General features: G+C 52.3%; 2 protein-coding genes and 1 long non-coding RNA gene across 3 annotated transcripts; 1 reads left to right on the top strand and 2 right to left on the bottom strand.

Moving 5' to 3' along the window:
- Positions 1–16219: 16219 nt before the first annotated feature.
- LOC149520714 (uncharacterized) lies at positions 16220–26918 on the bottom strand. Its single transcript, XM_089775327.1, has 5 exons — positions 26816–26918; positions 26448–26543; positions 26177–26281; positions 25439–25788; positions 16220–16241 (listed from the first exon to the last, which is right to left on the bottom strand). The coding sequence occupies exons 2-5, from the start codon at positions 26451–26453 to the stop codon at positions 16220–16222; spliced, it is 483 nt and encodes a 160-aa protein (XP_089631453.1). The 5' UTR covers positions 26454–26543; positions 26816–26918.
- Positions 26919–27320: 402 nt separating this feature from the next.
- On the bottom strand, positions 27321–28651 carry LOC149520713 (uncharacterized). The gene is made up of 3 exons (XR_016348344.1): positions 28376–28651; positions 27941–28063; positions 27321–27387 (listed from the first exon to the last, which is right to left on the bottom strand). It is a non-coding gene; the product is annotated as an uncharacterized LOC149520713 (long non-coding RNA).
- A 19259-nt stretch (positions 28652–47910) lies between these two features.
- Positions 47911–51129, top strand: LOC149520712 (maestro heat-like repeat-containing protein family member 7). The gene is made up of 7 exons (XM_089775326.1): positions 47911–48082; positions 48395–48517; positions 49069–49136; positions 49538–49643; positions 49916–50011; positions 50178–50282; positions 51031–51129. The coding sequence occupies exons 1-7, from the start codon at positions 47918–47920 to the stop codon at positions 51127–51129; spliced, it is 762 nt and encodes a 253-aa protein (XP_089631452.1). The 5' UTR covers positions 47911–47917.
- Positions 51130–70031: the final 18902 nt, after the last annotated feature.

The raw sequence follows: 70031 nt of genomic DNA, 5'->3' as shown, positions 1-70031 counted from the left end.
GAGCCTCCATGAATTTATCTAACTTCTCTTTAAACTCTGTTATAGTTTTAGCCTTCACAGCCTCCTGCGGCAAGGAGTTCCACAGGTTGACTATTTGCTTTGTGAAGAAGAACTTTCTGTCATTAGTTTGAAGCCTGCTACACATTCTTTTCATTTGGTGTCCTCTAGTCCTTCTATTATGGGAACCAATGAAGAACTTTTCTTTATGCACCCTCTCCACACCACTCATGCTTTTATAGATCTCTATCATATCCCCCCTCAGTCTCCTCTTTTCTAAGCTGAGAAGTCCCAGTCTCTTTAGTTTCTCTTTATATGGGACCTGTTCCAAACCCCTCATCATTGTAGTTGCCCTCCCCTCTCCCACCTCCTTTTCCCAGTCTCCCCGAGTTTTGTTCAATAAAGAGAGTTTCTATTTTTGAACACATGTGTCCTTTATTTTGTACTTCAGGAAGGGGGGCTAGAGAGGGGTAAGTGGAAGGAGGTGAGGGAGGAATGGGGTATGATCCCCCAATGGGGAGGACTGGGATGGCTCCTCGGGGTGGAAGCTCTGCTGCAGCCTCCCCCGATTGACACCCCCAGACCCCTGGATGGTAGCCTGCAGCAAGTGCAGCCAGGCTGATGGCCGAGTGCTGTGATGTGCGGAGTGTGGGCACTCAGGGCACTCCAAGCCAGGACTGCTTTGCTGTCCCGCATCAAGTTAGACAAGTGAGCAGGGAACTCTGAGAACTGTCTGTCCGTGGTGGGGGTTGGGTCCCTTTAATCACAGCCCTCGGCTAACCTGAGGCAGCAGCTCCATGCTCTAAGTCCTAAGCTGATGCCCTGCCGGCACTGCTTCCGGCCAGCCTTAACCTCGGTTCAGGGTCCACTCAATGTGGACATGCTAGTTCGAATTAGCAAAACACTAATTCAAACTAGTTTTTAGGTCTAGATGCGTTAGTTCGAATTAGCTTAGTTTGAATTAACTAATTCGAATTAAGTTAGTTCGAATTAGCGCTGTAGTGTAGACATACCCTAAAGTATTGGAAGGAGCAGGAAGACATGGAATAATTGTTTTCTGTGCTGTGGTATTTTGGAAGTCGAATCGAAAGACTCCTAGTGCAAAAGAGTTAGAGAGTCTAGAAGGCCATAAGTCATGAAGCCCCTTGACTATACTAGTAGTGGAAGACTGGTGCCTTAGAGAAAGACTAGAATAGTGGACTCAAGAACCTAATTCTCTTCTCTGAGTGGTTTAAATAAAAAATAATTCCATTGAAGAGTGCTACTAGGTATGTACAACCTGTCCCATGACAGGGAGGTCACAGGGATGTGTAGATGTCACTTGCATTATAGATGGCCTAACTGCCAGGTGCCTATATATTAACCCTTGAAATACAGGGTAACATAGCCTAATGGCCCGAGTTTATATTGTAGCTCTTGAGAACAGGGCAATATAGCCTAATGTCTAGAGTCAAAGGGGTTGGGGAAAGCAGCCCCGGGTGTGGGGGGATCAGGCCCTCCCTACTCCAATGGGCCCCAACCCAGGGGAAATGATCTACCACTCACTAAGCAGGGAATCCCATCGCAACATGCTAAGCTCACGCAGGTGGGAAATACCATTCACTCACCCTCCTTGGGTCACTACCTACCAGCTCTGATGTTGAAGCAATCCTCATGGTTTCAGGGTCCTCAGGCACTGCAGCATCAGTCTCCCCTTGAGGATCCACCAGCTCTGTAGGCTCAATGCAGTCTCTCCAGATCCCATCATCTGGGTTTCTGGTAGGCTTACTTCTGGTGCTCCTGTAGCAGGTTCTTTCTCTCCAGCATCCAGCTAGGACTAAGCTGAGCTGCTCCCTGTTAGCCTGCCACAGCACTTGGAGCATCTCAGTTTGGCTGGAGGGGAGGGACTTCCTCGCCCACAGGGTTTTAACCCCTTCTGACCCTGTGCTGGGAATGCACACCCCGTCACAAAGAACAATGCAGTGAGACTACAATCAGACTTTAGGGGTCTAGGTGAAAAACTGAGTCCACACCAAGTTATTATGGAGATTGCTGTGGGCTGCACAAGCAAAACCTGATTCACTCCTGATGTAAGAGGGTAGAACTCTAACTGAGTCAATGGAGTTGCATCCTCTAACACAAGGGCTACGTCTAGATTGGCGTGATTTTCTGGAAATGCTTTTAACGGAAGTTTTCCATTAAAAGCATTTTCGGTACAGAGCATCTAGATTGGCACGGACGCTTTTCCACAAAAGCACTTTTTGCGGAAATGCGTCAGTGCCAATCTAGACGCGCTTTTCCGCAAAAAAATACCTGATCGCCATTTTTGCGATCGGGGCATTTTTGCGGAAAACAAATCTGGGCTGTCTATACTGGCCCTTTTGCCCGAACGGGAGCAGCATAGTATTTCCGCAAAAACACTGACAATCTTACATGAGATCGTCAGTGCTTTTGCGGAAATTCAAGTGGCCAGTATAGACAGCTGGCAAGTTTTTCCGGAAAAGCGGCTGATTTTCCAGAAAAACTGGCCAGTCTAGACACAGCCAAGAGGTGGATATACAGTCTTAATGTTCAACCTGACTGTTCATTCCGCATTCTTTAGATGGAGGGACCGTTAAGTGAAGAGATTACACCTAGATATCCCCACAAGATATTGCCTCTCTGGATTATGAATTTGGCCTGAATATGTGTTATTTCTTAGTTGCATTTTCCTGCTATGCCTGCTAAGTCTGTATATTTGAGAGCGACTGTGAATTTTTCTTTCTCTCTTTTCTCCAGGGAGGAAGTGTAGGTTATTATAATAGGTTGTCAGTGAAATGGTTTGTGTTAGTCATACTAAGGGAATTCTGTGCAATACTTAAGTCACTTATATGCTAATGTCTGGTATGATGAACAGAGATGTGCCAAACCCAGGGGCTATAATGTGAATACCTTCAAATTCCATGGATAGGTTGTTTTTGCAGCCTGGTATGCTAAAGTTGTGCTTATATCTCGGTCATAGTTCCTGCATAGGCTGCTTCTGCTAAGACCTTTCTCCATCCATGTCTCTACTTCTCTTTTGGTGGGATCCCACAATTGAAGCATTGTGGGTTTCACCCCTCTTGCTGCCAACCAAGTTACTTAGGAGCTTGACTCCCTCTGGAAGCCTGTGGATAGCAGCTGTGTTAGTGACACAGTATAGTGCCTAGGAACCTCATTTATGAACCAGGACCCCCTTTGAGCTAGGTGCTGTACACACAGAACAAAAGGAAGGCCCTGCCTCAGTACCTAGTGCTGTATAGAAGGAGGTGGATCTAAACCAGAGACCATTAAGTATGCATGGAATTCCTCTCATGCCCCTAAGCCATCATGGGAGGAATCTCAACATTTTTGGGCCTTGGTGCACCTGGCTCATTGCAAACCATTCTGTGGAGCACCAGTTGCTTATGGAAATTCACAATTAATTATCAGAGGGGTAGCCGTGTTAGTCTGAATCTGCAAAAGCGACGAGGAGTCCTGTGGCACCTTATAGACTAACTAAAGTGTAGGAGCATAAGCTTTCGTGGGCAAAGACCCACTTCGTCACATGCATCTGACGAAGTGGGTCTTTGCCCACGAAAGCTTATGCTCCTACACTTCAGTTAGTCTATAAGGTGCCACAGGACTCCTCGTCGCTTTCACAATTAATTACATAATTATGCCTGAGCCATTTTGCTAGTTCTGCAGCTAGAAAAAGTGGTTTAATTTAACCAGTAAGGAAGGAAATATTAAATTATTAAACAGATTAAGCTCTTTAACTTTCCCATGTTAGTTTATCTAATTTAATTGTAAATATAGTAAAATATTAATTTATGTCCCCCACAAAAGATGTAAGTGTTTTCTTTATTTATGGAAGGGGTGGAGAACCCTTTTTGGGTTGGGGGTCACTGAAAAATCAGTTGGGGACCACACAAATGAGAGGCAAATGAGAGGCAAAAAAAAAACCCCTCCAAAAACCACCATCCCTCACTGATGTGGCCTCCATCAGAGACACCTCACTTCTCTAGCGCACTAGCCCCATGTTGCAAGGAGAAAGAGGGGCAGGGAGGACTGAATTTCAGGACTTCCCATGGGCTGGATTTACTCTTTGGGGTTCTGAGATTAGTGGATTTTGTGAATGCCACTAGGCTTTGGGGTGGGAACAAAAATGAGGACTTCAGTGCGCAGGACAGGGCTGCTAGTGAGTGGGATAGGGATGAGGGTGCAGGATCTGGGTGAGAGGTGTGGCGAAGGAGAGGGAGAAGGGTGAGGTCTGGGTAGGAGGAAAGGTGCAAGAGCAGGCTAGGAGTAGGGTGTATGGCCAGGAGGATGGGGCAAGAGCTTGGGAAAGTGCAATGTATAGCCAGGAGTGAGAGTGCAGGAGTAAGGTTCAGTTCAAGAGCAGGGTCGGGGTAGGGTATCTGACACTGGGAGGGTATAGGAGCAAGAGAGAGTGCAGGAGCAGGCTGGAGTTGTGGAGCCTTGGTGGGGAGCAGTGTAGGATCAGGATGGGGATGTGGGTTCTGGGACTGAGAGGGCAAGGGGCACTTACTTGCTTTCATGCCGCTTGTAAGCATTGTGTCCCAGACCCTGGCCAATGGGAGCAGCAAGGAAAGCCTCCGGGCAGTGCATCTGTGCACTGCTGTTTCCCCAGTAGGAAAGGGGAAACGGGAGGAGGAGTGATAGCATGCAGAACTGCTTTTGGCTCCATTTCTTCCCTGCAAGCCAGTTCCAGTGAGGAGGCTCAGAGCTCTTCCTTCCTCCCCCAGAGGGAAGCTGGCACTGGGTTAGCACTAGAATGCCAGGGCTGGCACTGGAATGCTAGTGCAGTCTCCCTTCTGCACTGAGTGGGGGCTGAGTTCAAGCCATGGACCACCTGGAAGGTGTCCGCAGACCTCTGGTGGTTTGCACACTACACTTTGAGAACCACTGCCCAAGGCAAACATAACTTAACCTTCTTCTGGGAACCAGGTTGGATTCTGTTTACAGAAGACCTAGAATCATAGAATCATAGAGCTGGAACAGACCTCAGGAGATCATCGAGTCCAGACCCCTGCTCAAGGCAGGACCAATCCCAACTAAATCAACCCAGCCAGGGCTTTGTTAAAAACCTCTAGGGATGGAGATTCCACCACTTCTCTCGGTAAACCAACCCAGTGATTCACCACCCTCCTTGTGAAATAGTTTTTCCTAATATCCAACCTAGACCTCTCTCACTGTAACTTGAGACCATTGCTCCTTGCTCTGCCATCCATCACTACTGAGAACAGCCTCTCTCCATTCTCTTCGGAACCTCCCTTCAGGAAATTGAAGGCTGCTATTAAATCCTCTCTCACTCTTCTCTTCTGCAGACTAAATAAGCCCAAATCCCTCAGCCTCTCCACATAAGGTAATGTGCTCCAGCCCCCTAATCATGTTGGTTGCCCTCCGCTGGACCCTCTCCAATGTGTCCTTATTCTTTCTATAGTGGGGGGCCCAAAACTTGACACAATACTCCAGAGGTGGCCTCACCAGAGCTGAATAAAGGGGAATAATCACTTCTCTAGACTCTTGATCAGTTTGCATTAGCTTGCAGGATGCTTCTGCTCAGTCCCTGTGTTCTCCCCACCCACATTTTGATCAGTAGCTTTTTCGGAAAAAGTCATGTGTGGATGCAGAAGAGGGAGGTCTTTTGAAAGAAAAGGCTTCCAGGAAATAACACAGGTGTCCTGATGGCCATTCCATCCATACTAATCACAACTTAAATGTGAGATAGCGTCCAGTCAACGTGGACTCTCTCTTTTAAAAAAGCACATCACTTTTTCTTTGCACTTTTGTTGTGTGGATGCTATCTTTCAAAATAAGCTTTACTGGAAGATCTCTTCCAGAAAAGTTTCTTCCAAAAGAAGCTTGCAGTCTAGACATAGCCTGAGAGTCACCTCTGACTGTGGAAGGGGTACAGGGCCAAGTGACTGCCCACACCTTTGTGACAACTGGTCTCTGATTGGATCTAAACTTCCGTATGGATAACAGTTCTCCTTGTCCAGGTTTGCGACAGATTGCCAGAAAAAGATATATCAAAACATTTCACAAATTTGTGCTGAAATAAATTTCAAAAAAGTGGATACGAGATTTTGACATTTAACCCCCTTCCCTTCCCCACACACACATTTTCAATTCAAAGCTACTTTGTTTCAATTTGATATTTCATAAAGGTAAATGAACCTCAAAACAAAAAATGAGATGTGGTGTTCAACCCAAAATAAAACACATTTTGTTTGTCCTGAAAAAAATCTTTTGACTTATTTGGCCACTGGACTATGGTTATTTATACAGCTTTATTTGTGAGTTGATGGGCTCAGTTCAGTTCCTACCGGATGAAGTGCATCTGTAAGTTATGAGACGGCAATATGTTACCAGATTTCATAGTTGGTAAATTCAATCCAATTCTGTCATCTCATTAAAAAACATCATTTATGTCAAATACAGATTTTCCTTGCTCTGCATTTATTCCAACGCATGTGAAGCTTAGGTGGGAAGCCTTTTATTAGCCCTCCTTAATTTGAAAAAAAGGAGTTTACATAATCTGCTTTGAATGTGCATAAATCATATCTGCTTCTGCCATGCTTTGCATTGTCTGCTGAACAGAAAATTGAAGGCTACACACACTAATAGCATGTTAATAAGCAAGTATTAGTTGTGGCACCAAAAGCTCTCTCTTTCTGTATTAATTGAAATTACCATTGTGTGACATAAAATACATCAGCTAATGATTTTGAACAAGTCTGCTTCACAATTAGTGTTGGGTAATGAAATCTAAAGTGTATAACGAATCCCATAATGAATATTTTGATTGCAGAAAAAAAAACAGCACTATTAGTTTTACTTGGTTCAAATAGGAAAATATCCAACACATCACAACCACCGTTGAGCCATATTTTATTTTTAGATACTGCAAATGCCCCAGTGTAGAGTTGGTAGGAATATATTTGTTTTTTGTTTAACTTATAGTTAGAGCATTTTACTGCACAGATCTGAGCATAAAAACTTGAAAATTGTCACCTGTTTAAAAACTGAGGTTTAAAAATAGCATATTGTTTTGCTTTAATAGAATCCCCAATTCCATACACTCTTTGAGAGGTTTTAACTTAAATCTTTCCAGAATTTTGTTCTTGTAGATGGTCAGAAATACAGTGGTATTTTAAATTTCTTTTAATGTAATGTCTGTAAGTAACTTCAAACAGAATATACAGTATTGTCATTAATGTTGCTTTTGCTTAGGTACTTCTTGTCACTACCGTCCCCACAGCAAATGAATTTCTTGGATACCTAATATCAGTTTATCAGATAGATTATTACATCCCACAGCATGATCTATACTTAGTAGACTGGTTTTATGACCAACAACAGAATCCAGACCTTTAGATGTGAAAAGAGATGATCCTAGTCCACAGTGAAGTGAAAGGATGACCTAAGATACACAACTCCTGATATGCTAATTGTGTAGCTGGAGTTGATGTATTTTAAATCACCATCCACATTGCAGGAGATCAACAGGAGCAAATGCTCCCCTCAGCTTTCCTTACCCCTTGTGAGGAGCAGGAGTACTGACACTGATGAGGGTTCCCTCTGAGTTCTATTTAGCATGTCTTCCCTAGACCTGCTAAATCAAACCCCAGATGATGAATTGTAGCAGTGTCCATCTTCCCTATAGTGTAGATGTGTCCATGTAGTCCATCCACAAAGCCATATTTAGGATTTATGGGGCTCTAGACAGTATAGGTTGAACCACTCTAGTCTAGCACCCTCAGGACCTGTCAGGTGCTGAAATTTGAAAGAAGCAGGTGAATGTACATTAAGAGCCAGTGGTGCCCCAGATTTTTGGGTGCCATACACAGCTGCATATTCTGTATATGGGTAAGGATAGCTCTGTCCATTCAAATACAAGGTTTAAATAGTTATTTATAATTGCATTTACAACATCAAAAGTAGGCTTAAATAAAACAAAACAAAACAAAACACCCCTGAGAGTTCTCTGCTCCAAGGCGATTACATCTTAAATAAAATGTAAAACAGCCCAGGATGACAAAATAAAAGGGGAAAGAGAAGATAACAAGTAATTAAAGTTTGAGACAGGATCTTTGTATCCATCCATAATTTAAAGTATCTCACTTCCTAGCACTTCTGTGGAAAACAGATTGAGGAGAAGACATTTATATAGTGTGTCTGAAGATATAAACATTTAGACTGGGATCCTGCTAATCACCCAACTACTCAACTAACTTTTGGAGTGAGCAATTCAAAATTCTTTTAACAAGAACAGGTTCTTTCCGGTGAATGAACAGTACAGTAAATGTTGTGAAAGCTGGACTGAATGCTGAACTGCTAGAATGGAAATAAAGATAAGTTTGGGTTCCTATGTACTTCACAGTGCTTAAATGAGGATAAATGTTATGCCATAATAGGAAATCTAGTGGGCAATAATTAGTTTGACTAAATCAAGTAATTTAGATTGGAATTTTCAACTCCCAATGATTTTGGGCACTTAACTTCCTTAGACTCCTTTGTAACTCAAATATGAGCATTAAGGCTGAGATGTACATAGTGTGCTGGGAGATTCCATACCAAGAATACACTTTCAATAGTTTTCACCATGATATCAGGAATAAAAATGTATCTTGAACAGGAGGCATTTATTAGAGAAATTGCTACAATTACAGGCACAAACAATAAAACCTTCAACACAGCTTGAGTTCCAGCTTACCAGTGGACTTTGCCCTGTCTGGAATTCTATCAGGGAACAGAGACATCTAGTGGCTGAATAATATATAATAAACCATTACAGCTTTTGCTTCTGCAGCACTGGACTGAAGACCATAGCGGAACTTAATTTCATGGCCTCATCTCAGACAGTTGACCATATCACAGATCCTATTGTCTTGAAAGAAAATTAAATATTCCCTAATACAGGTTGCACTTCTGTAGTCCAGCATCCTCAGGACCTGACTGGTGCTGAACCAGAGAACTTGCAGGACCATGGTAGGTTAACAATGTCTAGAGGCATTACCAACACTTCCACTGCTTACTGGGCTCTTAGAAGAAATGTAGGGGTGAATTAGAACTAAATAACAGCACAGAACAGTGAGATCCAGGACTGGCAACTGTAAACAAACTGTATGGGATGGCAGGAAACTTGGCCACACCAATGATAACTGGACATTCGGCTAACTAAAATTACCCAGACCCCAGATATTTTGCTGCCAAAAGTACATTTAAGACCTTTGCAAATAACCAGTGATGGTGACAAATGACCTTGAGAATGCAGTATTGAGAACAGTGTCAGCTATGTATATAAATAGATGTAATCTGTCTGGGGATTACTAGTATATTTGTGAAATATGTATCTAAGGACTGAACTATGTTAAAAAGAAATTATTAATATATTTCTGCAAAGGATGTTAAAAGAGGATTTGAAGTAAGATGGCATGCCCCAAACCATCTTTAAAGTATAATTTAAGAGATAAAACAGAGCTAGAGTGTGAGCTAAGATTCCCCCTCCCAGCAGAAGAGTATCTGATAGCCTTGAGGGGGTTCTCTAATTCAGTTAATCAATTCTTATCATAATTTAATTTAGATACTTCCAAGAACACGCTGCATAGACATCTGGAACCAATTTAGCAGGTAAGTCCCCAAAGTAGGTAACCAATCCCCCTCCCATCTAAAAAAACCCTACAATTGGGGCTGTCAATCTACTATATATTTTAAAAGTCTCAGAGGAGTAGCAGTGTTATTCTGTAACTTAAAAAACAAATTTGAAAATTGAGTGATCCTGTAGCATTTGAGGATATGTCTACACTACAGCACTATTTTGAATTAACTTATTTAGCTCTTTCACCTTCAGGTGCAGCTGCTCTTGGGTGCACCTGTGGCCTTTCCTGGCCATGGTGGCCGCTATGTGCCAGTAGACAGCTGCATTCCTCCACCCAGTGTGAAGATCATGGAAGTTGGGGGCCTCCCCCCAAACCTCAATGAGGTCCATGATCTCTGCACTAGTCCATGAGGGTGCACGCCATCTACGGCCCCTGGCTGTTCCCTGAGTGCTGGGGGACTCAGTGGGGGAGAGCTGGCTGGCATTGGCTGCCTGGCTCATCCTGGGGCCACTGGGTCGGGGCAGAGACTGCTGGCAGGCCTGGCTCTGGCAAGTGACGTCTGGCCAGAGTCTACCCCTTTAAGGGCCCCAGGGAGAGGAGAGGAGTTTTCCTGGTTTGGCCCAAAGTGGCCACTAGGGGGAACTGGGAAGGCCTGGAGGCCCCCTAATTCTAAATAAGTGTCTACACAGCACTTATTTCGAATTAGCTATTTTGAATTAGGTGTTATTCCTTGTAGAATGAGCTTTACCTTATTGAAACAAGGGCTCCTCTATTTCGAATTTATTTCGAAATAGCAGTTTGTATGTGTTGACAGCTATTAAAGTTAATTCAAAATAACGTCTGTTATTTTGAATTAACTCTGTAGTATAGACATACCTTGAGAGATTAACTATATATATATATATATATATATATATGTATATATACAGGGCTCGACAATTAATGACAATTGATGTAATCTACTAGCCCGTGGCAAGTAGATTTTAACCTGGCGCAGCCGTGCTGTGTGGTCAGAACATGCGCAGCGCGGTCTGCACATGAGCAGTGTGCAGTAGTGCATGGCTGGTGAGCAAGGCTCACTGCTGCTTGCCAAGCCCTATATATATGTATAAACATATTAGCTCACCTGAAGAAGTGATAGAGATGTAGCCGTATTAATCTGGGGTAGCTGAAGCAAAATGCAGGACAATGTAGCACTTTAAAGACTAACAAGATGGTTTATTAGATGATGAGCTTTCGTGGGCCAGACCCACTTCCTCAGATCAAATAGTGGAAGAAAGTAGTCACAACCATATATACCAAAGGATACAATTAAAAAAATTTGTTCATTTTTTTAATTGTATCCTTTGGTATATATGGTTGTGACTACTTTCTTCCACTATTTGATCTGAGGAAGTGGGTCTGGCCTACGAAAGCTCATCATCTAATAAACCATCTTGTTAGTCTTTAAAGTGCTACATTGTTCTGCATTTTGCTGAAGAAGTGGGTTGTGCCCATGAAAACTCACAATACTATCCATATATTTTATTAGCCTCTAAGCCCTGGTCTACACTAGAGAGTTATTTCAAAATAACTCCCCTTATTTTGAAATAACATGCAGAGCATCTACACTACCATGTCTGTTATTTCTAACTAAGGGGCTGGTTATTTTGAAATAATAACTCCTGCTTTCCTTCGGGAATAAGCTTATTTTCAGATAGTTCTTTTGGGAGTTATTATTTCAAAATAAGTTATTTCCAAATAATTTCCTAATATAGACATCCTTTAAGATACTACAGGACCACTCATGGTTATTTTTAATTTTTTTTTCTATATGTTTTAGAGCGTTTGTCTGTTTGATCAAGAACTTTTCCTAAACGGTAAGAGCTAAGATCACCAAATTCAGTATAAGGCTTCCTCTTATCATAACTTAGAGCAACATAATGGTTTGGTTGTACTTGGAAAATTGAATGTGCCTAGAATGGGATTATTTCTCATAATACCAAATAGAAAAGAGAGAGAATCTCCAAAGTAAGTACAGTCCTCAAAATTTGCATAACCGAGTGAATATTGAAAAAGGCTGATCCAAGATGAGCCAGAAACAAAGGACAAACCTGGAACACGGTTGCTTCTCAAGAAGCCTTACAAAAAGAGATAAAAAATGGAGAAATTTAGAGTAGTGCTCTATTTTGTCACAGCTAACTCAGACCTTAATATTAGAAAACTAGAAGAAAATATTATTGGAAACTACATTGACTATAGTCTTTTTTGTTAAAACATAACAAATGATAACACTATATAGGAATGAGAAAAAATACACTTGATGGAATTCCTATATATTAAATACGCTAAAAAGTTCAATGGAAAAATGTTAACAAACTTTTTTTTTAGAAAATGCACAATAAAAATTAAATTAATCAACGCTGTATTTTTTAAAAACACAATCATTTAAATAAAGCAGGTACATTTTTATTTTATTAAAATAAAATCCTTAATTGACTTAAAGACCTAAGCAACACCAAGTAAATCTCCTCGTTGCAAATAATCTGCAACAAATGGAAGTCCCACTATGTACCAAGTCATACTACTTGTTTTCACAGAACCTCTCAAATTTTTTATGAAGTAGACTTTCTCATGAGGAATCACAAGAGCTCTTATGATTTTGGAATGTATAAGACATGGCACTTGAACCCAATGATTCATCCATCAGGCAGCAGTATATCTTGGTGCAGAGCATAATGAAACAAGCTGTCTGAAATTTTACAGGGGGCAGTTTTCCCTGTAAGCTGCTATGTGCTTGTGCAGAAACTCCAAAGAAATTCAATTGCCACCCAGTTGAATAGGAGACCGCTTACATCTGGGTTTTGTTTCTACTGGTGGAGTACATGCCTCGGTGCACATACAAATATTCTGCACATGCATGGAAAAAATTAGGGGGAACATTGGCTGGGGCTGGAACCATATGAAATAACTACAAAATTAGATAAGGTATCCTTGTCCGAGTATCAGTGAGACTTAAATGCTTGAAGTCACAGACATCAGTCTTTAGCATGTCTCTTAGAATGGCTTTGGAATAAGCTACCTCTATAGGCACAGGAGGGGTGGGAGGGAAGAGGGAGGAAGAAAAAGCACATGTCTACCTGTGCCTGGGAGAAACAGAGTCCAGTTTTACTATAATGAATTGTAAATATGGTTATAGTCTGTTGGATAGGTTTGCTCTCTGAGCAAGGAGTTTCAGAGGTTGACTGTGTGCTGAGTGATGAAAAACTTCTTTTTGTTTGTTTAAAACCAGCTGCCTATTAATTTCATTTGGTGACCCCTAGTTCTTATACTGTGGGAATAAATAAATAATTTTTCCTTATTCATGTTTTCCACACCAGTCATGATTTTATAGACCTCTATCATATCCCCCTCTTAGTCTCCTCTTTCCTAAAATGAAAAGTACACATCTTTTTAATCTCTCTTCATGTGGGACTCATTCCAAACCCCTCATCATTTTTATGCCCTTTTCTGAACCTTTTCCAATGGCAATATATCTTTTTGGAGATGAGGCAACCACATCGGGATATAGTATTCAAGATGGGGGAGTACCATGGTTTTACATAGAGGGATTAAGATATTTTCTGTCTTACTCTCTATCCCTTTTTTAATTATTCCTAATATTCTATTTGGGTTTTTGACTGCCGCTGCACACTGAGTGGATGTTTTCAGAAAACTGTCCACAATTACTCTAAGATCTCTCTCTTGAGTAGTTGTAGCTAAATTAATCCCCATCATATTGTATGTACAATTGGGATTATTTTTTCCAGTGTGCATTGCTTTACATTTATCCACATTAAATTTCATTTGCCATTTTGTTGTCCAAACACTTTTTGAAGCTCTTCACAGTCTGCTTTGGTCTTAACTATTTTGAGCAGTTTGGTATCATCTGCAAATTTTGCCACCTGGCTGCTTACCCCTTTTTAAATAAGTTGAATAGGACTGGTCCCAGGACAGCCCCTTGGAGGACCCCACTAGTTGCCTCACTTCACTTGGAAAAATTACCATTTATTCCTACCCTTTGTCTCCTGTTTTTTAACCAGTTATTAATCCATGAAAGGATCTTCCCCCTTATCCCATGATAACTTACTTTACTTAAGAGCCTTTGGTGAGAAACCTTGTCAAAGACTTTCTGGAAAACTAACTACACTATATCCACTGGATCCCTCTTCACTACATGTTTGTTAACCACCTCAAAGAACTCTAGGGGTATGTCTACACTACCCTCCTAATTCAAAATAGGAGGGTAATGTAGTCATACCGCAATTGCAAATGAAGCCCGGGATTTGAATTTCCCAGGCTTCATTTGCATAAAGCCGGCCGGCGCCATTTTTAAATGCCGGCAGTTCGAACCCCGTGCCGCACGGCTACACGCACAGTTAGGCTTCCTAATCCGAACTAGCTGTACTCCTCATTCCACAAGGAGTACAGCTTACCCATTCCACGAGGAGTACAGCTAGTTCGGATTAGAAGCCTAATCCGAACTAGCTACTCCGTGCCGCGTGTAGCCGCGCAGCATGGGGTTCGAACTGCCGGCATTTAAAAATGGCGCCGGCCGGCTTTATGCAAATGAAGCCCGGGAAATTCAAATCCCAGCTTCATTTGCAATTGCGGTATGACTACATTACCCTCCTATTTCGAATTAGGAGGGTAGTGTAGACATACCCTAGTAGATTAGTAAGGCATGATTTCCCTTTACAGAAACCATGTTGACTTTTCCCCAACAAATTATGATCATCTATGTGTCTAACAATTTTATCCTTCAGTATAGTTTCAATTAATTTGCCCCGTACTAATGTTAGACTTATTGGTCTATAATTTCCAGGATCACCTCTAGAGCCCTTTTTAAATATTGGTGTCATGTTAGCTATCTTCCAGTCATTAGGTATGGAAGCTGATTTAAAGGATATATTACATCCCACAGTTAATAGTTCCACAATTTCGCATTTGAGTTCTTTCAGAACTCTTGGGTGAATGCCATCTGGTCCCGGTGACTTGTTACTGTTAAGTTTATCAGTTTGTTCAAAAAACTTCTCTAATGACACCTCAATCTGAGACAGTTCCTTAGATTTGTCAGCTAAAAAGAATGGCTCAGGCTTGGGAATCTCCCCAATACCCTCAGCCATGAAGGCTGAAGCAAAGAATTCATTTAGCTTCTCTGCAATGACTTAAACATCTTAGAGTGCTCTATTAGCATCTCGATCGTCCAAGTGCGCCCACTGGTTCTTTAGCAGGCTTCCTGCTCCTGCTCTACTTAAAAAACATTTTTGCTACTACTTTTTGAGTTTTTGGCTAGCTGGTCTTCAAACTCCTTTTTGGCTTTTCTTACAATATTTTTATACTTAATTTGACAAAGTTTATGTTCCTTTCTATTTTTCTAACAAAAATTTGACTTTCACTTTTTAAAAGATGTCTTTTTATATGTCACTGCTTCTTTTACTTGGTTGTTAAGCCACTGTGGCACTTTTTTGGTCCTCTTACTGTGTTTTTTAATATGGGGTATACATTTAAGTTGGGCTTCTATTATGTGGTGTCTTTGAAAAGCTTCCACTTACCTTGTAGAGATTTTACTTTTGTCTCTGTACCTTTTAATTTCTGTTTAACTATCTTCCTGATTTTTTTGCAGTTTGCCTTTTTGAAATTAAATGTTACAATGTTGGGCTGCTATGGTGTTTTTCACACCACAGGGATGTTATATTTTTTTACATTATTGTCACTATTTCCAAGCAATCCAGTTATATTTACCTCTTGAACCAGATCCTGCACTCCCTTTAGGACTAAATCAAGAATAGCCTCTCCCCTTGTGGGTTCTAGAACCTGATGCTCTTTTAAGCTATCAAGAAATTTTACCTCTGTATTCCAACCTGAGGTGAACTGTACCTAGTAAATATGGGGTTAGTTGAATTCCCCACTATTATTGAGTTTTTTATTTTGATAGCCTCGCTAATCTCTCTTAGCCTTTTATAGTCACTATCACTGTCCTGATCAGGTGGTCGAGAATATATCCCTATTCTTATTATGGGAGCATGGAATTATTATCCATAGAGAATCAATGGAACATTTAGGCTCATTTAAGATTTTTACTTCATTTGATTCTATATTTTATTTCACGTATAGTGCAATATATTCCCACACCAGCATGACCTCTTCTATTCTTCCAATATATTTTGTACCATGGTATGACTGTGTCTCATTGATGGTCCTCATTCCACTAAGTTTCCCTGATGCCTATTATATCAATATCCTCCTTTAAACTAGGCATTCTAATTCGCTCCTTTTATTATTTAAACTTCTAGCACTTTAAAAATTTGTCACTATTTATCTGTCTGCCATTTCCTGATGTGTTAGACTCTTTTTCATTTGATTGTGTCTCATCTGATCTGATCCATACTTCCCTAACCCCTTAGTTTAAAAACTGCTCTACAACCTTTTAAATGTTAAGTGCCAGCAGTCTAGTTCAATTCTGATTTAGGTGAAGCCCATCCTTCCTGTATAGGCTCCCCCTAACCCAAAAGTTTCCCCAGTTCCTAATAAATATAAATTCCTTCTGTCTACACTATCGTCTCATCCACGCATTGAGACTCTGAAGCCCTACCTGCCTACTTGGCCCTGTTCATGGAACTGAAAGCATTTTAGAGAACGCTACCATAGAGGTACTGGATTTCCATCTCTTTCCTAGAAGCCTAAATTTGGCCTCCAGAACCTCTCTCCTATCCTTCCCTATCTCATTGGTACCTACATGTACCATGACCACTGGCTCCTCCCCAGCATGATGCATTAGTCTGTCTAGATGTCTTGAGAGACCCACAACCTTTGCACCAGGCAGGCAAGTCACCATACGGTTCTCCCAGTCATCACAAACCCAGCTATCTATATTTCTAATGATTGAATCCCCCATTATTAACACCTGCCTTTTCCTAATAACTGAAGTTTCCTCCCCCTTAGTGTAAGAGGATACCATACCCTCATCTGAAAGGAGGGTCCCAACTATGGAATCATTTTCCTCTGCTCCTGTTGACTGTTCTCCTTCCCTGAGCCTTTCATCCTCCTTAATAGCACAGGGGCTGTGTGACTGGAGGTGGGACAGTTCTACAGTGTCCCAGAAAGCCTCATCTGTGTATTCCTCTGCCTCCCTAAGCTCCTTCAATTCAGCCACCCTGGCCTCCAAAACCTGTACACAGTCTCTGAGGGCCAGGAGTTCCTTGCACTGAATGCACACATATGCTACCTGTCCATAAAAGAGGTAATCATACATGCTACATTGGGTGCGATAAACAGGATATCCCCCACTTTGCTACTGGATTTCTACCTGCATTCACTCCTACAGATAATTAGGTTATTGATAGTGTTTTTATTTAAATCAGGTAGTTTTGGTTTTAGTTCAGTTTAAAAATTGGAAAGAATGCCAAGTGTATCTAACCCCCTTCCAACTCCCACTCTATACTCTCTCACAAAAATCCCTGTTAGTTGCCCCTGTTCGCAAAGCTTCCTGGTCACTTACTCATGGGCTTTATAAAGTCCTGGCCTTCTTGATAGACCTGCCCCCTGGCTAAGGGTAGATCAATGGACAGAGGGTTCTAGCTTTCAAATCCTCATTAAGAAGCTCACAGCTTTCAACTGCTGGCCACAGCACATAGTCCTTCAGACAAATAGCTCAGCACTTGAATCTACAAACAAACAGACAGACAGACAGACAGACAGACAGACACAATCTCAGCACATCGTCTCTTTGAGGCAACCAGCAAGTAACCCCCAAACAGAAATACAACCACTTATACAAAAAAGGAGCTAGATAGATTCATGGGGGTTAGGTCCATCAATGGCTGTTAGCCAGGATGGATAGGAATGGTGTCCCTAGTCACTGTCTGGAGATGGATGACAGGAGAGGGATCACATGATGATTACCTGTTGTGTTCCCTCCTTCTGGGGCATCTGGTATTGGCCACTGTTGGAAGACAGGATACTAAGCTAGATGGATCTTTGATCTGACACAGTATGGCCGTTCTTATGTTCTTATGAATACAAACTATGGGCTTGTATGTATACAGTATATACAAATGCTTGACAAAACACTAGCTGTGGCTGAGCAGAGAGACTGCCTGAACTTGCAATGAGGTCTACATATGTATCAGAGGAACTTTCCCTAGAAGGCTTATAGTGGGGGTTCCATAAAGTGAAAGGACTCAGAGTGGTTTTGCAGAACCCGGGAGTATTAGAAAAATCTCAAAGTAGGGATCAAATAAGCTTTTGTTCTTCTAGCATCTATCAATTCATCTAGTTTTTTTGTATGGTCGTCTAACTCTGCAGCTTGTGAAAGCTATCTTTGCAATAGCTCTATACTTTTTGAAATGTACCTATCACATATTAACAAAGCAGAACCAAATAACAAAACCCAGTATTAACTGTGTCATTGTACAAATGGGCTCTAAAAAACATTTATGGCCACTTTCTAGCCCCCAGCATCTCCTTATTCAGGCTGAGGTGCATTCGAGGCCATGAGGAATTCGAGGCCATGAGGAATTCCTGGACAGTATTCCTGTGGAGTCCACTGAGGTCACTGTCCTAGGATGTTGGACTGTTTACCAGACACTTATGAAGGAGACGGTGGTGCAGGGTGAGCACTAGCAGCTGGTTACTTCCGGCAGCAGGCAGTGTTCCACCCCTGCTCCTAACCCTCCCACTGTGTTGTTACATAACCGTTACACTTTACTTTCTGCAGGAGACAAAGAGTCACCCCCCACAGTGGAGGAGACCAGGCCTTACACCACCAAGATTGAGCCGTCTTCTGCCATCACTGCGAGGAAGAAACGTAGGGTAGTGGTGGTTGGAGACTCTCTTATGAGGGGAACGGAGGCACCCATCTGTCACCCTGACAGTTCAACTCGAGAGGTATGCTGTCTGCCAGGGGCCCGTATCAGAGATGTTATGGAGGCACTGTCAAGGATTATCCAGCCCTCTGACTACTACCCCATGCTACTCATCCATGTGGGCACAAATGATACTGCCAGGTGTGACACTGAGCAGATCAAGTGTGACTACAGGGCTTTGGGAGTACGGGTGAAGGAGTTTGGCGCACAAGTGGTATTCTCTTCGATCCTTCCTGTCAAAGGTAGGGGCCCGGGCAGATAGAGGTGCATCCTGGAGGTGAATGCCTGGCTGCAAAGATGGTGTCGCCAGGAGGGATTTGGCTTCCTTGATCACGGGGTGCTCTTCCAGGAAGGACTGCTTGGCGGAGATGGAGTTCACCTTTCCAGGAGCGGGAAGGCCTTGTTTGTATATAGGCATCTAAGATACTGATTTGATCTTGCCTCCCTGTTGTGCCCTGACCCTCCTTGCTCCTTCCCATTATAGGCCGTAGTCCCCCCCATTTCCAACCCATCTCCCAGTCCCGCACATTCAGCACTTACCTGTGGGCTTTGCTCACCTGTCCCCGTCGAACCTAGTTTAAAGCCCTCCTCACAAGGTTAGCCAGTCTGTGTCCAAACTGAATGACAGGAAATTACCTGTGAGAAATTTGAATGTGTGGAATCCAGGGAGCTCAGGGCTGGGGTGTGTGGGTGTGGGGAACTCAGGATAGGGGGATGGAGTGTGAGGATGTGGGGGAGCTCAGGGCAGGGGGTGGGGAGTGTGGGAGGATGGGGAGCTCAGGGCAGGGGTATGGTGGAGCTCAGGACAGGCGGCTGGGGAGTGTATGGGTATGGGGAGCTCAGGGCAGGGAGTCCAGGAGTGAGGGGGGGCGCAGTGCAGGGATTGTGGTGCAGGAGTCAGGGGTAGGTGGTGGGGGGTGTTTGGAGGCTCAGGGCAGGGGACTGGGAGTGCAGCCACTACACTACTTGGCCACCAGATCCCTGGAGTACACTGTGGCTGTGCAGCCCAGCGTGCTGACAGCACCCAAAGCCCCGCCCCCAGCCCGCCAGGCTTAGTGGGGCACCCCAGAGGGGCTTCCTATCACCCTTGTCTAGCACATCATGGACAGTTGGTTCCCACTACCGTGATCTCCTAGGAGACTGAGACACCATTCTGCCAGGACGGCCCAAGCTGCTGAGGGAAATTGTTCCCCACCACCCCGTCTGTCCAGGTCCCTCTGCCTCTGGGTTTGTTCTTCAAGGGCCAGATGTGTGGGGCTGGGACTGTCCTTGTTCTGTGTTTGCAGAGTGCCCAGCAGAATGGCTCCTGCTTCACCCCTGGCCTAGAAATAACCAGAACAGGAAGTTTGGGGAGGGAAGAACCAGGGAAGGGAAGGTTTGAGGCCGGGGGCTAAGAGGCGGGGCTGGGAGGCAGGGCTGGGGTGGAGATGAAGATGTCGGCAGTTGGGGTGGAGGCTGGAAGAAATGGAACTCAAGGAGCTGGAAGGGTTGGTGAAGGATGGAGTAAAGGGACGGGGGCCAGGCTACAGGACATGGAGGTGCCAGCGACAGGAGGGAGGAAGAGACGTTTGTTTGACAGGACCCCAGGGATTTGGGAGCGAGGAACAGTGGGAGGGGAGTGGGAAACATTTGGGGAGAGGAACCTTTGGGAGACCTGGTGGTGAGGAGGGCGGCAGTCAATGGGAGAGGAGACAAAAAGGAGCAGGTGCTGCCTGGGTCCAAGGAGGTGGGGAGAGATGGGGTCTGGGTGTCACGAGTACCAGAGTTAGCTGCACCTCCGTCCTCCTCCCTACCTGGTATCTCTGCCCCCTCCCTCCCGAACTTTCCTTCTGCATGTCTCTGGGCCTCTCTGTCAGTGCCAGAGGGGATCCCTCCCCTCCCCATGGCTGGATTCTTCCCTTCCCGAGACATGCAGTCACCATCTCAGTGGGGTGGGAGCCCTTTGATGCTTCGCCTGCGTGTTCCCAGCCGAGAAGGGGCAGCTAATCCCGCAGAAGCAGAGCCCTGCACTTTTGAGTACCTGGACCCAGGGTTTTGCTGCTTTATAGCGGGTGGGGTTAAAATAACGGAACGTCTCTTGTCCCACCAATCCCCCAGGACTCACCCCTCTTCTCTGCATTGCGCAGCGTCCGGGGGATACCGCCCCGCGGGGACACTCATGCCCGTGTCCAAGGGGCTGTCCCGTAGCCTATGTCAGTGTGAAAAGCATTAAAGGACCCTGCCCCAGAGGGAGAGCGTCTCTGGGGGCGTTGTCCCGGGATGACTGCAGTGCTTTGTCCACACCAGAGTAGTGAGAGGCAGCCGCAGCCAGGGTTGCCAGATGGTCAATAAAAATACCAGACATACTTGCCATTGCATCACAACCTAGAGTACATCTTATTTAGAAAATTGAGAGATTTTCTCAATTTATCTCCTGGACAGAAAGCTCAAATACTGGACTGTCCGGTTCAAACGGGACACCTGGCAACCCTAGCCGCAGCCCCTGCCCGGAAAAGCTCCCAAGCTAAGCACCTGGGGGATTTAGGAGCACCAAGCAGTGGGCACAAAGCACAGTCACACACTTGTGCTCCCAACTCCCTTAGGGCTTTGAAAATTCTCCCCTTAGACGAGTTAGAATCAGTGTCCCCGTTTCACAGACGGGAGCTGAGGCCCACTCAGGGGAGTGGCAGGGCCAAGGGCTCTGCAGCAGACCTGGGACTTGAACCTCAGTCTCCCAGAAGTTCCACAACCAGCCCGCTCTGCTTTGCTAAAGGAGCAGGCGGGACTGTTTGTGCAGGAGGAGGAGCTGGGCTGGCTGGCTGGCTGGGGCAGGCCACAGCAGGGCTCAGCCCTTGGCCTGGCTGAGAGCGAGGAGAGGCCTGCAGGCTGAGGGGCAGCGTGACGGACCAGGCCGTGTCTGGGCACAGCTGAGGGCGTCTGCTCAGGGCGAATTGCTCAAATCCGGGGCTCCTTACAGCCCCCAGACTGGTGACCTCTCCACACAGGCCACAAACCAGTCCCACAGAGCGCTTCAGCTGCCTGCCTGAAGCCTCACGAGCAAAACCCCTCCGGCACCCCAGCAATAGCCATGCCCCCGATGGCCCCGGGCCTCATACACTGGTGGGGGTCCTAGCACCCAATCCCACCTACCCCGAACAAGTTCTGTCTGGTCCCAAGAAACCAGCCACAGATCCCTGGTCAATTTACCCTCTGGATCTTACCCACAAATCATGCTGAGCCAATCCTTTAGCATCTAACACCTAAAGGTTTATTATTACAATAAAGAAAAGCATGAGAGTAAGGTTGTTAAAGGAATAGTATGTTACATGCACCGAATCTCCCAGTTCTCGATGCAGCCTCTAGCAGAGATGTTACAGCTGCTGGTTTAAGAGTTCTTGTTGCACATCCTAGGGTCAGGATGGCTTCACAGGTCTCTCGGGCTTTTCGATCCCTGCACTGCTGCCTCTGGGTTGAAGTGCTGAGTTGAGAACCAAGATGGCATCGACCACATGGCCTATTTATCCCTCCTTCCTGGCCTCTTCTTGGCTGCAGGAGATCACCTGGTCCTCAGTCTCTCTCTGGTGGCCGCTCTTAGGTGTCCGCCCTCATGCTTTAGGTGTGTCCTTGGCCCATTCAGTGCCATTGTCCCACAGGGCCTCGCTAATTAGCATGTCCACAGGCCGGGCTCTGCCCAATGCTCAACCACATGCAGAGAAATATTCAGGATCCACACAGACTACAGATTCCTAACTACACACACAGACGTTATACAACCACATAAATAGCTTACATAGGACTATCAGATAATAAGCTTCTATTCAGCACCCCACATGGCCCCCTTTTCTACCATTTTCTGGGGCCAACACCCCCACCTATGGGTGCAGCAGTGATCTGGCTGCTCCCCTCAAGATCCAGTAATGTGACAGGCAGTGACTGGAGGAGCTGCCTGGGCATAGACTGTAACCCAGGGGCCCACTGTGCAGCAATCATCAGCAGTGTCTGTGTCTCCCCAGCCCCCATTCAGAGCTGAGTACAGGTACCTCCCCAGCCCCCTCCCCACCCCCGTCTCCTGCTCACAGCAGGTCAATAGGGTTCTCCCATTCTTGGGCCTCTGGTTCCCATGCAGCTGCTCCCAACAGGAGTCCCTTGCAGCCCGGCAGGCTGGGGCAGGCCCCATCTCTCCAGCACCAAGGTGATGACGGATACAGACACCAGGAGGAGCGAGACGAGGGTGCAGCCAATGGCCTAGGGGGCAGGAGATGTGGCCGGCCCTGCAAATGGAAAGGACCTGGTGACAGTCGGGTGCAAAGTGGCAAATGGCTCTGCAGTGCCAGCACTAGGCACAGAGCAGCTGCCGTGTAGAGACCTTGTGTGAGTGCCCAGAGGGCTAGATCTACAGGGGATCATGCTGCAGGGGGCATGTTCCCCCGACAGGAGGCCGAAGTGACAGAGGCTGTTGGGGACTCTCCTCCCTTTGCCCAGGTGGTGTTGGAGGAGCAGGGAAGGACCCAGGTTTGCTCAGGCTGCACCAGGACTCGATGCAAAGGCCTGACAGGAGCCAGCAACGGACACAGCAGCCCAGACCCTCTCGCCTCTCCCCAGTATGGCTGGCAGCTCACAGGGGCGACCCCGCCCTGGGCACGAGGCCTTGGCACCGGCTGTGGGCTCAGGAGGCGGCGGACATGGGACATAAGCGATGCCGAAGGGAGGGGTGTGGGCATTAGAGGCCACTACCATTGCCCCGCCCCCTTCCCCGCACCTACCCCTGCCCCTGTTCTGAGGCCACGCCCCCACTCATTCCACTCCCCCCTCCCTCTGCTGCTTGGGCTCCCCCACCCTCACTCAGGTTCGCTGGCCTGAGGCTGGGGTTACGGTGCAGGATGGCTGGGGAGTGGGGCGCGGGAGAGGCTGCGGGTTGCAGGCTCTGGGACAGGTTCAGGGCAGCGATGGGAGTTTGGGTGCAGACTCAGAGGCAGTTAACTGTGGGAGGAGGATCCAACAGGAGGCTGGGGTTTGGGGTGGGGGGTGTCTACCCCAGCTGCCTGAGAGATACTAGACTGACTCTGGTTTCCTTGTGTCTCCCCGGCTGGGCTCTCACTCCCACTTCTCCTCTCAGGGTCCCTGCCAGCTCCCCTGCTCTATCTGAATGCGTCCCTGGCGCCTCCACCCCCCCAAGCCTCACGAATGTGGCCCCGACTGAGACATCTCACTCCCCTGGCACTCCAGCCCCAGCACAGATTAACTCTCCTGGGCTCCAGGGAGAGTGGCATTTGCGGGTCCCTCTCAATCTGAGGGGGGGCCAAAAATGAGGGATCCCCGAACCTCAGTCCTCCCTGTCCCTTCCCCTCATCTCAGTGAGGCTTGTGGGTTTTGGAAGAAGGGTTTTTGTATTTTGCTTTTCTCGTGTGTGGTCCCCAACTGGTTTTTCTGGGGGTCAGTGGCCCTGGAGACAAAAAAGGTTCCTCATCCCTGCCTTTAATAAAGAAAACTTTGAAACCCTTTGTGGTAGACAGAAATTAACATTTTACCTTATTTAAAATGAAGTTTCCTAAAGTTAAAACACCTAATCTGTGTAAACATTCAAATTAAACCAGTCACCCAAGCTCCAGCACTAGCACAATGGCGCCGCGTGATGATGCAATGGACGGTGCGCACCCAGGCTCCTACCCTCCGCTCTCTGCTGCACCCAACCGCCCCGTCCCAGACCCCAAACTCCTCGGTAGAAATGTGGCCCTTGACCACTTGCCAAAATGCCCCCCCCCCATTAAAAATTATTGACAAAGCCTGATCCAAATGTTTTTTGAAACGTTATTTAATCAGAATTTAAATACATTCTATACAATTGGGAGGGTTGGGGGGAGGGGGACGCAGCTGCTGGCTCCTCAGCTCCTTGTGCTCTCACTGGCTGTCTTCCTGCTGCAAGGGAAGCAGAATCCGTCACATTCATCCCTGGGGACTCAGGGGTACTGGGCCCCCCCAGCATTTCCACCCTCCTCCCCCCTGCACTGAGACTTGTTCTGCTCTCTGGTCACCCCCCGTCAGGCCCGCAGGGTGAGCTTCTGACCCACCCAGCAGGGACGTGGGGTGGGGGCAGCATGAGGAAAGGGGCGGGGGACTCCCTGAGGGGATGGGAAGGAGACCCTGGCCCTGCCCCACTCTCCTGCATCTGCTCCGGCTGCTCACCATGTATCCCAGGAGCTGATGGGCCTGCCCATGCAGGGCGTGGGCCAGGACCAGCCCGGCCTGGCTGGGGCGCCTCAGGGGGGAGCGGGCAGCGAGCAGAGCCTTGTCTAAAAAGCAGTTCTCCTGCTCTGGCGTGAAGAGCTGCCCAAAGACCTGAAATCAAGAGCACGGGAGGTTTCAGCTGACGGCCCAGAGCCCGGCCCCAACTCCTGGGGCTAAAACAGCTTCCTCCTTCTGCAAACTCCCTTCCAGACCCTGCACCCAGACGCTCTCCTCACCCTGCACCCCAACCCCTGCCCCAGGTCACACCTTCCTCCTGCCCCCAAGACCCTCCCAGACCTCACCCCCCTCCGCACAACAGAGCAGCCCTAGGCCACTGGCCAACATCTTGGAGCGACCTCCATCAAAAAGTGTTGCCCCCCCCCCCCGCCCTGCTTCCCCTTCTATGGGAGATCCGGGGCAAGGTGCGGCGCTGCCCCTAGGAAGCGCCGCCCCGTTGAAACGCCGGGACAGCGTCACAAAGGGGCAGCGCCGCCCTGTCCACGGCTCGAATAGTCGAGGGAAAATGCATCGACCATTCGATCAGCGACTCCCCGCTTCCACCCCGCGTCCTACCCGCACGAGGGCCCCAGCCAGCCCCACCCCCGAGCCCTGCCCTGCCCTGGCAGCGCGTCCTTACCTCTCCCACCCTGACGGTGTTGCTATGCGCCAGGACCCATCTCTCCTTATAGTAGTGCCTGCACCACAGGTCCTCTGCCTGGTGGATGTTGAGGCCTGCAAGAGACAAACCAGGGTGATTCTGCTGGCAGGTCTGAGCCCTTCCCCTCCCACGGGTCCCTGCAGGCATCCCTGGGCAAATGGAGGGGCACAGGGGGCAGAAGGGGAACACAGAGGGACGCATCCCCCCTTGGGCCAGTCTGGGGGAAAAGGGCTGGGTCCCCTCCCCCCGCCGCCGGCACCCTCAGGGTGTCCCTGGGGCCCAGGTCCCGGCTGGCTTCCTTACCCCTGTGGTGCAGGAGGAGTCGGTACAGGCTGTGCACCCCCTTCCGGGCCAGCCGGCTGACGTCTTCGGATGGGTCCGAAATAAAAAGGCCCAGCTGGGCCACGTGGTGACCCATCCTCGGCCAGTCGGCGGAGTTCTGAGGGGAGAGAAGAGGGGGGGTCCCTCAGCATCCTGGGGCTGCACGTCCCATGCTAACGGCCGCCGAGGCGGTTCTGAGCTCGGGGACGGACAGAGACACCTCCCGGGGCGGGGCGGGGCGGGGCGGGGCGGGGCCGGCCTCGCGAGGAGACAACCCTGAGCAATGGCCCCGACTGAAGGGTCACTCCGGGGGTGGAACAAGGGGATCCACTGACGGCCACTCCCCAGTCTGGGGCCCAGGTGCCCCCCGGAAAGGCCCAGGGTCGCCCCTCCCCGGGGAAAGGAGAACGCGGCCCATTCCCGGCCCATTCCCAGCTCTGCCTCCCGGGGACGCTCCCAGCCCCGCGCCCTGCAGCCCCAGACCCCCCGGCTCCGAGGTCACTTACCTCAAACCCCGGGAGGGTGGTGGCGACTCCCAGCAGGGCCGTGGTGCTGCCAAGGGCCCTGGCTCGCTCCTGGGGCAGGCGGGACTCCAGCCACGGGCTCAGGTGCTGGGGGGGAAAGAGGCAGGTCAGGACCCGTAGGGAGGCGCCGGTTCTGGGCTGAGCCTTGGGCTCCTCTCAGACTGTGCCCCCCCCCCCCAGCCACTGACACAGCTCCTCTCTCGGCCCCCCGAGGGAGCAGGGACAATGGCCCCGTCCCCCCCATGGGGCTCACCTCCATGATCAGCTGCAGCCTGGCGGTGTCTGGGGACTCGGCGAGGAGGCTTGCCAGTAGGGCCTGGAGGTCGACGGGAAGGGCCCGGATGAACTGCTGCAAGACAAGGGGGAGCCCTGGGTCAGAGGGGGGTTGGGGAATCCAGGCCACCCGCTGGCCCCGGGGTGCAGCCTTGAGCAGGGTCTGAGCCGCCTCGCAGAGCAGGGAGGAGCCCAGGCTGGGCATGGAAGGGACGGGCCCCCAGGGAGAGCAACGGGAAACCTGGAGGGAAGGATCCAAACCTGCAGCTTCTTCTCTCCCTCTGCCCCCACCCCCACTCCTCTCTGGAGCTCCAGCCCAGCCCGGGAGCAGGGCCCGGAGGGACGTACCTGTGTGTGGATGGGCTCCTGCTGCCAGTCCCCAGACACAGTCTGTCCCACGGCCGCCCTCAGCAGGGGGCTCAGGAGCTTGGCCTGTAGGGGAGGCTGCAAGGTGCTGGCAGGAGAGAGGGGTAGAGACTGTTAATTCAGCAGCAGGGCTGTGTCCAGACTCAGGGGTTTTTTCGGGAAAAGTAGCCTTTTTCCGAAAAAACATCACCTGCGTCTAGACTGCAGTCGCGTTCTTTCGAAATTAAATCGAAAGAACGCGGCTTTTCTTTCCACGGCGCTAAACCTCATTTCACGAGGAAGAACGCCTGCTTTGGAAAGTGCTTCTTTCGAAAGAAGGCGTTCTTGAATGTAACTAGGGCTTCTTCGAAAGAGAGCATCCAGACTCACTGGGCGCTCTCTTTCGAAAGAGGCTTGCAGTCTAGACATAGCCCAGGAGACAGAGACTTTCCCACTCCCTAGTCAGGGGATCTGCTCTGGGGGAGTCGGCGGGGGGGGGGGTCGGTACCTGAGGCTGCAGGCGGCGTTGAGGCAGTCGGCCAAGACCAGTGGGGGGGGGAGTCCTCCATGATCTCCTGTGAGACCCAAGGAGACAAAGGGGCGTGTGAGGCTGGGGCCCCGAAGAGACGCTCACACGGCCAGCGCCCCCACCCAGCAGGATCCAACCCCACTGCCCCCCGCTGGCCTGTAGCCCCCCGGCCCGGCACAGGGCCCCTCCCAGCACCCCCCTCCCAAACCGGGACCAGCTCAATCCTTGTCCCCAGGCCGTCTCCTGCCCCTCACTGCCCCGGTGACCAGCCTCTGAACCTCCTCATCCCTGCTCCCCAGGCGCATCCTCAGCAGCCCGCTCTGCTAACCTTCCAGCTCCCCCCCCCATGGCCCGGGGAGACCCCTCCCTGTTCCGAATCCCCCTCCCTGTCCAGCACCCCAGACCTGCCCCATTTCTGTGTCCCTCCCTCCTCCAGCATCCCCACCCACCCTCCCCATGTCCACCTCCCCCTCCCCCTCCAGCACTCCTGGCCCCACCCATCCCATTTCCAGCACCCCCACCCGCCGCCATGGCCCAGGCAGACCCCTGTCCACCCCACGTATCTCCTCCCCTCCTCCCGGCCGCCGCCACTCGCTCACCACGATCCTGGCCATCATGGTGTCCTTGCAGCAGCGCGGCGCCAGGGTGTCCTCGCCCCTTTGGAGGGCGGCGAGGCAGGCGGGGGGGACGGCCAGGAGGAACCGCTGCAGGGCGGCTGGGCTCTGCACCCCAGAGAGAGTCTGTGAGCCTGGGGCCTGCCTGCCCCCCACGGACAGCTGCAGGGCTCAGGCCTCCCAGGAGTGGAGGTGGGAGCTGCCGGTTGTCCAAGCACCCACACTCCCCCCCCAACTGCTGCCTCAGGCTTGTGGGGGCCCAGCTGGTGCATGACAAGAGACCTCAGCTTGGGGGGCCCAGGTCATGCAGGAGAAGGGGCCCCAGGGGGATCCCCAGGGACAAGCCCCTCCCGGAGGGGGGGACGTGCTGGGAAGGGGCCGGACAATCTCGGGTCCCCCCCGTGTGGAGAAGGTTCCTACCGTGTCCCGGGTGTGGAGCTGCTCTTCAATATCATAGATGGCCCCTTCCTCCACCCGGGAGTCCATCCGCTCCTGGCAGAGCTCCGCCGAGGCGCAGGGGGGCTCTGTGCGGGAGGGAAGGGACCAGGGTGACTCCAGCGGCCAGCAGGGGTCACGCGCCCCCATGTCAGGGACCCAGGGCAGGTTGGGCCCCACACGCCCCTCGCAGGGACCCATCCCCCTTCCACCCTCACATCTGCCAACGCCCTCAGCAGAGCCCCCACCAGGAACAAGAGAGCCAAGCAGCAGCTCCCGCCCCCATCCATTGCCCTGGCTGCGGGGCAGACACTGGGGCTGCCCCTCCCCCCCCCGTGTACTGGGTGAGCCCCTGGGCCCAGCATGTTCACGGCCCCTCACCTGGGTCTGAGCGGCTGCAGGAGGTGGCCCGGCTGCAGCTGGAGGCCCAGGCGCTGCTGCTCACTGAGCTGGACCCACAGCTGCAGGGGCTGGTGCGGAGAGGCTGGGGGCTCCCGGAGACTGGCAGGTCCCCGGGGGCCGGGCAGGGCGATGCCCCCTGGTGGTAATGGGGGCTGGGCTCCTGGGGCAGGTGTTTCTCTCCACAGAGGAGGCCCCAGAGCCACCCTACCCGGCTGCCCCGCTGGGCTGGGTCCCGCCTTCCCAGCCGCCTCTGGAGCCAGGTCCGGAGGGGCCTGGCCGGTGGGCGAGTCGCCCCGAGCTGGTGGGATTCAGCTTCCCCGCCCGCGGGGACGGAGGAGCTGCTTCCCACCGGCCCTGGGGCCATCTTCAGGGCTTTCCGGAACCACAGCCTGATGTGTTTGGCCATGCTGCAAATGAGGGGAGCAAAGGGGAGCTTGGGGCGCAGCCTGCAGAGCGAAATCCAGGGGTTCCAGCTCCCCAGAGCGACTGCCCCCAGCCCCCAAATGGCCCCTTGCTTATCGGCTCGGTCTTGCACAGGCACTTCTGGCCCTTGACCGAGGGCTGGGCCTGCCTGGAACCCAGCCGGCCCCGGGCGGGATCCAAACCCCTGGGGGCTCTTACCTTCTGCAAAGCGCTGTCCGGATGTGGAACTCACAGAGGACAAAGCAACTGTGAGCAGGAGACGCACCAGAGCTAAAGCAACCGGGGGTCTCCAAAGTCCCCTGGGCCCCCCCCCCCCTTTTGTCAGCCTGAGATGTGGGTTCCTCTGTGAGGTCACCACCTCCCCACCTGCCCTTTGCCTGCTCTGCTGAGGGCTGCCCAAAGCCCCTGTGAGGTCACTGCCCCCCCCCACCTCACCCTGCCAGGCAAATGTCCTGCCTCTGGCCACCCCTCTGGGAAGTTGGAGCCATTCCTAGGGGTCCCCCCCACTCCCTGACTGGGCATCCTGCAGCCAGCAGCTCCAGTAGCCCCATAGGCTGCTCCCTGCCCTACACTGCAGGCTTCTTGCACAAGAACTGTTTCACACCGGAGTTCTTGCGCAAAAGGTCTCGTGCAAGAGCACCTCCACCCTGCCATGTGCTTTTGCACAAGAGTGTCCATGGCACTGTGAACGCTTTCTTGTGCAAGAAAGCTCTGATGACCATTTTAGCCATAAAAGTGTCTTGCTCAAGAAGCCCCTGGTGCCCGTCCACGCTGCCTTCTTGCACAACAGCTCTTGCACAAAAGGGGCTTATTCCTCGTGGGGAGAGGAATAACTCCTGTGCAAGAAGCCCTCTTTTCTGATGCTTTACTGCAAATTTACTTGCACAAGAATTCACGTGCAGTGTAGACGCGCCACAAGTTTTTGCACAAGAACAGTTGTTCTTGAGCAAAATGCCTGCAGTGCAGACGTGGCCTTGGTGTCACCCAGCACTGGACTGCCTGGCCAGGAGCAAGAGTTAGAGCCTCCCACTCGCCCCGCTGCCTCTCACGGGCTCCCGTCCGGCCCCAGCCCTGGGCTTTGCCCTAGCGCATCCCAGCAAGGCCTCTGGCCTGCACTAGACCCATTGACATGTGGAGAATCCACCACTGCCCTGGGGCGCTTTTGTCTATGGGACTCGGACTCACAGCTGAGCATGGAGCCTGATTTCTCCCAGGACTTGGGCTCTTTCCTGGCCAGGCCCTGGAACTGGTTCCACCTTTGTCTGCCAGGGACCGATACTGTCTCTCCAGGGAGGCCCTGCAGTGCAGGCACCTTCCTTTCCCCCCTCGGGAGCAGTCATTGTTCTGCACCCCACAAAGCAGTGGGGGGCTCCTGGCTGCCCCAGCTCCAATCTCTGAGCTTCTCTCTCAACGGGGGCCAGGCCTGGAGGCTCTAGTCCCCCTGGGTATGTATTTCTACACTACCCCGCTAGTTTGAACTAGGGGGGTAATGTATGCATACCGAACTTGCTAATGAAGCCCGGGATTTGAATTTCCCGGGTTTCATTAGCATAAAGCCGGAGCCGCCATTTTTAAAAGCCGCCAAGTGCGAACCCCGTGCCGCGCGGCTACACGCGGCACGGGCTAGATAGTTCGGACTACGTAGCCATTCCGAACTATCTGTACTCCTCGTTCCACGGCACGGGGTTCGCACTAGGCGGCTTTTAAAAATGGCGGCGCCGGCTTTATGCTAATGAAGCCCGGGAAATTCAAATCCCGGGCTTCATTAGCAAGTTCGGTATGCATACGTTACCCCCCTAGTTCGAACTAGCGGGGTAGTGTAGACATACCCCCTGAGACTCACTGGTGCTGGCTCACCCCCTGTCCTGCTCGTGGCTCCGTTGTCCTCCTCCCCACAGCCCCCCCCCCCCAGCTGTAAATGCTGCTCACATCAGTTCCCCTTCCCCGTGGCCAGGCCCTGCAGGGCTCTGGGGGCTGGTTTGCTGCCGTCAGCCCTGCGGTAGCCTGCTCCCCAGTTTGCAGCCCCTCCCATCATGCGTGGGGTCTCCTGGTACCGGAGGGAGGACGGGGGCAGACCAGGAAGGTTAATTTGATGTTGCAGCGGCAGGAAGAGGAGGGCTGGCACAGAGGAACTGTCAGTACATTATCCCAATACGCCATCCCAGTGCAGGCGTCGCACTCAGCTCTACCTGCAGAGGAGTCTCTATCTGCGGTGAGCAGAAAGGGGGTCTAGGACACACACACAAGTAGCCCCAGAACCACGCAGGAGCAGAGTCGTTCTGCGAAAGGGAGAGGTTTATTGGGTCTGCGAGGGCGGCCGTAGGGGGGTGTCGTGTGTGTGCCACTCATCTCCGTCTGGGCAGCGGCACCGGTCGGGCTCAGAACTGGGCACAGGACCCGACCACGGCACCATCGATCTCCAGTGTATCGATCTGCTGGAAGCCGCGGCAGAGCTGAATTGCAGAACGGCTGCCCATTGGCAAAGACCTTGAAATGCTGGTTCCTGCAGCCGATGGATAGGAACCCACTCCTCCTGGGGGGAGGAGCAGCCAAAAGAGGGACCCACTCAGACCGGTCTGGCTGCATGACGTAGTGGAACCAGCACTGCTTAGGTAGGGTTTTACCTCCCCCCAGTCTGCTTCTGAGACCGAGTTTCCCCCTCTGCCCCATGGGCTAACAACAAGGCACTTTACAAACATTCTCTGTGTCATCGGCATTGTATGAAGGGGGAAACTGAGGCATGGAGCGGCATCTGATTTATATAGCTCAAGCCAGTCCCCACCCTTCTCGGTCTGCAGGAAAAGAAGCCAAGTGCTCTTGTTCCCACTACTCCTCCATTCCCCTGCTTCCACCTGATGTCAAATACACAAAGCTCACTACTTCTTCTTTCCTGCACTTAAGCCAAGCAGATCAGGATGGGGAGGAGACATGAGGGAGCCCCCAGGCTCTTGCTCTCTCTCGCACATACACACACATATATTACTTTAGAAAATGCCAGGTGTGAGCTAGAGGAGAATCTCCATTAACTGTTAGCACTATAGGGCATATGATACATACATAAAGCATTTACAGTCCATCCAGCAGAGGGCAACAATACACCCCGCACACATGTAGCTCCCCCTCCTTTTCCAAATGCCCCAAGATTTAAACTACGGGAGACTACCCATTAGCTGTTAGTTGTATAGGAACTATGGGTATGTCTACACTACAAAGTTAATTCGAACTAACAGCCGTTAGTTGGAATTAACTTTCATAGGTGCTACACATACAAACCGCTAGTTTGGACTTAATTCGAACTAGGTAAACCTCATTCTACCAGGAGTAACGCCAAATTCGAATTCAGTAGTTGGAATTAAGGGCTGTGTAGCCACTTAATTCGAAGTAGCTGGAGGCCAGCCCTCCCCAGGTTCCCCTGGTGGCTGCTCTGGGCCAAACCAGGAAAACTCCTCTCCTCTCCCCAGCCCTGGGGCCCTTAAAGGGGTAGACTCTGGCCAGACGGCACTTGCCAGAGCCAGCCCTGCCAGCAGTCTCTGCCCCGAACCAGGGGCTGCAGGATGAGCCAGGCAGCCAGTGCCAGCGAGCCGTCCCCCCGCCCAGTCCCCCAGCACCCAGGGGCCAGCCAGGGGCCGTAGATGGCGCGCACCCTCCCGGTCTAGTGTGGAGGTCATGGACCTCATTGAGGTTTGGGGGCAGGCCCCCAGCGTCCATGATCTCTGTACTAGGAGGAGGAACGTGGCCGTCTACGGGCGCATAGCGGCCGCCATGGCCCGAAAGGGACACAGGCCACCCAGGAGCAGGTGCACCTGAAAGTAAAACAGCTGCGGCAGGCGTACGCCAGGGCCACCAGGGGCGGCGCCGCAGCAGGGGCTGCCACCTGCCCCTACTTCCCTGCCCTCGACCGACTCTTGGGGGGCGGGGCGGTCCGTGCCAGCCCGGGAGGCAGCGAGCCGGGACTGGAGGGCCCTGACCTGGGCACACCGGAGGGGCCACCACAAGGAGTTCCAGCTCTGGAGTCGGCAGGGTCATCCAGGGAGACCGTACCGGGGAAGTAGTTCGAATTAAGTAGTTCGGGGGAGGAGGCGGGAGGGAGACCAGGGACCGCGCACGTGGGCCATGCCTCCCACGGATCACACAGACACCTGTGCACGTGCAAGCACATGCCATGCCACGCTCCAGCTGCGTGACACCCAGGGGCCATGGCCCAATAGGCACATGCATGTCTGAAGAGACCTGACATGCTCCTGACCCTGGGGCGGGACCCAGCAGGATGCTTTCCCTCCACACGTCTCCTCTACATGGAGGCAGGGGACATCTCCCCCCCCCCCGCCCGCCCACCGCCCCGGCCACACTATACATGGCACAGGGACATGGGTGCGGTCTTGGGGCAGCTCCCAGTCCCGGGGAGAGCCAGACATCCTGACCATGGCCTCTGTACAAGCACAGCGGCTCTGACGGTGCAGGGCATGGTCGCCCTCACGTTGCGGGGCGGGGGGAGGGGGCTGGGCATCATCTACTGTGTCCCCAGGGAGAAGTGACCACTCTCTTTCTCTACAGCTGTACCAGCTGCTCGTGCAGGGCGCACCACCCCACCCGGGACATGCTCCCGCACCCATGGCCTGCTCCGGTCCGCCACCACAGAGCAGGAGTACTGGGACCAGCACCTGGGGTCCTTGCGAGCCCTGCACCACACCGTCAAGGCCTGGATGTGGGAAGACCTGCAGCTCCGCCAGGAGCAGCTGGCTGAGGACCGAGCCAGAAATGCAAATCTGCAGGCCCTGCTGCAGAGCATGGTGCCCTGTGCTGATCCTGCGCCTGCTGCCCCCCCAACAACTGTCCCTCCTCCCACTCCTGCCCCCCTCCCACCTCTTCCTCCTCAACCCCCACACCCTCCTCCTCCTCAATGTCGACACCCCCCACCTCAACCTCTGCACCCTCCACCCCATCCCCCCAGGGACGCCGAGGCCCCCTCCCTTGCCGCGCTGTGAGGCGGTTGGCCCGGCGTCACCCCCACCCCGATCCCTGAGTTTCCCCTCCCCCTCTTTCCCCTTGCTTTCCCCTTCCAGCTCCCTCCTCCCAGTTTTCCCCCTCCCCTCTCCCACACTCTCTCCTGCCCTTTCCTGCCTCCTTTCCCCCGTCTCCCCACAGTTTTATTTCCCCTCCCCAGTTTTGTTAAATAAAGAGAGTTTGTATTTTTGAACACACGTGTCCTTTATTTTTTTACATCAGGAAGGGGATCTAGGGAGGGGTAAGTGGAAGAAGGTGAGGGAGGAATGGGGCATGAGCCCCCGATGGGGAGGACTAGGGTGGCTCTGCAGGGTCCTTGGGGTGGAAGCTCTCCTGCAGGGCCTCCTGGATCCTGACAGTCCCCCGATTGAATTCAAATTAGCTTTTAGGTCTAGATACACTTGTTCAAATTAGCTTAGTTCGAATTAACTAATTCGAATTAAGTTAGTTCGAATTCGTGCTGTAGTGTAGACATTCCCATTAATGACACACTCTTGCAGTTCTGATGCCATGCAACAGAGGGCAACAGACTGCACCGAAAACGTTGCGTATGAAAAAAAAAGCTTATTGAAGTTTTTCTACAATATTTTACCAACTTTTTTAAAGCACAAATCGTTTAATTTAAGTTAAATCTTTGCCCTCAAACACTTCACGTGCAATGATCTTGGGCATTCCACACAATAATTTAGCATTGAAAGGCGATCTTTTCCTGTGCTTTGCGGTGACAATTTGGATTTGGGCATCTTTGATATCATTGGTACAACTTTGATATCATTGGTATTACAGAAACCTGGTGGGATGGGACGCACGATTGGAATGTTGGTATGGAAGGGTACGGCTTGCTCAGGAAGGACAGACAGGGAGAAAAGGGAGGAGGGGTGGCCTTGTATATTAAAAATATACACACTTGGACTGAAGTGGAGATGAACGTAGGAGATAGCTGTGTAGACAGTCTCTGGGTTAAGCTAAAAGGGGTCAAAAACGAGGGTGATATCATGCTAGGAGTCTACTACAGGCCACCTAGCCAGGTGGAAGAGGTGGATGAGGCCTTTTTTAAACAATTAACAAAACTAGCCAAAGCCCAAGATTTGGTGGTGATGGGGGACGTCAACTATCCAGACATATGTTGGGAAACTAACACAGCGGGGCGCAGGCTATCCAATAAGTTTCTGGACTGCATTGGAGACAACTTTCTGTTTCAGAAGGTTAAAAAGCTACCAGAGGAGAAGCTGTTCTGGATTTGGTTTTAAGAAATAGGGAGGAACTAGTTGAGAACTTGAAAGTGGAAGACAGTATAGGGGACAGTGATCATGAAATAATAGAGTTCATGATCTTAAGGAAAGGTAGAAGGGAGACCAGCACAATTGAGCTAATGGATTTCAGGAAGGCAGATTTTGATAAGTTCAGAGAACTTGTAGGTAAGGTCCCATGGGAAGCAAGACTGAAGGGAAAAACAACTGAGGAGAGTTGGAAGTATTTCAAAGGGACGTTGTTAAAGGCCCAAAAGCAAACAATTCCGCTGCGTAGGAAAGATAGAAAATATGGCAAAAGACCAGCTTGGCTTAACAAGGAGATCTTGCATGATCTCAAAATAAAAAAGGAGTCGTATAAAAAATGGAAACTATGACAACTAACAAAGGATGAATATAGGCAAGCAACACGGGAATGCAGGAGCAAGATTAGAAAAGCAAAGGCACAAAATGAGATCAAACTAGCTACAGGCATAAAGGGAAACAAGAAGACCTTTTATAAATACATTAAAAGCAAGAGGAAGACCAAGGACAGGGTAGGCCCACTGCTTAGTGAGGAGGGAGAAGCAGTAACAGGAAACTTGGAAATGGCAGAGATGCTCAATGACTTCTTTGTTTCGGTCTTCACCGAGAAGTCTGGAGGTGTGCCTAACATAGTGAATACAAGCAGAGAGAGGGTAAGTTTAGAAGATAGGATACACAAAGTACAAGTTAAAAATCACTTAGGAAAGTTAGATGTCAGCAAGTCACCAGGTCCTGATGAAATGCATCCCAGGATACTCAAGGAGCTGATAGAGGAGCTATCTGAGCCTTTAGCTATGATTTTTGAAAAATCATGGCAGACAGGGGAGATTCCAGAAGACTGGAAAAGGGCAAATATTGTGCCCATCTATAAAAAGGGGAATAAGAACAACCCAGGAAACTACAGACCGGTCAGTTTAACATCTGTCCCAGGGAAGATAATGGAGAAGGTAATTAGGGAAATCATATGCAAACACTTGGAAGGTAATAAAGTGATAGGGAATAGCCAACATGGGTTTGTGAAGAACAAGTCATGCCAAACTAATCTGATAGCTTTCTTTGATAGGATAACAAGCCTTGTGGATATGGGAGAAGCGGTGGATGTCATATACTTAGACTTTAGTAAGGCATTTGATACGGTCTCGCATGATATTCTTATTGATAAACTAGGCAAATATAACTTAGATAGGGCCATGATAAGGTGGGTGCATAATTGGCTGGATAACCGTAGTCAGAGAGTTGTTGTTAACGGTTCTAAATCCTGCTGGAAAGGGATAACAAGTGGAGTTCCTCAAGGGTCTGTTTTGGGACCCGTACTGTTCAATATCTTCATCAATGATGTAGATATTGGGATAGAGAGTACGCTTATTAAGTTTGCAGATGATACCAAACTGGGTGGGGTTGCAACTTCTTTGGAGGAGAGGGACATAATTCAAAATGACCTTGGCAAGTTAGAGAAATGGTCAGAGGTAAACAGGATGAGGTTTAATAAAGAGAAATGCAAAGTGCTCCACTTAGGAAGGAACAATCAGTTCCATACATACAAGATGGGAAGCGACTGTCTAGGAAGGAGCATGGTGGAAAGAGATCTAGGGGTCATAGTGGACCACAAGTTGAATATGAGTCAACAGTGTGATGCTGTTGCAAAAAAAGCAAATATGATTCTAGGTTGTATCAACAGGTGTGTTGTAAGCAAAACTCGTGAAGTCATTCTGCCGCTCTACTCTGCACTAGTTAGGCCTCAGCTGGAGTACTGTGTCCAGTTCTGGGCGCCACATTTCAAGAAAGATGTGGAGAAATTGGAAAGGGTACAGAGAAGAGCAACAAGAATGATTAAAGGTTTAGAGAACATGACCTATGAAGCCAGGCTTCATGAACTGGGCTTGTTTACTTTGGAAAAAAGAAGATTAAGGGGGGACATGATAGCGGTTTTCAAATATCTAAAAGGGTGTCACAAGGAGGAAGGAGAAAATTTGTTCCTCTTGGTTTCTGAGGACAGGACAAGGAGTAATGGGCTTAAAGTGCAGCAGGGGAGGTTTAGATTGGACATTAGGAAAAAATTCCTAACTGTCAGGGTGGTCAAATATTGGAATAAATTGCCAAGGGAGGTGGTGGAATCTCCCTCTCTGGAGATATTTAAGAACAGGTTAGATAGACATCTGTCAGGGATGGTGTAGACTGAGCTTGGTCCTGCCTTGAGGGCGGGGGGCTGGACTCGATGACCTCTTGAGGTCCCTTCCAGTCCTATTATTCTATGATTCTGTGATTCAAGCTCTTGCCTTGACCTCCACAAAGGGAGGTGTGGTACCACAGTACCTGTAAGAATTTTAAGTTGCTTTCACTCCTGACGCTAGACACAGAAAGTGAGGGGGGATTTTTAGGAAACAATGTGGGGGAGAGGAAAGCAACTTTTCCTCCCTGCCCCCAGTCATGTTACTGGATGTTGAGGGGAGCAGCCAGATCACTGCTGCACCCATGTGGGGGTGTTGGCCCCAAAAGTGGCACAAAGGGGGGCCACGTGAGGTGTCCAGTAGAAGCCTACTTTCTTCTGATTCCATATATGCTATTCATGTGATTGTATAATGTTGGTATGTGAAGTTATAAGCATGTATTTTGTGTGGATACCAAATGTTTCTCTGTATGTGGTTGAACTATGGGCAAAGCAGCTCAGCCTATGGATATGCTAACGAGTAAAGCTCTGGAACAATAGCCCTCTTTAGGCCAAGGACACACCTCAAGAGTGGTGACTCATACCTAGTGGCTACCAGCAGGGAACACAGGGATAAGCCATGGGCCAGGTGACCTGCTGTAGCCAAGAAGAGACCAGGAAGGAGGGATAAATAGGCCATGTGGTCGACTCCATCTTGGTACTCAGCTCAGCACTTCATCCCAGAGGCAGCAGTGCAGGGATCGAAGAGCCAGGAAGAACTGTGTGCCCATCCTGACCCTAAGATGCGCAACAAGGACTCGTAAGCCAGCAGCTGTAACATCTCTGCTAGAGGCTGCATCGAGAACCGGGAAATTTGATGCATGTAATGTACTATCCTTTAACAACCTTACTCTCATGCTTTTCTTTATTGTAATAATAAACCTTTAGATGTTAGATGCTAAAGGATTGGCTCAGCATGATTTGTGGGTAAGGTCCAGAGGGTAAATTGACCAGGGATCTGTGGCTGGTTTCTTGGAACCGGACAGTACTTGTTCGGGGTAGGTGGGATTGGGTGCTAAACCCCCCCCCCCCCACCGGTGTTTGAGGCCCGGGGCCATCTGGGGCATGGATATTGCTGGGGTTTCGGAGGGGTTTTGCTCGTGAGGCTTCAGGCAGGCAGCTGAAGCACTCTGTGAGACTGGTTTGTGGCCTGTTTGGAGAGGTAACCAGTCTGGGGACTGTAAGGAGCCCCGAAGTTGAGCAATTCGCCCTGAGCGGAAGCCCTCAGCTGTGCCCAGACACAGTCCGGTCTGTCACAGCCCCAGCCAAGCCGTTTGCTGCGCCATGAGGAGAACCGCCCTGTGCTGGGCACCTGATCAGTGAAGAGAAGTTCAGCGCCCAGACTGCCTGGGAGGGCAGCACAAGGAGTCATCGTCTCCAGGAGAGGCAGTGGTCTCATCACACCATCAGCCCCAGGGTTCTCCTGGCTTTGCAGGCGTCATGGAGACGGGGAGTGCTACGGAGGGAAGGGATGATGAGGCAGCTCAATGGATGTTTTCGGGGAGTTCGTTCAGAGCAGCGAGGCAGAAAGCACAGAGCCCTGGAGGGGCAGAGCGTCAAGAAACCCCCTGAAATCTTCAAGTCTGAGCTGTGAGGGGAGCACGTCACCCTGGACCATTCCTCACAGGTGTCTGCCCAGCCTCTTTTTAAACGCCTCCAGCGACAGCAATTCCACAGCCTCCTTTGGGAGCCTCTTCCAGAGCTTAACTGCCCTTAGGGACAGAAAGTTCCCCTAAATCTCCCTCGGTGCAGGTAAAGTCCCTCACACATTGTCCAACTTCAGTGGACATAGAGACAAGTGATCATCAGCCCCTTTAGAAGAGCCCATAACACACGGGAAGGCCTGTTATCGGCCCTCCCTACCTTTTCTTTTCTCAAGACTGTCTATGGCGTTCTCATGGGTCAGGTATTTTACACCTTTTATCATTTTTGTGACTCTCCCCTGGACTCGCTCCACCTGGCCCACATCTTCCCTACAGTGTGGCAGCCAGAACCCAACAGAGTCCGTCAGCTGAGACCGGTGGAGGAGGACAGGCACCGCCCAGATCTGACAAGCCAGAGCCCTGTTTAGACAAACCCTTTTTTGCAGCTGTATTACCTTGTTGACTCATATGCCCATTTGTGATCTTGGATAACCCCCAGATCGTGTTCAGCAGCACTGTCCCCAGCCCATGGGCCATCCTCAGCTGGAGCAATTGCACAATCTGGCCTGGGACTTCCTGTCCATTACTGCCCCATGCCCTGCTCTTTCCCACCATCACCCCGCCCTCTCCCTGCGTGGCATCTTGTACCCTAGGATGCAGCTTTGGGGATCACTGGGGGGCTGGCACCACATGGAGGCAGCAGTCATGCCCCCGCTAGTCTCTGTGTGGCAGGAGCCATGGCGGAGTCAGACAGCACTGGACAAATGCACTTGCTCTGTTGTGCTCTGCTTCCCCATGGCTCCTACTGATGTGGGGAGTGTGTGTGGGGCCCGACTGCTGCCTCTGCACAGCACCAGGCCCCCCAGTGACCTCCAAAGCCACGTCCTCCCTCTTCCCAAGCAGAGAGATCCGATCCCAGACAGGAGATGCCACAGCTGAGGATGGCACAACTATGAGGAGCTGCCGGTGTGGGATGCTGGCTCCTGGGAACTTCTTCAGAGGGGTATCCCAAGCTCTGCTACCACTAGCAAGCTTGAAGAAAACCCAATAATCTCTGATAGCTGACCTCTCAGTCTTAGTCATGCACTCACCCACCTCCTATTACTTTCCAGGACACAAGAATCAGATCCTAGTCTTTAAAAGGGTGTTCTTATTAACAAAACAAAAAGATATTCTTGAGAAAGGATACTTCATTGCTAGGTGTTATAGAGCAGCTGAGAAAAGAATAGATTAAAACACAGAGAATTGCTTCCCTGGGATTCAGTTTTAGTTACAGCGTAAGGGGGGGTTAACTAAACACCAAAACAAAGAAAATTGTGTATAACTATAAACATTCCCTATCTACTCACATGTTTGTACTTCCAAAGTCTAGTCCATTTCTAGGCATGGGTATTCATCTCCCTTCCCCCCAGTTCTTGGTTTGAATGCCCAAAGGAAAAGCAGCAGGCAGATTCCCTTTCAAGCCAACTCTAACACGTTCTTCCCATTGGTTCTCCTGGCTACCTGCCAACATTTCCTGGTCACCCACTTTCCAGGGTGAACCCTTTAGTTACTGAATGCTGAACTGTTTCTTCAGACAACGAGGGTGAGAAAGGCCAATCTGTACCTCTCTCCTTCACTCTCTTACCAAAACATTGCTTCTCTTTTTAAGCAGTAATATTTTACTAGAAGACTTACTTGGCCTTGCTCGGGTCCTTCAGGGCAGGGGGCTGGCGGTGTGGGGAGTGCAAGAGTCAGAGCTAAGTGGGATGGGCCCTGCCAGCAAGGAGGAGACAGGAAGCCTGCACCTCGTACTCCTGCGAAAAGCCTGCCTGGGGGAAACTCAGCTCTGGAGGGAAGAAGGAAGCCACAGGCTGGCGCACACAGGGCTCTGTGGGCTTGTCGGAGGCTATGGGTGTCAGGCTGTGAGCCCAGCAGCAGAGCATTTAAGGCACCCAGAGTTCCAGGGCAGACGATGACACAACACCTCACTCCCAGAACATGCACCTCAGTCTGTAGAGCGGTGCCGGTAAGGTTCAGGGAGGTGTCTCAGGCCGAGGGAGCGAGCTGCAGTGGCTGGAGGCTGACCCTGGAGGTGCTCCCTGTGGCAATAAGAGGCCAGGCTGATTATGGAACCTGGTGGGAGGGAGGGCAAGGGCATGGCAGGTAGCACTGGCATGAAATGCCGAAGCCAGGCAACGCTCCTCAGCCTGGTCCATCCTGCCAGGCCGGAGCCATTCCCTCCCATAGGCTGTGTGAACCACGGCAGCCAGCCACTCCCAGCAACTCAGCCCTGGCTCCTCGTGGTCTCCTGGATGCTTTATTCCCACTGTTCAATCCCAGGGCGCATCCCAGGGGAACGCCCCCAGGAGGCCTCCCATGCGGTCCCGGTAGATCCCGTCGAAGGCCTTGCTCTGCGCCGCTGTGAAATGGTTCTTCCAGTCCCCACAGATGCCTGTGGAAGGCGAGTGGCGCTGCTCAGGATTCGCACCATGGCCATCGCGGGGACTGGGACTCGCCTCCCACCCTGCAGATCGCGGGGCGCTTGCTGCTGCAAGGGGGGTTGAGCCCACCCTGCTCCCAGTGCACAATCCTGGCTCTGCCCCCGGCTCATCCCCCACAAGGGCTCGATGGGATCTGTGAAGCTCCCCAATGATGGGGCTGCCTGACAGCAGCCTCCTCACTATAACTTTGGGCTGGGCCCTGACTGAGCTCCCAGGCAGCCTTCTTATAGTCCTAGTCCCGCCCTTTGACTTCCGGTCAGGTGAGGGGGCGGGGCTAGGCTGGGCCCAAAATGGCCCCCAGAGGGGTTCCTCCGCCTCCGGCTCAGTGGGTGGCCATTCCACCCCCCTACACTCCTCCCCCCTTAAGTCCAGCTCCCAATCTCCGGGACCGGGATTCTGCTCTTCCTCCCTGCGGGACAGGGCATCGACATTGTCCCTCCCTGCTCGGTGTTTCACTGTGAATACATACGGTTGGAGGGACAGGTACCATCTCATCATGCGACTGTTGGTATCCTGCATCTGATGGAGCCATTGTAGGGGTGCATGGTCTGTAAAAAGAATAAAAGAGTCTCCAAGGAGGTAATACCGCAGCGCCTCGATGGCCCACTTTATCGCTAGGGCCTCCTTCTCAATTGCGGCGTAGCGGCGCTCTCGAGGAAATAGTTTTCGGCTGATATACAGCACTGGGTGTTCTTCTCCCTCAATTTCCTGGGACAGTACTGCCCCCAGTCCGCAGTCTGACGCGTCCGTCTGGACAATGAAGGGCCGGGAGAAATCGGGGCTGAACAGAACTGGCTCGCTGCACACAGCGGCTTTTAGGTCCTGAAAAGCTGTCTTGCATTCCGGCGACCACCTGATCCTTTGAGGACTGTCTTTCTTGAGGAGCGCCGTGAGAGGCGCGGCTCGAGTTGCAAAGTGTGGCACAAAACGGCGATAGTAGCCTGCCAACCCTAAAAACTGTCTTACTTTCTTCTTGGAGTTGGGTGCCGGCTAGTTTTGGACCGCCTCCACCTTCCCTACTAGAGGCCGGACTAGGCCCCACCCCAGCTGGTACCCGAGGTAGGTGGTTTCCTGCCAGCCAAGTTTACATTTCGTGGGATTGGTGGTCAGGCCGGCATCCCGCAATGTCCGCATTACGGCCGCTACCCGCTCGAGATGTTCCTCCCAATCTTGGCTGTAAATTACCACATCATCTAGGTACGCGGCGGCATACGCCGTATGCGGGGATAGCAAGCGGTCCATCATTCGCTGAAATGTTGCAGGGGCCCCATGGAGTCCGAATGGCATCCTTATAAAATGGAACAATCCCGGGGGAGTTGAAAAGGCAGTTTTTTCTCTCGATTCGGAGTCCAGGGGGATCTGCCAATATCCCTCTGTAAGATCTAGGGTGGTTATAAAGTCGGCTCTCCCCAAGCGTTCTAACAGTGCGTCTGTTCGCGGCATGGGGTAGGCGTCAAATTTTGAAATTTCATTTACTCGTCTGAAATCGATGCAGAAGCGGACACTGCCATCTGGCTTCGGCACCAAGACGATTGGGCTACGCCACTCGCTCTGGGAGCGCTCTATCACTCCCAGTTGCAGCATCGACTGGACTTCCTCCTCGACTACCTTCCGCATCTGGTGGGGGAGAGGCCGAGTACCTTCTCGTACCACTTGGCCTGGAGGGGTCCAAATGTTATGTGTTATTACCCCAGTATGGCCGGGTTGGGTTGTGAAGGTCTTTCGAAATGTCTCTCTGGGTATGTCTACACTACCCTCCTAGTTCGAACTAGGAGGGTAGTGTAGGCATACCGCACTTGCAGATGAAGCCCGGGATTTGAATTTCCCGGGCTTCATTTGCATAAGCGGGGCGCCGCCATTTTTAAAAGCCCGCTGGTTCGAACCCCGTGCAGCGCGGCTACACGGAGCACGAACTAGGTAGTTCGAACTAGGCTTCCTAGTTCGAACTACCGTTACTCCTCATTCCACGAGGTGAGGAGTTTTCCTGGTTTGGCCCAGAGCAGCCACCAGGGGAACCTGGGGAGGGCTGGCCTCCAGCTACTTCGAATTAAGTGGCTACACAGCCCTTAATTCCAACTACTGAATTCGAATTTGGCGTTACTCCTGGTAGAATGAAGTTTACCTAGTTCGAATTAAGTCCAAACTAGCGGTTTGTATGTGTAGCACCTATAAAAGTTAATTCCAACTAACGGCTGTTAGTTCGAATTAACTTTGTAGTGTAGACATACCCATAGTTCCTATACAACTAACAGCTAATGGGTAGTCTCCCGTAGTTTAAATCTTGGGGCATTTGGAAAAGGAGGGGGAGCTACATGTGTGCGGGGTGTATTGTTGCCCTCTGCTGGATGGACTGTAAATGCTTTATGTATGTATCATATGCCCTATAGTGCTAACAGTTAATGGAGATTCTCCTCTAGCTCACACCTGGCATTTTCTAAAGTAATATATGTGTGTGTATGTGCGAGAGAGAGCAAGAGCCTGGGGGCTCCCTCATGTCTCCTCCCCATCCTGATCTGCTTGGCTTAAGTGCAGGAAAGAAGAAGTAGTGAGCTTTGTGTATTTGACATCAGGTGGAAGCAGGGGAATGGAGGAATAGTGGGAACAAGAGCACTTGGCTTCTTTTCCTGCAGACCGAGAGGGGTGGGGACTGGCTTGAGCTATATAAATCAGATGCCGCTCCATGCCTCAGTTTCCCCCTTCATACAATGCCGATGACACAGAGAATGTTTGTAAAGTGCCTTGTTGTTAGCCCATGGGGCAGAGGGGGAAACTCGGTCTCAGAAGCAGACTGGGGGGAGGTAAAACCCTACCTAGGCAGCGCTGGTTCCACTACGTCACGCTGCCAGACCGGTCTGAGTGGGTCCCTCTCTTGGCTGCTCCTCCCCCCAGGAGGAGTGGGTTCCTCTCCATCGGCTGCAGGAACCAGCATTTCAAGGTCTTTGCCAATGGGCAGCCGTTCTGCAATTCAGCTCTGCCGCGGCTTCCAGCAGATCGATACACTGGAGATCGATGGTGCCGTGGTCGGGTCCTGTGCCCAGTTCTGAGCCCGACCGGTGCCGCTGCCCAGACGGAGATGAGTGGCACACACACAACACCCCCCTACGGCCGCCCTCGCAAACCCAATAAACCTCTCCCTTTCGCAGAATGACTCTGCTCCTGCGTGGTTCTGGGGCTACTTGTGTGTGTGTCCTAGACCCCCTTTCTGCTCACCGCAGATAGAGACTCCTCTGCAGGTAGAGCTGAGTGCGACGCCTGCACTGGGATGGCGTATTGGGATAATGTACTGACAGCTCCTCTGCGCCACCCCTCCTCTTCCTGCCGCTGCAACATCAAATTAACCTTCCTGGTCTGCCCCCGTCCTCCCTCCGGTACCAGGAGACCCCACGCATGATGGGAGGGGCTGCAAACTGGGGAGCAGGCTACTGCAGGGCTGAGGGCAGCAAACCAGCCCCCAGAGCCCTGCAGGGCCTGGCCACGGGGAAGGGGAACTGATGTGAGCAGCATTTACAGCTGGGGGGGGCTGCGGGGAGGAGGACAACGGAGCCACGAGCAAGACAGGGGGTGAGCCAGCACCAGTGAGTCTCAGGGGGTATGTCTACACTACCCCGCTAGTTCGAACTAGGGGGGTAATGTATGCATACCGAACTTGCTAATGAAGCCCGGGATTTGAATTTCCCGGGCTTCATTAGCATAAAGCCGGCGCCGCCATTTTTAAAAGCCGCCTAGTGCGAACCCCGTGCCGTGGAACGAGGAGTACAGATAGTTCGGAATGGCTACGTAGTCCGAACTATCTAGCCCGTGCCGCGTGTAGCCACGCGGCACGGGGTTCGCACTAGCCGGCTTTTAAAAATGGCGGCGCCGACTTTATGCTAATGAAGCCCGGGAAATTCAAATCCCGGGCTTCATTAGCAAGTTCGGTATGCATACATTACCCCCCTAGTTCAAACTAGCGGGGTAGTGTAGAAATACATACCCAGGGGGACTAGAGCCTCCAGGCCTGGCCCCCGTTGAGAGAGAAGCTCAGAGATTGGAGCTGGGGCAGCCAGGAGCCCCCCACTGCTTTGTGGGGTGCAGAACAATGACTGCTCCCGAGGGGGGAAAGGAAGGTGCCTGCACTGCAGGGCCTCCCTGGAGAGACAGTATCGGTCCCTGGCAGACAAAGGTGGAACCAGTTCCAGGGCCTGGCCAGGAAAGAGCCCAAGTCCTGGGAGAAATCAGGCTCCATGCTCAGCTGTGAGTCCGAGTCCCATAGACAAAAGCGCCCCAGGGCAGTGGTGGATTCTCCACATGTCAATGGGTCTAGTGCAGGCCAGAGGCCTTGCTGGGATGCGCTAGGGCAAAGCCCAGGGCTGGGGCCGGACGGGAGCCCGTGAGAGGCAGCGGGGCGAGTGGGAGGCTCTAACTCTTGCTCCTGGCCAGGCAGTCCAGTGCTGGGTGACACCAAGGCCACGTCTGCACTGCAGGCATTTTGCTCAAGAACAACTGTTCTTGTGCAAAAACTTGTGGCGCGTCTACACTGCACGTGAATTCTTGTGCAAGTAAATTTGCAGTAAAGCATCAGAAAAGAGGGCTTCTTGCACAGGAGTTATTCCTCTCCCCACGAGGAATAAGCCCCTTTTGTGCAAGAGCTGTTGTGCAAGAAGGCAGCGTGGACGGGCACCAGGGGCTTCTTGAGCAAGACACTTTTATGGCTAAAATGGTCATCAGAGCTTTCTTGCACAAGAAAGCATTCACAGTGCCATGGACACTCTTGTGCAAAAGCACATGGCAGGGTGGAGGTGCTCTTGCACGAGACCTTTTGCGCAAGAACTCCGGTGTGAAACAGTTCTTGTGCAAGAAGCCTGCAGTGTAGGGCAGGGAGCAGCCTATGGGGCTACTGGAGCTGCTGGCTGCAGGATGCCCAGTCAGGGAGTGGGGGGGACCCCTAGGAATGGCTCCAACTTCCCAGAGGGGTGGCCAGAGGCAGGACATTTGCCTGGCAGGGTGAGGTGGGGGGGGCAGTGACCTCACAGGGGCTTTGGGCAGCCCTCAGCAGACCAGGCAAAGCGCAGGTGGGGAGGTGGTGACCTCACAGAGGAACCCACATCTCAGGCTGATAAAAGGGGGGGGCGGGCCCAGGAGACTTTGGAGACCCCCGGTTGCTTTAGCTCTGGTGCGTCTCCTGCTCACAGTTGCTTTGTCCTCTGTGAGTTCCACATCCGGACAGCGCTTTGCAGAAGGTAAGAGCCCCCAGGGGTTTGGATCCCGCCCGGGGCCGGCTGGGTTCCAGGCAGGCCCAGCCCTCGGTCAAGGGCCAGAAGTGCCTGTGCAAGACCGAGCCGATAAGCAAGGGGCCATTTGGGGGCTGGGGGCAGTCGCTCTGGGGCGCTGGAACCCCTGGATTTCGCTCTGCAGGCTGCGCCCCAAGCTCCCCTTTGCTCCCCTCATTTGCAGCATGGCCAAACACATCAGGCTGTGGTTCCGGAAAGCCCTGAAGATGGCCCCAGGGCCGGTGGGAAGCAGCTCCTCCGTCCCCGCGGGCGGGGAAGCTGAATCCCACCAGCTCGGGGCGACTCGCCCACCGGCCAGGCCCCTCCGGACCTGGCTCCAGAGGCGGCTGGGAAGGCGGGACCCAGCCCAGCGGGGCAGCCGGGTAGGGTGGCTCTGGGGCCTCCTCTGTGGAGAGAAACACCTGCCCCAGGAGCCCAGCCCCCATTACCACCAGGGGGCATCGCCCTGCCCGGCCCCCGGGGACCTGCCAGTCTCCGGGAGCCCCCAGCCTCTCCGCACCAGCCCCTGCAGCTGTGGGTCCAGCTCAGTGAGCAGCAGCGCCTGGGCCTCCAGCTGCAGCCGGGCCACCTCCTGCAGCCGCTCAGACCCAGGTGAGGGGCCGTGAACATGCTGGGCCCAGGGGCTCACCCAGTACACGGGGGGGGAGGGGCAGCCCCAGTGTCTGCCCCGCAGCCAGGGCAATGGATGGGGGCGGGGGGGGGCTGCTTGGCTCTCTTGTTCCTGGTGGGGGCTCTGCTGAGGGCGTTGGCAGATGTGAGGATGGAAGGGGGATGGGTCCCTGCGAGGGGCGTGTGGGGCCCAACCTGCCCTGGGTCCCTGACATGGGGGCGCGTGACCCCTGCTGGCCGCTGGAGTCACCCTGGTCCCTTCCCTCCCGCACAGAGCCCCCCTGCGCCTCGGCGGAGCTCTGCCAGGAGCGGATGGACTCCCGGGTGGAGGAAGGGGCCATCTATGATATTGAAGAGCAGCTCCACACCCGGGACACGGTAGGAACCTTCTCCACACGGGGGGGACCCGAGATTGTCCGGCCCCTTCCCAGCACGTCCCCCCCTCCGGGAGGGGCTTGTCCCTGGGGATCCCCCTGGGGCCCCTTCTCCTGCATGACCTGGGCCCCCCAAGCTGAGGTCTCTTGTCATGCACCAGCTGGGCCCCCACAAGCCTGAGGCAGCAGTTGGGGGGGGAGTGTGGGTGCTTGGACAACCGGCAGCTCCCACCTCCACTCCTGGGAGGCCTGAGCCCTGCAGCTGTCCGTGGGGGGCAGGCAGGCCCCAGGCTCACAGACTCTCTCTGGGGTGCAGAGCCCTGCCGCCCTGCAGCGGTTCCTCCTGGCCGTCCCCCCCGCCTGCCTCGCCGCCCTCCAAAGGGGCGAGGACACCCTGGCGCCGCGCTGCTGCAAGGACACCATGATGGCCAGGATCGTGGTGAGCGAGTGGCGGCGGCCGGGAGGAGGGGAGGGGATACGTGGGGTGGACAGGGGTCTGCCTGGGCCATGGTGGCGGGTGGGGGTGCTGGAAATGGGATGGGTGGGGCCAGGAGTGCTGGAGGGGGAGGGGGAGGTGGACATGGGGAGGGTGGGTGGGGATGCTGGAGGAGGGAGGGACACAGAAATGGGGCAGGTCTGGGGTGCTAGACAGGGAGGGGCGTTCGGAACAGGGAGGGGTCTCCCCGGGCCATGGGGGGGGAGCTGGAAGGTTAGCAGAGCGGGCTGCTGAGGATGCGCCTGGGGAGCAGGGATGAGGAGGTTCAGAGGCTGGTCACCAGGGCAGTGAGGGGCAGGAGACGGCCTGGGGACAAGGATTGAGCTGGTCCCGGTTTGGGAGGGGGGTGCTGGGAGGGGCCCTGTGCCGGGCAGGGGGGCTACAGGCCAGCAGGAGGCAGTGGGGCTGGATCCTGCTGGGTGGGGGCGCTGGCCGTGTGAGCGTCTCTTGGGGGCCCAGCCTCACACGCCCCTTTGTCTCCTTGGGTCTCACAGGAGATCATGGAGGACTCCCCCCCCCCACTGGTCTTGGCCGACTGCCTCAACGCCGCCTGCAGCCTCAGGTACCGCCCCCCCCCCCCCCGCCGACTCCCCCCCAGAGCAGATCCCCTGACCAGGGAGTGGGAAAGTCTCTGTCTCCTGGGCTATGTCTAGACTGCAAGCCTCTTTCGAAAGAGAGCACCCAGTGAGTCTGGATGCTCTCTTTCGAAGAAGCCCTAGTTACATTCAAGAACGCCTTCGTTCGAAAGAAGCACTTTCCAAAGAAGGCGTTCTTCCTCGTGAAATGAGGTTTACCGCCGTGGAAAGAAAAGCCGCGTTCTTTCGATTTAATTTCGAAAGAACGCGACTACAGTCTAGACGCAGGTGATGTTTTTTCGGAAAAAGGCTACTTTTCCCGAAAAAACCCGAGTCTGGACACAGCCCTGCTGCTGAATTAACAGTCTCTGCCCCTCTCTCCTGCCAGCACCTTGCAGCCTCCCCTACAGGCCAAGCTCCTGAGCCCCCTGCTGAGGGCGGCCGTGGGACAGACTGTGTCTGGGGACTGGCAGCAGGAGCCCATCCACACACAGGTACGTCCCTCCGGGCCCTGCTCCCGGGCTGGGCTGGAGCTCCAGAGAGGAGTGGGGGTGGGGGCAGAGGGAGAGAAGAAGCTGCAGGTTTGGATCCTTCCCTCCAGGTTTCCCGTTGCTCTCCCTGGGGGCCCGTCCCTTCCATGCCCAGCCTGGGCTCCTCCCTGCTCTGCGAGGCGGCTCAGACCCTGCTCAAGGCTGCACCCCGGGGCCAGCGGGTGGCCTGGATTCCCCAACCCCCCTCTGACCCAGGGCTCCCCCTTGTCTTGCAGCAGTTCATCCGGGCCCTTCCCGTCGACCTCCAGGCCCTACTGGCAAGCCTCCTCGCCGAGTCCCCAGACACCGCCAGGCTGCAGCTGATCATGGAGGTGAGCCCCGTGGGGGGGACGGGGCCATTGTCCCTGCTTCCTCGGGGGGCCGAGAGAGGAGCTGTGTCAGTGGCTGGGGGGGGGGGGCACAGTCTGAGAGGAGCCCCAGGCTCTGCCCAGAACCGGCGCCTCCCTACGGGTCCTGACCTGCCTCTTTCCCCCCCAGCACCTGAGCCCGTGGCTGGAGTCCCGCCTGCCCCAGGAGCGAGCCAGGGCCCTTGGCAGCACCACGGCCCTGCTGGGAGTCGCCACCACCCTCCCGGGGTTTGAGGTAAGTGACCTCGGAGCCGGGGGGTCTGGGGCTGCAGGGCGCGGGGCTGGGAGCGTCCCCGGGAGGCAGAGCTGGGAATGGGCCGGGAATGGGCCGCGTTCTCCTTTCCCCGGGGAGGGGCGACCCTGGGCCTTTCCGGGGGGCACCTGGGCCCCAGACTGGGGAGTGGCCGTCAGTGGATCCCCTTGTTCCACCCCCGGAGTGACCCTTCAGTCGGGGCCATTGCTCAGGGTTGTCTCCTCGCAAGGCCGGCCCCGCCCCGCCCCGCCCCGCCCCGGGAGGTGTCTCTGTCCGTCCCCGAGCTCAGAACCGCCTCGGCGGCCGTTAGCATGGGACGTGCAGCCCCAGGATGCTGAGGGACCCCCCCTCTTCTCTCCCCTCAGAACTCCGCCGACTGGCCGAGGATGGGTCACCACGTGGCCCAGCTGGGCCTTTTTATTTCGGACCCATCCGAAGACGTCAGCCGGCTGGCCCGGAAGGGGGTGCACAGCCTGTACCGACTCCTCCTGCACCACAGGGGTAAGGAAGCCAGCCGGGACCTGGGCCCCAGGGACACCCTGAGGGTGCCGGCGGCGGGGGGAGGGGACCCAGCCCTTTTCCCCCAGACTGGCCCAAGGGGGGATGCGTCCCTCTGTGTTCCCCTTCTGCCCCCTGTGCCCCTCCATTTGCCCAGGGATGCCTGCAGGGACCCGTGGGAGGGGAAGGGCTCAGACCTGCCAGCAGAATCACCCTGGTTTGTCTCTTGCAGGCCTCAACATCCACCAGGCAGAGGACCTGTGGTGCAGGCACTACTATAAGGAGAGATGGGTCCTGGCGCATAGCAACACCGTCAGGGTGGGAGAGGTAAGGACGCGCTGCCAGGGCAGGGCAGGGCTCGGGGGTGGGGCTGGCTGGGGCCCTCGTGCGGGTAGGACGCGGGGTGGAAGCGGGGAGGCGCTGATCGAATGGTCGATGCATTTTCCCTCGACTATTCGAGCCGTGGACAGGGCGGCGCTGCCCCTTTGTGACGCTGTCCCGGCGTTTCAACGGGGCGGCGCTTCCTAGGGGCAGCGCCGCACCTTGCCCCGGATCTCCCATAGAAGGGGAAGCAGGGCGGGGCGGGGGGGCAACACTTTTTGATGGAGGTCGCTCCAAGATGTTGGCCAGTGGCCTAGGGCTGCTCTGTTGTGCGGAGGGGGTGAGGTCTGGGAGGGTCTTGGGGGCAGGAGGAAGGTGTGACCTGGGGCAGGGGTTGGGGTGCAGGGTGAGGAGAGCGTCTGGGTGCAGGGTCTGGAAGGGAGTTTGCAGAAGGAGGAAGCTGTTTTAGCCCCAGGAGTTGGGGCCGGGCTCTGGGCCGTCAGCTGAAACCTCCCGTGCTCTTGATTTCAGGTCTTTGGGCAGCTCTTCACGCCAGAGCAGGAGAACTGCTTTTTAGACAAGGCTCTGCTCGCTGCCCGCTCCCCCCTGAGGCGCCCCAGCCAGGCCGGGCTGGTCCTGGCCCACGCCCTGCATGGGCAGGCCCATCAGCTCCTGGGATACATGGTGAGCAGCCGGAGCAGATGCAGGAGAGTGGGGCAGGGCCAGGGTCTCCTTCCCATCCCCTCAGGGAGTCCCCCGCCCCTTTCCTCATGCTGCCCCCACCCCACGTCCCTGCTGGGTGGGTCAGAAGCTCACCCTGCGGGCCTGACGGGGGGCGACCAGAGAGCAGAACAAGTCTCAGCGCAGGGGGGAGGAGGGTGGAAATGCTGGGGGGGCCCAGTACCCCTGAGTCCCCAGGGATGAATGTGACGGATTCTGCTTCCCTTGCAGCAGGAAGACAGCCAGTGAGAGCACAAGGAGCTGAGGAGCCAGCAGCTGCGTCCCCCTCCCCCCAACCCTCCCAATTGTATAGAATGTATTTAAATTCTGATTAAATAACGTTTCAAAAAACATTTGGATCAGGCTTTGTCAATAATTTTTAATGGGGGGGGGCATTTTGGCAAGTGGTCAAGGGCCACATTTCTACCGAGGAGTTTGGGGTCTGCGACGGGGCGGTTGGGTGCAGAAGAGAGCTGAGGGTAGGAGCCTGGGTGCGCACCGTCCATTGCATCATCACGCGGCGCCATTGTGCTAGTGCTGGAGTTTGGGTGACTGGTTTAATTTGAATGTTTACACAGATTAGGTGTTTTAACTTTAGGAAACTTCATTTTAAATAAGGTAAAATGTTAATTTCTGTCTACCACAAAGGGTTTCAAAGTTTTCTTTATTAAAGGCAGGGATGAGGAACCTTTTTTGTCTCCAGGGCCACTGACCCCCAGAAAAACCAGTTGGGGACCACACACGAGAAAAGCAAAATACAAAAACCCTTCTTCCAAAACCCACAAGCCTCACTGAGGTGAGGGGAAGGGACAGGGAGGACTGAGGTTCGGGGATCCCTCATTTTTGGCCCCCCCTCAGATTGAGAGAGACCTGCAAATGCCACTCTCCCTGGAACCCAGGAGAGTTAATCTGTGCTGGGGCTGGAGTGCCAGGGGAGTGAGATGTCTCAGTCGGGGCCACATTCGTGAGGCTTGGGGGGGTTGGAGGCACCAGGGACGCATTCAGATAGAGCAGGGGAGCCGGCAGGGACCCTGAGAGGAGAAGTGGGAGTGAGAGCCCAGCCGGGGAGACACAAGGAAACCAGAGTCAGTCTAGTATCTCTCAGGCAGCTGGGGTAGACACCCCCCACCCCAAACCCCAGCCTCCTGTTGGATCCTCCTCCCACAGTTAACTGCCTCTGAGTCTGCACCCAAACTCCCATCGCTGCCCTGAACCTGTCCCAGAGCCTGCAACCCGCAGCCTCTCCCGCGCCCCACTCCCCAGCCATCCTGCACCGTAACCCCAGCCTCAGGCCAGCGAACCTGAGTGAGGGTGGGGGAGCCCAAGCAGCAGAGGGAGGGGGGAGTGGAATGAGTGGGGGCGTGGCCTCAGAACAGGGGCAGGGGTAGGTGCGGGGAAGGGGGCGGGGCAATGGTAGTGGCCTCTAATGCCCACACCCCTCCCTTCGGCATCGCTTATGTCCCATGTCCGCCCCCTCCTGAGCCCGCAGCCGGTGCCAAGGCCTCGTGCCCAGGGCGGGGTCGCCCCTGTGAGCTGCCAGCCATACTGGGGAGAGGCGAGAGGGTCTGGGCTGCTGTGTCCGTTGCTGGCTCCTGTCAGGCCTTTGCATCGAGTCCTGGTGCAGCCTGAGCAAACCTGGGTCCTTCCCTGCTCCTCCAACACCACCTGGGCAAAGGGAGGAGAGTCCCCAACAGCCTCTGTCACTTCGGCCTCCTGTCGGGGGAACATGCCCCCTGCAGCATGATCCCCTGGAGATCTAGCCCTCTGGGCACTCACACAAGGTCTCTACGCGGCAGCTGCTCTGTGCCTAGTGCTGGCACTGCAGAGCCATTTGCCACTTTGCACCCGACTGTCACCAGGTCCTTTCCATTTGCAGGGCCGGCCACATCTCCTGCCCCCTAGGCCATTGGCTGCACCCTCGTCTCGCTCCTCCTGGTGTCTGTATCCGTCATCACCTTGGTGCTGGAGAGATGGGGCCTGCCCCAGCCTGCCGGGCTGCAAGGGACTCCTGTTGGGAGCAGCTGCATGGGAACCAGAGGCCCAAGAATGGGAGAACCCTATTGACCTGCTGTGAGCAGGAGACGGGGATGGGGAGGGGGCTGGGGAGGTACCTGTACTCAGCTCTGAATGGGGGCTGGGGAGACACAGACACTGCTGATGATTGCTGCACAGTGGGCCCCTGGGTTACAGTCTATGCCCAGGCAGCTCCTCCAGTCACTGCCTGTCACATTACTGATTCTTGAGGGGAGCAGCCAGATCACTGCTGCACCCATAGGTGGGGGTGTTGGCCCCAGAAAATGGTAGAAAAGGGGGCCATGTCGGGTGCTGAATAGAAGCTTATTATCTAATAGTCCTATGTAAGCTATTTATGTGGTTGTATAACGTCTGTGTGTGTAGTTAGGAATCTGTAGTCTGTGTGGATCCTGAATATTTCTCTGCATGTGGTTGACAATTGGGCAGAGCCCGGCCTGTGGACATGCTAATTAGCGAGGCCCTGTGGGACAATGGCACTGAATGGGCCAAGGACACACCTAAAGCGGACACCTAAGAGCGGCCAGCAGAGAGAGGCTGAGGACCAGATGATCTCCTGCAGCCAAGAAGAGGCCAGGAAGGAGGGATAAATAGGCCATGTGGTCGATGCCATCTTGGTTCTCAGCTCAGCACTTCATCCCAGAGGCAGCATTGCAGGGATCGAAGAGCCTGGAAGACCTGTGAACCCATCCTGACCCTAGGATGTGCAACAAGAACTCTTAAACCAGCAGCTGTAACATCTCTGCTAGAGGCTGCATCGAGAACTGGGAGATTCGGTGCATGTAACATACTATTCCTTTAACAACCTTACTCTCATGCTTTTCTTTATTGTAATAATAAACCTTTAGGTGTTAGATGCTAAAGGATTGGCTCAGCATGATTTGTGGGTAAGATCCAGAGGGTAAATTGACCAGGGATCTGTGGCTGGTTTCTTGGGACCAGACAGAACTTGTTCGGGGTAGGTGGGATTGGGTGCTAGGACCCCCACCGGTGTATGAGGCCCGGGGCCATCGGGGGCATGGATATTGCTGGGGTGCCGGAGGGGTTTTGCTCGTGAGGCTTCAGGCAGGCAGCTGAAGCGCTCTGTGGGACTGGTTTGTGGCCTGTGTGGAGAGGTCACCAGTCTGGGGGCTGTAAGGAGCCCCGGATTTGAGCAATTCGCCCTGAGCGGACGCCCTCAGCTGTGCCCAGACACGGCCCGGTCCGTCACACTGCCCCTCAGCCTGCAGGCCTCTCCTCGCTCTCAGCCAGGCCAAGGGCTGAGCCCTGCTGTGGCCTGCCCCAGCCAGCCAGCCAGCCCAGCTCCTCCTCCTGCACAAACAGTCCCGCCTGCTCCTTTAGCAAAGCAGAGCGGGCTGGTTGTGGAACTTCTGGGAGACTGAGGTTCAAGTCCCAGGTCTGCTGCAGAGCCCTTGGCCCTGCCACTCCCCTGAGTGGGCCTCAGCTCCCGTCTGTGAAACGGGGACACTGATTCTAACTCATCTAAGGGGAGAATTTTCAAAGCCCTAAGGGAGTTGGGAGCACAAGTGTGTGATTGTGCTTTGTGCCCACTGCTTGGTGCTCCTAAATCCCCCAGGTGCTTAGCGTGGGAGCTTTTCCGGGCAGGGGCTGCGGCTAGGGTTGCCAGGTGTCCCGTTTGAACCGGACAGTCCAGTATTTGAGCTTTCTGTCCAGGAGATAAATTGAGAAAATCTCTCAATTTTCTAAATAAGATGTACTCTAGGTTGTGATGCAATGGCAAGTATGTCTGGTATTTTTATTGACCATCTGGCAACCCTGGCTGCGGCTGCCTCTCACTACTCTGGTGTGGACAAAGCACTGCAGTCATCCCGGGACAACGCCCCCAGAGACGCTCTCCCTCTGGGGCAGGGTCCTTTAATGCTTTTCACACTGACATAGGCTACGGGACAGCCCCTTGGACACGGGCATGAGTGTCCCCGCGGGGCGGTATCCCCCGGACGCTGCGCAATGCAGAGAAGAGGGGTGAGTCCTGGGGGATTGGTGGGACAAGAGACGTTCCGTTATTTTAACCCCACCCGCTATAAAGCAGCAAAACCCTGGGTCCAGGTACTCAAAAGTGCAGGGCTCTGCTTCTGCGGGATTAGCCGCCCCTTCTCGGCTGGGAACACGCAGGCGAAGCATCAAAGGGCTCCCACCCCACTGAGATGGTGACTGCATGTCTCGGGAAGGGAAGAATCCAGCCATGGGGAGGGGAGGGATCCCCTCTGGCACTGACAGAGAGGCCCAGAGACATGCAGAAGGAAAGTTCGGGAGGGAGGGGGCAGAGATACCAGGTAGGGAGGAGGACGGAGGTGCAGCTAACTCTGGTACTCGTGACACCCAGACCCCATCTCTCCCCACCTCCTTGGACCCAGGCAGCACCTGCTCCTTTTTGTCTCCTCTCCCATTGACTGCCGCCCTCCTCACCACCAGGTCTCCCAAAGGTTCCTCTCCCCAAATGTTTCCCACTCCCCTCCCACTGTTCCTCGCTCCCAAATCCCTGGGGTCCTGTCAAACAAACGTCTCTTCCTCCCTCCTGTCGCTGGCACCTCCATGTCCTGTAGCCTGGCCCCCCTCCCTTTACTCCATCCTTCACCAACCCTTCCAGCTCCTTGAGTTCCATTTCTTCCAGCCTCCACCCCAACTCCCTACATCTGCATCTCCACCCCAGCCCTGCCTCCCAGCCCCGCCTCTTAGCCCCCGGCCCCAAACCTTCCCTTCCCTGGTTCTTCCCTCCCCAAACTGCCTGTTCTGGTTATTTCTAGGCCAGGGGTGAAGCAGGAGCCATTCTGCTGGGCACTCTGCAAACACAGAACAAGGACAGTCCCAGCCCCACACATCTGGCCCTTGAAGAACAAACCCAGAGGCAGAGGGACCTGGACAGACGGGATGGTGGGGAACAATTTCCCTCAGCAGCTTGGGCCGTCCTGGCAGAATGGTGTCTCAGTCTCCTAGGAGATCACGGTAGTGGGAACCAACTGTCCATGTTGTGCTAGACAAGGGCGATAGGAAGCTTCTCTGGGGTGCCCCACTAAGCCTGGCGGGTTGGGGGCGGGGCTTTGGGTGCTGTCAGCACGCTGGGCTGCACAGCCACTGTGTACTCCAGGGATCTGGTGGCCAAGTAGTGTAGTGGCTGCACTCCCAGTCCCCTGAACTGAGCCTCCAAACACCCCCCACCACCTACCCCTGACTCCTGCACCACAATCCCTGCACTGCGCCCCCCCTCACTCCTGGACTCCCTGCCCTGAGCTCCCCACACCCATACACTCCCCAGCCCCCTGTCCTGAGCTCCACCATACCCCTGCCCTGAGCTCCCCATCCTCCCACACTCCCCACCCCCTGCCCTGAACTCCCCCACATCCTCACACTCCTCATCCCCCGCCCTGAGCTCCCCATACTCCCACATTCCCCATCCCACTGCTCTGAGCTCCCCCACATCTACAGACTTCCCACCCCCCTGCCCTGAGCTCCCCCACATCCTCACACTCCATCCCCCTAACCTGAGCTCCCCACACCCCAGCCCTGAGCTCCCTGGATTCCACACATTCAAATTTCTCACAGGTAATTTCCTGTCATTCAGTTTGGACACAGACGGGCTAACCTTGTGAGGAGGGCTTTAAACTAGGTTCGACCGGGACAGGTGAGCAAAGCCCACAGGTAAGTGCTGAATGTGCGGGACTGGGAGATGGGTTGGAAATGGGGGGGACTACGGCCTATAATGGGAAGGAGCAAGGAGGGTCAGGGCACAACAGGGAGGCAAGATCAAATCAGTATCTTAGATGCCTACATACAAATGCAAGAAGTATGGGTAATAAGCAGGAAGAACTGGAATTGCTAACTAATAAATACAACTTTGATATCATTGGTATTACAGAAACCTGGTGGGATGGGACGCACGATTGGAATGTTGGTATGGAAGGGTACGGCTTGCTCAGGAAGGACAGACAGGGAGAAAAGGGAGGAGGGGTTGCCTTGTATATTAAAAATGTACACACTTGGACTGAAGTGGAGATGAACGTAGGAGATAGCTGTGTAGACAGTCTCTGGGTTAAGCTAAAAGGGGTAAAAAACGAGGGTGATATCATGCTAGGAGTCTACTACAGGCCACCTAGCCAGGTGGAAGAGGTGGATGAGGCCTTTTTTAAACAATTAACAAAACTAGCCAAAGCCCAAGATTTGGTGGTGATGGGGGACGTCAACTATCCAGACATATGTTGGGAAACTAACACAGCGGGGCGCAGGCTATCCAATAAGTTTCTGGACTGCATTGGAGACAACTTTCTGTTTCAGAAGGTTGAAAAAGCTACCAGAGGAGAAGCTGTTCTGGATTTGGTTTTAAGAAATAGGGAGGAACTAGTTGAGAACTTGAAAGTGGAAGACAGTATAGGGGACAGTGATCATGAAATAATAGAGTTCATGATCTTAAGGAAAGGTAGAAGGGAGACCAGCACAATTGAGCTAATGGATTTCAGGAAGGCAGATTTTGATAAGTTCAGAGAACTTGTAGGTAAGGTCCCATGGGAAGCAAGACTGAAGGGAAAAACAACTGAGGAGAGTTGGAAGTATTTCAAAGGGACGTTGTTAAGGGCCCAAAAGCAAACAATTCCGCTGTGTAGAAAGATAGAAAATATGGCAAAAGACCAGCTTGGCTTAACAAGGAGATCTTGCATGATCTCAAAATTAAAAAAGGAGTCGTATAAAAAATGGAAACTAGGACAACTAACAAAGGATGAATATAGGCAAGCAACACGGGAATGCAGGGGCAAGATTAGAAAGGCAAAGGCACAAAATGAGATCAAACTAGCTACAGGCATAAAGGGAAACAAGAAGACCTTTTATAAATACATTAAAAGCAAGAGGAAGACCAAGGACAGGGTAGGCCCACTGCTTAGTGAGGAGGGAGAAGCAGTAACAGGAAACTTGGAAATGGCAGAGATGCTCAATGACTTCTTTGTTTTGGTCTTCACCGAGAAGTCTGGAGGTGTGCCTAATGTAGTGAATACAAGCAGAGAGAGGGTAAGTTTAGAAGATAGGATACACAAAGAACAAGTTAAAAATCACTTAGGAAAGTTAGATGTCAGCAAGTCACCAGCTCCTGATGAAATGCATCCCAAAATACTCAAGGAGCTGATAGAGGAGCTATCTGAGCCTTTAGCTATGATTTTTGAAAAATCATGGCAGACAGGGGAGATTCCAGAAGACTGGAAAAGGGCAAATATTGTGCCCATCTATAAAAAGGGGAATAAGAACAACCCAGGAAACTACAGACCGGTCAGTTTAACGTCTGTCCCAGGGAAGATAATGGAGCAGGTAATTAAGGAAATCATATGCAAACACTTGGAAGGTAATAAAGTGATAGGGAATAGCCAGCATGGGTTTGTGAAGAACAAGTCACGCCAAACTAATCTGATAGCTTTCTTTGATAGGATAACGAGCCTTGTGGATAAGGGAGAAGCGGTGGATGTCATATACCTAGACTTTAGTAAGGCATTTGATACGGTCTCGCATGATATTCTTATTGATAAACTAGGCAAATATAACTTAGATAGGGCCATGATAAGGTGGGTGCATAATTGGCTGGATAACCGTAGTCAGAGAGTTGTTGTTAACGGTTCTAAATCCTGCTGGAAAGGGATAACAAGTGGAGTTCCTCAAGGGTCTGTTTTGGGACCCGTACTGTTCAATATCTTCATCAATGATGTAGATATTGGGATAGAGAGTACGCTTATTAAGTTTGCAGATGATACCAAACTGGGTGGGGTTGCAACTTCTTTGGAGGAGAGGGACATAATTCAAAATGACCTTAGCAAGTTAGGGAAATGGTCAGAGGTAAACAGGATGAGGTTTAATAAAGAGAAATGCAAAGTGCTCCACTTAGGAAGGAACAATCAGTTCCATACATACAAGATGGGAAGCGACTGTCTAGGAAGGAGCATGGTGGAAAGAGATCTAGGGGTCATAGTGGACCACAAGTTGAATATGAGTCAACAGTGTGATGCTGTTGCAAAAAAAGCAAATATGATTCTAGGTTGTATCAACAGGTGTGTTGTAAGCAAAACTCGTGAAGTCATTCTGCCGCTCTACTCTGCACTAGTTAGGCCTCAGCTGGAGTACTGTGTCCAGTTCTGGGCGCCACATTTCAAGAAAGAGGTGGAGAAATTGGAAAGGGTACAGAGAAGAGCAACAAGAATGATTAAAGGTTTAGAGAACATGACCTATGAAGCCAGGCTTCATGAACTGGGCTTGTTTACTTTGGAAAAAAGAAGATTAAGGGGGGACATGATAGCGGTTTTCAAATATCTAAAAGGATGTCACAAGGAGGAAGGAGAAAATTTGTTCCTCTTGGTTTCTGAGGACAGGACAAGGAGTAATGGGCTTAAAGTGCAGCAGGGGAGGTTTAGATTGGACATTAGGAAAAAATTCCTAACTGTCAGGGTGGTCAAATATTGCAATAAATTGCCAAGGGAGGTGGTGGAATCTCCCTCTCTGGAGTTATTTAAGAACAGGTTAGATAGACATCTGTCAGGGATGGTGTAGACTGAGCTTGGTCCTGCCTTGAGGGCGGGAGGCTGGACTCGATGACCTCTTGAGGTCCCTTCCAGTCCTATTATTCTATGATTCTGTGATTCAAGCTCTTGCCTTGACCTCCACAAAGGGAGGTGTGGTACCACAGTACCTGTAAGAATTTTAAGTTGCTTTCACTCCTGACGCTAGACACAGAAAGTGAGGGGGGATTTTTAGGAAACAATGTGGGGGAGAGGAAAGCAACTTTTCCTCCCTGCCCCCAGTCATGTTACTGGATGTTGAGGGGAGCAGCCAGATCACTGCTGCACCCATGTGGGGGTGTTGGCCCCAAAAGTGGCACAAAGGGGGGCCACGTGAGGTGTCCAGTAGAAGCCTACTTTCTTCTGATTCCATATATGCTATTCATGTGATTGTATAATGTTGGTATGTGAAGTTATAAGCATGAATTTTGTGTGGATACCAAATGTTTCTCTGTATGTGGTTGAACTATGGGCAAAGCAGCTCAGCCTATGGATATGCTAACGAGTAAAGCTCTGGAACAATAGCCCTCTTTAGGCCAAGGACACACCTCAAGAGTGGTGACTCATACCTAGTGGCTACCAGCAGGGAACACAGGGATAAGCCATGGGCCAGGTGACCTGCTGTAGCCAAGAAGAGACCAGGAAGGAGGGATAAATAGGCCATGTGGTCGACTCCATCTTGGTACTCAGCTCAGCACTTCATCCCAGAGGCAGCAGTGCAGGGATCGAAGAGCCAGGAAGAACTGTGTGCCCATCCTGACCCTAGGATGCGCAACAAGGACTTGTAAGCCAGCAGCTGTAACATCTCTGCTAGAGGCTGCATCGAGAACCGGGAAATTTGATGCATGTAATGTACTATCCTTTAACAACCTTACTCTCATGCTTTTCTTTATTGTAATAATAAACCTTTAGATGTTAGATGCTAAAGGATTGGCTCAGCATGATTTGTGGGTAAGGTCCAGAGGGTAAATTGACCAGGGATCTGTGGCTGGTTTCTTGGAACCGGACAGTACTTGTTCGGGGTATGTGGGATTGGGTGCTAAGACCCCCCCACCGGTGTATGAGGCCCGGGGCCATCTGGGGCACGGATATTGCTGGGGTTTCGGAGGGGTTTTGCTCGTAAGGCTTCAGGCAGGCAGCTGAAGCACTCTGTGAGACTGGTTTGTGGCCTGTTTGGAGAGGTCACCAGTCTGGGGACTGTAAGGAGCCCCGAAGTTGAGCAATTCGCCCTGAGCGGAAGCCCTCAGCTGTGCCCAGACACAGTCCGGTCTGTCACAGCCCCAGCCAAGCCGTTTGCTGCGCCATGAGGAGAACCGCCCTGTGCTGGGCACCTGATCAGTGAAGAGAAGTTCAGCGCCCAGACTGCCTGGGAGGGCAGCACAAGGAGTCATCGTCTCCAGGAGAGGCAGTGGTCTCATCACACCATCAGCCCCAGGGTTCTCCTGGCTTTGCAGGCGTCATGGAGACGGGGAGTGCTACGGAGGGAAGGGATGATGAGGCAGCTCAATGGATGTTTTCGGGGAGTTCGTTCAGAGCAGCGAGGCAGAAAGCACAGAGCCCTGGAGGGGCAGGGCGTCAAGAAACCCCCTGAAATCTTCAAGTCTGAGCTGTGAGGGGAGCACGTCACCCTGGACCATTCCTCACAGGTGTCTGCCCAGCCTCTTTTTAAACGCCTCCAGCGACAGCAATTCCACAGCCTCCTTTGGGAGCCTCTTCCAGAGCTTAACTGCCCTTAGGGACAGAAAGTTCCCCTAAATCTCCCTCGGTGCAGGTAAAGTCCCTCACACATTGTCCAACTTCAGTGGACATAGAGACAAGTGATCATCAGCCCCTTTAGAAGAGCCCGTAACACACGGGAAGGCCTGTTATCGGCCCTCCCTACCTTTTCTTTTCTCAAGACTGTCTATGGCGTTCTCATGGGTCAGGTATTTTACACCTTTTATCATTTTTGTGACTCTCCCCTGGACTCGCTCCACCTGGCCCACATCTTCCCTACAGTGTGGCAGCCAGAACCCAACAGAGTCCGTCAGCTGAGACCGGTGGAGGAGGACAGGCACCGCCCAGATCTGACAAGCCAGAGCCCTGTTTAGACAAACCCTTTTTTGCAGCTGTATTACCTTGTTGACTCATATGCCCATTTGTGATCTTGGATAACCCCCAGATCGTGTTCAGCAGCACTGTCCCCAGCCCATGGGCCATCCTCAGCTGGAGCAATTGCACAATCTGGCCTGGGACTTCCTGTCCATTACTGCCCCATGCCCTGCTCTTTCCCACCATCACCCCGCCCTCTCCCTGCGTGGCATCTTGTACCCTAGGATGCAGCTTTGGGGATCACTGGGGGGCTGGCACCACATGGAGGCAGCAGTCATGCCCCCGCTAGTCTCTGTGTGGCAGGAGCCATGGCGGAGTCAGACAGCACTGGACAAATGCACTTGCTCTGTTGTGCTCTGCTTCCCCATGGCTCCTACTGATGTGGGGAGTGTGTGTGGGGCCCGACTGCTGCCTCTGCACAGCACCAGGCCCCCCAGTGACCTCCAAAGCCACGTCCTCCCTCTTCCCAAGCAGAGAGATCCGATCCCAGACAGGAGATGCCACAGCTGAGGATGGCACAACTATGAGGAGCTGCCGGTGTGGGATGCTGGCTCCTGGGAACTTCGTCAGAGGTGGGTGATGTTGCTAACTAATAAATACAACTTTGATATCATTGGTATTACAGAAACCTGGTGGGATGGGACGCACGATTGGAATGTTGGTATGGAAGGGTACGGCTTGCTCAGGAAGGACAGACAGGGAGAAAAGGGAGGAGGGGTTGCCTTGTATATTAAAAATGTACACACTTGGACTGAAGTGGAGATGAACGTAGGAGATAGCTGTGTAGACAGTCTCTGGGTTAAGCTAAAAGGGGTAAAAAACGAGGGTGATATCATGCTAGGAGTCTACTACAGGCCACCTAGCCAGGTGGAAGAGGTGGATGAGGCCTTTTTTAAACAATTAACAAAACTAGCCAAAGCCCAAGATTTGGTGGTGATGGGGGACGTCAACTATCCAGACATATGTTGGGAAACTAACACAGCGGGGCGCAGGCTATCCAATAAGTTTCTGGACTGCATTGGAGACAACTTTCTGTTTCAGAAGGTTGAAAAAGCTACCAGAGGAGAAGCTGTTCTGGATTTGGTTTTAAGAAATAGGGAGGAACTAGTTGAGAACTTGAAAGTGGAAGACAGTATAGGGGACAGTGATCATGAAATAATAGAGTTCATGATCTTAAGGAAAGGTAGAAGGGAGACCAGCACAATTGAGCTAATGGATTTCAGGAAGGCAGATTTTGATAAGTTCAGAGAACTTGTAGGTAAGGTCCCATGGGAAGCAAGACTGAAGGGAAAAACAACTGAGGAGAGTTGGAAGTATTTCAAAGGGACGTTGTTAAGGGCCCAAAAGCAAACAATTCCGCTGTGTAGAAAGATAGAAAATATGGCAAAAGACCAGCTTGGCTTAACAAGGAGATCTTGCATGATCTCAAAATTAAAAAAGGAGTCGTATAAAAAATGGAAACTAGGACAACTAACAAAGGATGAATATAGGCAAGCAACACGGGAATGCAGGGGCAAGATTAGAAAGGCAAAGGCACAAAATGAGATCAAACTAGCTACAGGCATAAAGGGAAACAAGAAGACCTTTTATAAATACATTAAAAGCAAGAGGAAGACCAAGGACAGGGTAGGCCCACTGCTTAGTGAGGAGGGAGAAGCAGTAACAGGAAACTTGGAAATGGCAGAGATGCTCAATGACTTCTTTGTTTTGGTCTTCACCGAGAAGTCTGGAGGTGTGCCTAATGTAGTGAATACAAGCAGAGAGAGGGTAAGTTTAGAAGATAGGATACACAAAGAACAAGTTAAAAATCACTTAGGAAAGTTAGATGTCAGCAAGTCACCAGCTCCTGATGAAATGCATCCCAAAATACTCAAGGAGCTGATAGAGGAGCTATCTGAGCCTTTAGCTATGATTTTTGAAAAATCATGGCAGACAGGGGAGATTCCAGAAGACTGGAAAAGGGCAAATATTGTGCCCATCTATAAAAAGGGGAATAAGAACAACCCAGGAAACTACAGACCGGTCAGTTTAACGTCTGTCCCAGGGAAGATAATGGAGCAGGTAATTAAGGAAATCATATGCAAACACTTGGAAGGTAATAAAGTGATAGGGAATAGCCAGCATGGGTTTGTGAAGAACAAGTCACGCCAAACTAATCTGATAGCTTTCTTTGATAGGATAACGAGCCTTGTGGATAAGGGAGAAGCGGTGGATGTCATATACCTAGACTTTAGTAAGGCATTTGATACGGTCTCGCATGATATTCTTATTGATAAACTAGGCAAATATAACTTAGATAGGGCCATGATAAGGTGGGTGCATAATTGGCTGGATAACCGTAGTCAGAGAGTTGTTGTTAACGGTTCTAAATCCTGCTGGAAAGGGATAACAAGTGGAGTTCCTCAAGGGTCTGTTTTGGGACCCGTACTGTTCAATATCTTCATCAATGATGTAGATATTGGGATAGAGAGTACGCTTATTAAGTTTGCAGATGATACCAAACTGGGTGGGGTTGCAACTTCTTTGGAGGAGAGGGACATAATTCAAAATGACCTTAGCAAGTTAGGGAAATGGTCAGAGGTAAACAGGATGAGGTTTAATAAAGAGAAATGCAAAGTGCTCCACTTAGGAAGGAACAATCAGTTCCATACATACAAGATGGGAAGCGACTGTCTAGGAAGGAGCATGGTGGAAAGAGATCTAGGGGTCATAGTGGACCACAAGTTGAATATGAGTCAACAGTGTGATGCTGTTGCAAAAAAAGCAAATATGATTCTAGGTTGTATCAACAGGTGTGTTGTAAGCAAAACTCGTGAAGTCATTCTGCCGCTCTACTCTGCACTAGTTAGGCCTCAGCTGGAGTACTGTGTCCAGTTCTGGGCGCCACATTTCAAGAAAGAGGTGGAGAAATTGGAAAGGGTACAGAGAAGAGCAACAAGAATGATTAAAGGTTTAGAGAACATGACCTATGAAGCCAGGCTTCATGAACTGGGCTTGTTTACTTTGGAAAAAAGAAGATTAAGGGGGGACATGATAGCGGTTTTCAAATATCTAAAAGGATGTCACAAGGAGGAAGGAGAAAATTTGTTCCTCTTGGTTTCTGAGGACAGGACAAGGAGTAATGGGCTTAAAGTGCAGCAGGGGAGGTTTAGATTGGACATTAGGAAAAAATTCCTAACTGTCAGGGTGGTCAAATATTGCAATAAATTGCCAAGGGAGGTGGTGGAATCTCCCTCTCTGGAGTTATTTAAGAACAGGTTAGATAGACATCTGTCAGGGATGGTGTAGACTGAGCTTGGTCCTGCCTTGAGGGCGGGAGGCTGGACTCGATGACCTCTTGAGGTCCCTTCCAGTCCTATTATTCTATGATTCTGTGATTCAAGCTCTTGCCTTGACCTCCACAAAGGGAGGTGTGGTACCACAGTACCTGTAAGAATTTTAAGTTGCTTTCACTCCTGACGCTAGACACAGAAAGTGAGGGGGGATTTTTAGGAAACAATGTGGGGGAGAGGAAAGCAACTTTTCCTCCCTGCCCCCAGTCATGTTACTGGATGTTGAGGGGAGCAGCCAGATCACTGCTGCACCCATGTGGGGGTGTTGGCCCCAAAAGTGGCACAAAGGGGGGCCACGTGAGGTGTCCAGTAGAAGCCTACTTTCTTCTGATTCCATATATGCTATTCATGTGATTGTATAATGTTGGTATGTGAAGTTATAAGCATGAATTTTGTGTGGATACCAAATGTTTCTCTGTATGTGGTTGAACTATGGGCAAAGCAGCTCAGCCTATGGATATGCTAACGAGTAAAGCTCTGGAACAATAGCCCTCTTTAGGCCAAGGACACACCTCAAGAGTGGTGACTCATACCTAGTGGCTACCAGCAGGGAACACAGGGATAAGCCATGGGCCAGGTGACCTGCTGTAGCCAAGAAGAGACCAGGAAGGAGGGATAAATAGGCCATGTGGTCGACTCCATCTTGGTACTCAGCTCAGCACTTCATCCCAGAGGCAGCAGTGCAGGGATCGAAGAGCCAGGAAGAACTGTGTGCCCATCCTGACCCTAGGATGCGCAACAAGGACTTGTAAGCCAGCAGCTGTAACATCTCTGCTAGAGGCTGCATCGAGAACCGGGAAATTTGATGCATGTAATGTACTATCCTTTAACAACCTTACTCTCATGCTTTTCTTTATTGTAATAATAAACCTTTAGATGTTAGATGCTAAAGGATTGGCTCAGCATGATTTGTGGGTAAGGTCCAGAGGGTAAATTGACCAGGGATCTGTGGCTGGTTTCTTGGAACCGGACAGTACTTGTTCGGGGTATGTGGGATTGGGTGCTAAGACCCCCCCACCGGTGTATGAGGCCCGGGGCCATCTGGGGCACGGATATTGCTGGGGTTTCGGAGGGGTTTTGCTCGTAAGGCTTCAGGCAGGCAGCTGAAGCACTCTGTGAGACTGGTTTGTGGCCTGTTTGGAGAGGTAACCAGTCTGGGGACTGTAAGGAGCCCCGAAGTTGAGCAATTCGCCCTGAGCGGAAGCCCTCAGCTGTGCCCAGACACAGTCCGGTCTGTCACAGCCCCAGCCAAGCCGTTTGCTGCGCCATGAGGAGAACCGCCCTGTGCTGGGCACCTGATCAGTGAAGAGAAGTTCAGCGCCCAGACTGCCTGGGAGGGCAGCACAAGGAGTCATCGTCTCCAGGAGAGGCAGTGGTCTCATCACACCATCAGCCCCAGGGTTCTCCTGGCTTTGCAGGCGTCATGGAGACGGGGAGTGCTACGGAGGGAAGGGATGATGAGGCAGCTCAATGGATGTTTTCGGGGAGTTCGTTCAGAGCAGCGAGGCAGAAAGCACAGAGCCCTGGAGGGGCAGGGCGTCAAGAAACCCCCTGAAATCTTCAAGTCTGAGCTGTGAGGGGAGCACGTCACCCTGGACCATTCCTCACAGGTGTCTGCCCAGCCTCTTTTTAAACGCCTCCAGCGACAGCAATTCCACAGCCTCCTTTGGGAGCCTCTTCCAGAGCTTAACTGCCCTTAGGGACAGAAAGTTCCCCTAAATCTCCCTCGGTGCAGGTAAAGTCCCTCACACATTGTCCAACTTCAGTGGACATAGAGACAAGTGATCATCAGCCCCTTTAGAAGAGCCCGTAACACACGGGAAGGCCTGTTATCGGCCCTCCCTACCTTTTCTTTTCTCAAGACTGTCTATGGCGTTCTCATGGGTCAGGTATTTTACACCTTTTATCATTTTTGTGACTCTCCCCTGGACTCGCTCCACCTGGCCCACATCTTCCCTACAGTGTGGCAGCCAGAACCCAACAGAGTCCGTCAGCTGAGACCGGTGGAGGAGGACAGGCACCGCCCAGATCTGACAAGCCAGAGCCCTGTTTAGACAAACCCTTTTTTGCAGCTGTATTACCTTGTTGACTCATATGCCCATTTGTGATCTTGGATAACCCCCAGATCGTGTTCAGCAGCACTGTCCCCAGCCCATGGGCCATCCTCAGCTGGAGCAATTGCACAATCTGGCCTGGGACTTCCTGTCCATTACTGCCCCATGCCCTGCTCTTTCCCACCATCACCCCGCCCTCTCCCTGCGTGGCATCTTGTACCCTAGGATGCAGCTTTGGGGATCACTGGGGGGCTGGCACCACATGGAGGCAGCAGTCATGCCCCCGCTAGTCTCTGTGTGGCAGGAGCCATGGCGGAGTCAGACAGCACTGGACAAATGCACTTGCTCTGTTGTGCTCTGCTTCCCCATGGCTCCTACTGATGTGGGGAGTGTGTGTGGGGCCCGACTGCTGCCTCTGCACAGCACCAGGCCCCCCAGTGACCTCCAAAGCCACGTCCTCCCTCTTCCCAAGCAGAGAGATCCGATCCCAGACAGGAGATGCCACAGCTGAGGATGGCACAACTATGAGGAGCTGCCGGTGTGGGATGCTGGCTCCTGGGAACTTCGTCAGAGGGGTATCCCAAGCTCTGCTACCACTAGCAAGCTTGAAGAAAACCCAATAATCTCTGATAGCTGACCTCTCAGTCTTAGTCATGCACTCACCCACCTCCTATTACTTTCCAGGACACAAGAATCAGATCCTAGTCTTTAAAAGGGTGTTCTTATTAACAAAACAAAAAGATATTCTTGAGAAAGGATACTTCATTGCTAGGTGTTATAGAGCAGCTGAGAAAAGAATAGATTAAAACACAGAGAATTGCTTCCCTGGGATTCAGTTTTAGTTACAGCGTAAGGGGGGGTTAACTAAACACCAAAACAAAGAAAATTGTGTATAACTATAAACATTCCCTATCTACTCACATGTTTGTACTTCCAAAGTCTAGTCCATTTCTAGGCATGGGTATTCATCTCCCTTCCCCCCAGTTCTTGGTTTGAATGCCCAAAGGAAAAGCAGCAGGCAGATTCCCTTTCAAGCCAACTCTAACACGTTCTTCCCATTGGTTCTCCTGGCTACCTGCCAACACTTCCTGGTCACCCACTTTCCAGGGTGAACCCTTTAGTTACTGAATGCTGAACTGTTTCTTCAGACAACGAGGGTGAGAAAGGCCAATCTGTACCTCTCTCCTTCACACTCTTACCAAAACATTGCTTCTCTTTTTAAGCTGTAATATTTTACTAGAAGACTTACTTGGCCTTGCTCGGGTCCTTCAGGGCAGGGGGCTGGCGGTGTGGGGAGTGCAGGAGTCAGAGCTAAGTGGGATGGGCCCTGCCAGCAAGGAGGAGACAGGAAGCCTGCACCTCGTACTCCTGCGAAAAGCCTGCCTAGGGGAAACTCAGCTCTGGAGGGAAGAAGGAAGCCACAGGCTGGCGCACACAGGGCTCTGTGGGCTTGTCGGAGGCTATGGGTGTCAGGCTGTGAACCCAGCAGCAGAGCATTTAAGGCACCCAGAGTTCCAGGGCAGACGATGACACAACACCTCACTCGCAGAACATGCACCTCAGTCTGTAGAGCAGTGCCGGTAAGGTTCAGGGAGGTGTCACAGGCCGAGGGAGCGAGCTGCAGTGGCTGGAGGCTGACCCTGGAGGTGCTCCCTGTGGCAATAAGAGGCCAGGCTGATTATGGAACCTGGTGGGATGGAGGGCAAGGGCATGGCAGATAGCACTGGCATGAAATGCCCAAGCCAGGCAACGCTCCTCAGCCTGGTCCATCCTGCCAGGCCGGAGCCATTCCCTCCCATAGGCTGTGTGAGCCACGGCAGCCAGCCACTCCCAGCAACTCAGCCCTGGCTCCTCGTGGTCTCCTGGATGCTTTATTCCCACTGTTCAATCCCAGGGCGCATCCCAGGGGAACGCCCCCAGGAGGCCTCCCATGCGGTCCCGGTAGATCCCGTCGAAGGCCTTGCTCTGCGCCGCTGTGAAATGGTTCTTCCAGTCCCCACAGATGCCTGTGGAAGGCGAGTGGCGCTGCTCAGGATTCGCACCATGGCCATCGCGGGGACTGGGACTCGCCTCCCACCCTGCAGATCGCGGGGCGCTTGCTGCTGCAAGGGGGGTTGAGCCCACCCTGCTCCCAGTGCA

This window comes from Pelodiscus sinensis, chromosome Z, assembly GCF_052426305.1.
Source record: "Pelodiscus sinensis isolate ZL-2025 chromosome Z, ASM5242630v1, whole genome shotgun sequence".
NCBI classification, from domain to species: Eukaryota; Metazoa; Chordata; order Testudines; family Trionychidae; genus Pelodiscus; species Pelodiscus sinensis.
This window is presented reverse-complemented; position numbering and strand designations above follow the sequence as displayed.

Coding starts and splice junctions, on each gene's coding strand:
- LOC149520714 (XM_089775327.1), bottom strand. Junction 25,789..26,176: donor CCACCCTCCCGGGGTTTGAG/GTAAGTGACCTC, acceptor CTCTCCCCTCAG/AACTCCGCCGACTGGCCGAG. Junction 16,242..25,438: donor CTGCCAGCAGAATCACCCTG/GTTTGTCTCTTG, acceptor AAATGCTTTCAG/TTCCATGAACAGGGCCAAGT.
- LOC149520712 (XM_089775326.1), top strand. CDS start 47,918: ATGGGGGCGCGTGACCCCTGCTGGCCGCTGGAGTCACCCTGGTCCCTT. Junction 48,083..48,394: donor AGCTCCACACCCGGGACACG/GTAGGAACCTTC, acceptor TCTGGGGTGCAG/AGCCCTGCCGCCCTGCAGCG. Junction 49,137..49,537: donor AACGCCGCCTGCAGCCTCAG/GTACCGCCCCCC, acceptor CTCTCCTGCCAG/CACCTTGCAGCCTCCCCTAC.